At 46.1% G+C, this 72089-nt stretch overlaps 1 protein-coding gene across 3 annotated transcripts; it reads left to right on the top strand.

Moving 5' to 3' along the window:
* The first annotated feature begins 36229 nt into the window (after positions 1-36229).
* Positions 36230-67744, top strand: NAP1L1 (nucleosome assembly protein 1 like 1). Of its 3 annotated transcripts, XM_040410106.1 has the most exons (16): positions 36230-36405; positions 46414-46449; positions 47818-47906; positions 49022-49124; positions 50200-50341; positions 50622-50702; positions 52615-52743; positions 52827-52898; positions 54959-55098; positions 55628-55773; positions 61988-62007; positions 63537-63659; positions 63745-63777; positions 64807-64857; positions 65013-65045; positions 67087-67744. In XM_040410106.1, exons 2-15 carry the CDS (start codon positions 46433-46435, stop codon positions 65016-65018), a joined length of 1152 nt encoding a protein of 383 aa, XP_040266040.1. In that variant the 5' UTR covers positions 36230-36405; positions 46414-46432; the 3' UTR covers positions 65019-65045; positions 67087-67744. The 3 variants fall into 3 exon arrangements, with proteins under 3 accessions (XP_040266040.1, XP_040266031.1, XP_040266022.1); XM_040410097.1 differs by lacking the exon at positions 65013-65045 and having other exon boundaries at positions 36231-36405; positions 52618-52743; XM_040410088.1 differs by lacking the exon at positions 65013-65045 and having other exon boundaries at positions 36232-36405.
* Positions 67745-72089: the final 4345 nt, after the last annotated feature.

Genomic DNA, 72089 nt, shown 5'->3' with positions numbered 1-72089 from the left:
CCCAAGAGTCTTCCACGATTCCTTTCTTATACTCTATGGAGTAGCTCTTTCTTTTTGCGCTCATGTCTAGGGGTAAAAAAGAAAATGGCACAGGAGTATCAGGGTGGGGAGGGGGATCACTTAAAATGGCACAGGGGTATCAGGGTGGGGAGGGGGGTCACCTAAAATGGCACAGGGGTATCAGGGTGGGGAGGGGGATCACTTAAAATGGCACAGGGGTATCACTTAAATGGCACAGGGGTATCAGGGTGGGGAGGGGGATCACCTAAAATGGCACAGGGGTATCAGGGTGGGGAGGGGGATCACCTAAAATGGCACAGGGGTATCAGGGTGGGGAGGGGGATCACTTAAAATGGCACAGGGGTATCACTTAAAATGGCACAGGGGTATCAGGGTGGGGAGGGGGATCACTTAAAATGGCACAGGGGTATCAGGGTGGGGAGGGGGATCACCTAAAATGGCACAGGGGTATCAGGGTGGGGAGGGGGATCACTTAAAATGGCACAGGGGTATCACTTAAATGGCACAGGGGTATCAGGGTGGGGAGGGGGATCACCTAAAATGGCACAGGGGTATCAGGGTGGGGAGGGGGATCACTTAAAATGGCACAGGGGTATCAGGGTGGGGAGGGGGATCACTTAAAATGACACAGGGGGATCAGAAGGGGGAATCAAAATGGTACAGGAGAATCAGAGGGGGGGGATTACTATAGCATTTTAGTACCCCCTTCTGATCCTCCTGTGTCATTTTGATTCACCCCTCTGATCCCCCTGTGTCATTTTAAATGATCCCCCTCCCCACCCTGATCACCCTTTGTCATTTTGATTCCCCCCTCTGATCCCCCTGTGTCATTTTAAATGATCCCCCTCCCCACCCTGAGTCATTTTAATTACTGTTTTTACCGTAGTCTCCCCCCCCCCACCTTCACCAGACATCCCCCACCTTCCATCACATATCCCCACCCCACCTGTCACCCCGTCCCCTGTGTGTCCGTGCCAGCCAAGTCAGGGCAGAGCGAGCAGTGGCGGAGGAAGCCGGAAGCTTGTCCTGTCGGCGGCGGCGGCGCTGGCTCTGCGGCCAATCCGTGAGCTGCGTGGCGGCACCTGTTGGGTCCGGAGGAATCAGACTCCTTACGGTAGGGTAGTGGGGTCCTTACATTCTGGGGTGGGATGCTTTATTATCGGGGAGGCATTATTTTCGGGGGGTTCTTTATAATCGGGGAGGTCTTATTTTCGGGGGGTGCTTTATAATCGGGGAGGTCTTATTTTCGGGGGGTGCTTTATTATCGGGGAGGCCTTATTTTCGGGGGGATGCCTTATATTTCAAGGATAGGCAAAATTAGAGGTAGGTCTTATTTTGGGGGATGTCTTATTTTCGGGGAAAGACGGTAGTAGTACTATATGTGTGGATTATTATAGTGGTCCAAGAGAGAATGCTGAGCCCTCTGTGGGAATTAATGGGATACTGACCAGATCTTATAAAACTCCACCCCTCTCGATCCAACATCCATACCAGCACCAGTCAATGTTCACACACAGTTTTAGGATCATTCCAAATTGTCCTGTGAATTTATTAGGGAGAGATTTGTTTGTTCTGTTAAAGTTGCAGTTGGGGATTAGCAAGACGGGACACCTACATGTCACATCCTCAGTTATGCCCATTCATGTTCCAAAGGATAATTGTTTTTTATATTTGGAATGCCAACCTCAGGATCCGCTACTTGATCCGGTACCTCCTGAGGTTTGGGCAAATACTGACCAAGATGTTGGCCTTATCTCTTGTACACCATATAAGGCAATGCTTAAAGGGACACTGACAGGGCCAATAAGCATATTGAGGTATATATATGGCAGTACAGGTCTTATAATGGGTATTACAATCATCTAAGTATCCCCCCTGTCCACATTATACATACAGTAAACTTAAGTTTTATAACCTGCTCCAACGGTCTTCAATCTGCCCAAGGGGCGGCGTTTTACCTCTCTTGCGCCCAGCCAGCCTCCCCCAACTGCCGCTTTGAAGCGCCGCCCAGCTCATGAATATTCAGTTTGCTGGGCGGCTTCTGCGGTCCCCGCTCTGAAGCGCTGCGCTTAACAGTGCCCGGCGCATGCGCCGGATCTTGTGAAGTCCGGTACAGTAAGCGCCGCCCAGCTCTTCAATATTCACTTCGCTGGGCGGCGCTTACTGTCCCCGCTATTTGAACGTCAGCAACAGTTCTACCTCGGATATAGATTGGTTTAATTGTGAGATTGATCTGCAAAAGTTTTTCAGACGCATTAAACTACAGGTTTTCTTTAAAGATACCCATAGTGTGACCTCCTCCACAGAGAAGCAGGGTACTGTTAACACCGAAATGTTGAGATTGAAGGAAATGGGTCTGCATTTACGTAGTGATTTTCAAACTCCCATTATTAAGGATGCAGTAAATACATATATAGACCTTGTTAAAAAGGGCATAGAAAAAATTAAAACTAATGCCAATAGACATGACAGTAAAAACAACATGAGTCAGAGAGAAAAAAGGGCGTTAAAAGAGCTGAGCAGTAGAAAAGAGATTACAATTAAAAAAGATGACAAAGGGGGGGGGGCAACGGTTATAATGGACACAGAAAAGTATATAGCGGAGATACAACGACAATTGGGTGACAGAGAAGTAAATCGACCATTAGATGCTGACCCCAAATTCGCCATTAAGAGAAGACTGAAACTGTTAATTGATGATGCCTACGCCTCAGACTTGATTGATGATAAGCTACATGAATACCTACTAGTAGAAAAGCCAGTAACACCATTACTGTATATACTGCCAAAAATACACAAAAGCTTGATTGATCCACCAGGGCGTCCCATAGTTTCTGGGATTGACTCTGTTCTTTCACCCGCAGCCACTTTTCTCGACAAATATTTTAGGGACTATGCCATGTCAGCAAGGTCTTATGTGAAAGATACAACGGACTTCCTTAATAAACTACAAACACTACAGGTTGAAGAAGGACAGTATCTCGTTTCCTTTGATGTGGTCAGTCTCTATACGAGTATTGACCACATCAAGGGATTGGATTCAGTTGAATGGACCCTCTCTAGGGATAAGATTAAACCAGAGATTGTGAGATTTGTTCTTTCCCTATTGGAGATCGTCCTTACCTGTAACTATTTTCTCTTTGAGGATACTTATTATATACAGCAGCGTGGGACCACAATGGGGTCCAATGTGGCCCCCACGTATGCAAATATCTACATGAGTAGATTTGAGGAGTGCTTTATATACCCATCCAGCCACTTTACTTCGGTGAAGGGCTGGATGAGGTATATAGACGACATATTTTTTGTCTGGACTGGAACTCTTGAAAGTCTACTTGAGTTCCAGAGATACATTAATAAAATCCATGTAGAACTACAGTTTACGGCAGTGTATTCTCAGACTAGTTTGCAGTTCTTGGATACGACAGTGCATTGTGTAGAGAGTAAATTACGGACAGATTTGTTTGTAAAACCTACGAACAGGAACAACATGTTACTATTTAAAAGTGACCACCCTGACTTCATGAAAGAATCACTACCCTATAGTCAGTTACTTAGGGTGAAACGGATAATGATGGACACGGAGAAACTTGACATCAGATTGAGTGAGATGTGTAATAGATTCTATGATAGGGGTTACCCAAGAGCTATGGTACAGAGACATAGACAGAGGGTTAATGAGCTAAAAAGAGAAGAACTATTAAAGAGTAAAAAACAACGAGAGGAGAACCAAAGGGTACCATTTGTTTCAACCTACACATCATGTAGCAAGCAAATAGCACATATCCTTAAGAACAATTGACACATACTTGCAGAATCATTTCCTGACATTGAGGCATTTCATACTACTCCCCTTATGTCATACAGAAGGCCACAAAATGTAGGTGACAGGTTAATACATGCAGATACTAAACAGCTTAGTCTGCCTAGGATTCAGAGAAAGGGCAGCTTTCCCTGCCTGGGATGCTGTAATTGTAATGGAATTTTAAAGGGGAGTTCCTTTACACATCCCCGGACAGAGAAGAAATATAAAATCAGGAACTATTACAAGTGTAGATCGGAATATGTGATCTATGTGCTTCAATGTCCATGTGGTCTCTTTTACGTGGGAGAAACGACCCAGGAATTTAGAAACAGATTGAATCAGCACCGCTATCACATACGGAAATTACTCTCAGGTGTAAGAAGACTGATACTTCTAGGACTGAGTTACCGGTCCCAGAGCATTTCTTAAAATTTAAGCATAACATTTCACAACTACGGTTCCGAGTGATAGATGGAGTCCCTCCCCAAAGGAGAGGGGGGGGACAGAGAAAAATTGTTAAAAAGGTTGAGGTGGATCTACGAATTGCAGACACTCGAACCCAAAGGCCTCAACAGGGAGTTTAAGATTGGTCCACTCTACTAAACTGTACGGTTTCTAGTCCTCACCTCATTTGTTAATGAATACAGTATCTTACCCATGAATTGGATGTATTTTAATTAAGTTTGTACCCAACCTATAAGGCTGAGATTAATTATTAATTATACATTTTTATCTTTTTTCTTCTTTACAGAAATCTGCGTTACTGATGGGACCTGGGGACATATACTGAGGAGAGACCTGACACAAGAAAGTAATATGGTAGCTACTTTCGGCATTTAATTTAATATCCTGAGTCTATTAGTCTATTCGCCCTATAGGGGGAGCAAATACAGGATCTGGTTTTGTTTTTTGTTAATTAGACTTTACCATATGGTTTCTATGGCTTGTTTCACGATTGGGAATTTGAGTTGCACAGTTATAACTGAGCACCCATATGGTTTATATTCTAAATAGGGGTTAATATGAATGGGATGACCTGGCTGGGTTGGGTTTAAAGAGGGTAGCTCGGGGACGGGTAACCTTACCACCCGACAGGACAGGAATGTAGTGATTGGATTGGAGGAGGGGCGTTCCTCTTATCGCAAGGAGGATACGCCCTCCTTGAATTGTTTGTTGGGTGTCCCAGGGTGTGCGCATCGGCCCCATAACATGATGGAGTGGGACGTGCCACCAAAGGGATCACCATAGTGGATCTACGGGGGAGGTTGATGACCCACTCTTGATCAGCGGTGGTGGATGACCCCTTATGATCGAGGCTGGGGACGCGCCCTCCCTAGTAGAAAGAGTATATGAGCCCTTAATAAACTAACCATGAGGCTAATCTCAGTCAAATATGACTAGGCACTCTATCCTTAAATCATGGATGAGTAGCGGACACCTAGTCTACCTAGCTTAATTAATCGACCCTTATGAATCCTATTGACTACAGACATATTTGCTCCTGTTAGTATGGTGATGAATACGAACAGACCTTGAAAAAATGCGGTGGAGTGAGGACTCCACATGGAATATAATAGAATGTGCAGCCCTGATTGTGCATGATTTATTGAGAGAAGTGCCGCGGCGGCACACTTTAACCACCTCCGGACCGCCTAACGCAGATTCGCGTTCCGGAGGTGGCAGCGCTGCGCACAGTCACGCATATACGCGTCATCTCGCGAGACGCGAGATTTCGCTCCAAGCCGGCCCGCGCATGCGCATCGCGGGCCGGCAAAAGTTAAAGAACAAGTTAGTCACCAGCCTGCCAGCAACGATCATTGGCTGGCAGGCTGGCGATTTTTAAAAAATCCAATCACAAGCCATATAACAGATCATATTAGTAAATATGATCTGTTATATGGCTTGTCTGCTCCTGTGCTGGTCCTTTTCGTCGGTTGGATCCAGCACAGGAGCAGACTTCACAGTGAGTAGCACCAACACTACACCTTAGCCCCAGATCACCCCCCTGCACCCCAATTAACCCTTTGATCACCCCTTTGATCGCCCCTGTCAATCACCAGTGAAAGGAAAAAAAGTGATCAGTGTAAACTGTCACTTTTTTTTTTTCACTAGTATTGGCTGTTAGGTTTTAGGGATAGTTTAGGCCCCTTGGTTAGGTAGTTAGCGTCAGTTAGCGCCCACCCCACCGCACCGCAGTCACTTTTATTCGCTGAATAGCGTATCGCTAATCAGCATTTGTACTTTTATAGTATCTGTAAGTGATCAAAACTGATCACGGTCAGATCTATAATAGTATTAGTGTCACTTTAGTTCGCCCTCCACCCAAAACGCAGTGTTTGCCCGATCAGGCCTGATCGGTCGCCCACACGTGCGTTCACCCACGCCCGCCCCACCGCAGTGACAAAAAATATATATTTTTTGATCACTGCACATTCATTTTACACGCACTGCGGCGATAAAAAAATCAGTTTTGATATTTTTTATCAACCGCAGCGGCCTCCGGTACTTCGCTAGCCTCCCCTTTGTAAGACAGGTTTGCTTTTTTTCTTGGGTAGTCTCAGGGAATACCCCTAAATTTAGTAGTCCAAAATGTCAAACAGGGGGTATTCTTCTGAAGAGGCCTACAGGATTCTGACCCAGTCGGATGAGGAGTGGGAACCCTCATCTGATGAATCTAGCGGGTCAGAATATGAACCTGTGGAAAGCAGTGGCTCTCTGACCCAAAGTTCGGACGAGGAGGTGGAGGTCCCTGGCAGCACCAGGCGTACCCGGCCCCATGTCGCTAGACCACAGGTTATGCAGGATCCGCTTCAAGAGCAGCAGAGTGGGGCTGTCGCTGCCGGATCACGTGGTGAGGCATACACCAGCAGCGCAGCCCTCCCTGGACCTAGTACCAGCACTGCCGTACAACATGGTGACGTGGCGAGCACCAGAAGGGCAGTTGAAGCTGGTACGGTGGCACGTGCACTAGTTACCCCGTCGCAGCCACCGCAAAGACAGGCCCGTAGAGCCCCTAGAATCCCTGAGGTGCTGGCAAACCCTGATTGGCAGTCACCAACTTCAGCCGCACCTGTAGTTCCCCCTTTCACCGCCCAGTCTGGAGTTCGGGTTGAGACGGCTCAAATCGGTTCGGCCCTGGGATTTTTTGAGCTGTTCTTGACTGCGGAGCTCTTGGACTTAGTCGTGGCAGAGACCAACCAGTATGCCACACAATTTATATCCGCCAACCCGGGAAGCTTTTATGCCCAGCCTTTCCGGTGGAAACCAGTCCAAGTTTCCGAAATTAAAATTTTTTTGGGCCTTCTCCTCAACATGGGCCTGACAAAAAAGCATGAATTGCGGTCATATTGGTCAACGCACCCGATTCATCACATGCCCATGTTCTCTGCTGCTATGTCCAGGGCACGATTTGAGGCCATCCTCCGTTTCCTGCATTTTAGCGACAACACCACCTCCCGTCCCAGAGGCCACCCAGCTTTTGACCGGCTCCACAAAATTCGGCCCCTCATAGACCATTTCAACCAGAAATTTGCAGATTTGTATACCCCCGAGCAAAACATCTGCGTAGACGAGTCCCTAATACATTTTACCGGGCGCCTTGGCTTCAAACAGTACATCCCAAGCAAGCGTGCCCGGTATGGGGTCAAATTGTATAAGCTCTGTGAAAGGGCCACAGGCTATACCCACAAATTTCGTGTCTATGAGGGAAAAGATCAGACCCTGGAGCCGGTCGGTTGCCCTGACTACCTGGGGAGCAGTGGGAAGACAGTCTGGGACTTGGTGTCACCCTTATTCGGCAAGGGGTACCATCTTTATGTGGACAATTTTTACACAAGTGTGGCCCTCTTTAGGCATTTGTTTCTAGAACGGATTTGCGCCTGTGGCACCGCGCGAACTAGTCGCGTGGGCTTCCCCCAACGGCTTGTAACCACCCGTCTTGCAAGGGGGCAGAGGGCTGCCTTGTGTAACGAAGAACTGCTCGCGGTGAAATGGAGAGACAAGCGTGACGTTTACATGCTCTCCTCCATTCACGCAGACACGACAATCCAAATTGAGCGAGCAACCCGTGTCATTGAAAAGCCCCTCTGTGTCCACGACTATAATGCGCTCATGGGAGGGGTGGACTTCAATGACCAGATGTTGTCTCCGTATTTAGTTTCCCGCAGAACCAGACGCTGGTATAAGAAGGTGTCTGTATATTTAATTCAATTGGCGCTGTACAATAGTTTTGTTCTCTACAGTAAGGCTGGGAGAACACGATCTTTCCTCAAATTCCAGGAAGAGATCATCGAGAACCTCCTTTACCCAGGAGGTTCCGTGGCCCCATCCCCCAGTGTAGTTAGCCGTCTACACGAGCGACATTTCCCCAGTGTCGTTCCTGGTACCTCAACCCAACCGTCACCCCGAAAAAGATGTCGTGTCTGTAGCAGGAGTGGAATAAGGCGTGACACCCGCTATTTCTGTCCTGACTGTGCTGACCACCCTGCCCTATGCTATGGAGAGTGTTTCCGGAAGTACCACACACAGGTACACCTAGCATAGGGATTGCATCTCACAGGACAGGCACACAGGGCTATTAGGGCCCTTTTACTCTCAGCTGCTGCAAACCTCTCCTTTCACCTGGGATAAAGTGCATAACGTACTTCGCCACATCTTTGGGCGATTTGCGCTTTGCACATTGTCCCATGGGGAAGGAGAGGTTTGTTCTATAAAGGTAAAAAAAACTAAACAAAAAAAAAATTACCGGTAAGTAAAAAAGTTAAAAAAGTTTAAAAAAGTTAATATGTTCTGTTCTAAAGTTAATAAAGTTATTGCTTTGCGGCCTGGTTTTTTCTTTTTTGTTTTGTTTTTTTTACCTTCCAGGTGGACCAACCGATCGACCAGCTGCAGCACTGATGTGCATTCGGACAGAAGCATTGTGCTGCTGTCAGATTACACGCAAGTCGGTGTATGCGGCGCTGCAAGACGAGATTTCTCCTCTGCAGTAAAAGATATGTTTGCCGAGGCATATGAGCTGAGGAGGTGGCGGTGTTCATATACTTTGGCAAACACTTTGTATATATAAAAAAAAAAATCCCGGCAATGATTTATTCATCCACATCGATTGATGTGAATGGAGAAATCTGGTTTGCCAGGGCATACGAGCTGAAGTGGGTATGGATGTTGGGCGGAGCTCCTATGTCCTGGCAGACGCCTTTCCCCTCCTTTTTCTTTTTTTGGCAGAGATTTTTTCATCCACATTGATCGATGCGAATGAAGAAATCTGTGCCGTTCATTTTTTTCTTTCAGCCCAGAGGCTGAACGGAAAAAAAAAATCTCATTACCCGTATGCTCAATATAAGGAGAATAGCAGAAACTCCTAATGCTGGGCATACATGTAATGATTGCGGAGACCCTCAAATGCCAGGGCAGTACAAACACCCCACAAATAACACCATTTTGGAAAGAAGACACCCCAAGGTATTTGCTGAGGGGCATATTGAGTCCATGAAAGATTGAAATTTTTGTCCCAAGTTAGCGGAAAGGGAGACTTTGTGAGAACAAAATCCAAAAAATCAATTTCCGCTAACTTGTGCCAAAATTTTTTTTTTTCAATGAACTCGCCATGCCCCTCATTGAATACCTTGGGGTGTCTTCTTTCCAAAATGGGGTCACATGTGGGGTATTTATACTGCCCTGGCATTTTAGGGGCCCCAAAGCGTGAGAAGAAGTCTGGTATCCAAATGTCTAAAAATGCCCTCCTAAAAGGAATTTGGGCCCCTTTGCCCACCTAGGCTGCAAAAAAGTGTCACACATGTGGTATCTCCGTATTCAGCAGAAGTTGGGGAATATGTTTTGGGGTGTCATTTTACATATACCCATGCTGGGTGAGATAAATATCTTGGTCAAATGCCAACTTTGTATAAAAAAAATGGGAAAAGTTGTCTTTTGCCAAGATATTTCTCTCACCCAGCATGGGTATATGTAAAATGACACCCCAAAACACATTCCTTACCTTCTTCTGAGTACGGAGATACCAGATGTGTGACACTTTTTTGCAGCCTAGCTGGGCAAAGGGGCCCACATTCCAAAGAGCACCTTTCAGATTTCACAGGTCATTTACCTACTTACCAGACATTAGGGCCCCTGGAAAATGCCAGGGCAGTATAACTGCCCCACAAGTGACCCCATTTTGGAAAGAAGACACCCCAAGGTATTCCGTGAGGGGCATGGCAAGTTCCTAGAATTTTTTATTTTTTGTCACAAGTTAGTGGAAAATGATGATTTTTTTTTTTTTTTTTTTTTTTCATACAAAGTCTCCTATTCCACTAACTTGTGACAAAAAAATAAAATTTCCATGAACTCACTATGCCCATCAGCGAATACCTTGGGGTCTCTTCTTTCCAAAATGGGGTCACTTGTGGGGTAGTTATACTGCCCTGGCATTCTAGGGGCCCAAATGTGTGGTAAGGAGTTAGAAATCAAATTCTGTAAAAAATGATGAGTGAAATCCGAAAGGTGCTCTTTGGAATATGGGCCCCTTTGCCCACCTAGGCTGCAAAAAAGTGTCACACATCTGGTATCTCCGTACTCAGGAGAAGGTGGGGAATGTGTTTTGGGGTGTCATTTTATATATACCCATGCTGGGTGAGAGAAATATCTTGGCAAAAGACAACTTTTCCCATTTTTTTATACAAAGTTGTCATTTGACCAAGATATTTATCTCACCCAGCATGGGTATATGTAAAAAGACACCCCAAAACACATTCCTCAACTTCTCCTGAGTACGGGGATACCAGATGTGTGACACTTTTTTGCAGCCTAGGTGGGCAAAGGGGCCCATATTCCAAAGAGCACCTTTCGGATTTCACTCGTCATTTTTTACTGAATTTGATTTCAAACTCTTTACCACACATTTGGGCCCCTAGAATGCCAGGGCAGTATAACTACCCCACAAGTGACCCCATTTTGGAAAGAAGAGACCCCAAGGTATTCGCTGATGGGCATAGTGAGTTCATGGAAGTTTTTATTTTTTGTCACAAGTTAGTGGAATATGAGACTTTGTATGAAAAAAAAAAAAAAAAAAAAAATCATCATTTTCCACTAACTTGTGACAAAAAATAAAAAATTCTAGGAACTCGCCATGCCCCTCACGGAATAGCTTGGGGTGTCTTCTTTCCAAAATGGGGTCACTTGTGGGGTAGTTATACTGCCCTGGCATTCTAGGGGCCCAAATGTGTGGTAAGGAGTTAGAAATCAAATTCTGTAAAAAATGATGAGTGAAATCCGAAAGGTGCTCTTTGGAATATGGGCCCCTTTGCCCACCTAGGCTGCAAAAAAGTGTCACACATCTGGTATCTCCGTACTCAGGAGAAGGTGGGGAATGTGTTTTGGGGTGTCATTTTATATATACCCATGCTGGGTGAGAGAAATATCTTGGCAAAAGACAACTTTTCCCATTTTTTTATACAAAGTTGTCATTTGACCAAGATATTTATCTCACCCAGCATGGGTATATGTAAAAAGACACCCCAAAACACATTCCTCAACTTCTCCTGAGTACGGGGATACCAGATGTGTGACACTTTTTTGCAGCCTAGGTGGGCAAAGGGGCCCATATTCCAAAGAGCACCTTTCGGATTTCACTCGTCATTTTTTACTGAATTTGATTTCAAACTCTTTACCACACATTTGGGCCCCTAGAATGCCAGGGCAGTATAACTACCCCACAAGTGACCCCATTTTGGAAAGAAGAGACCCCAAGGTATTCGCTGATGGGCATAGTGAGTTCATAGAACTTTTTATTTTTTGTCACAAGTTAGTGGAATATGAGACTTTGTAAGAAAAAAAAAAAAAAAAAAAAAAATCATCATTTTCCGCTAACTTGTGACAAAAAATAAAAAGTTCTATGAACTCACTATGCCCATCAGCGAATACCTTAGGGTGTGTACTTTCAGAAATGGGGTCATTTGTGGGGTGTTTGTACTGTCTGGGCATTGTAGAACCTCAGGAAACATGACAGGTGCTCAGAAAGTCAGAGCTGCTTCAAAAAGCGGAAATTCACATTTTTGTACCATAGTTTGTAAACGCTATAACTTTTACCCAAACCATTTTTTTTTTACCCAAACATTTTTTTTTTATCAAAGACATGTAGAACTATAAATTTAGAGCAAAATTTCTATATGGATGTCGTTTTTTTTGCAAAATTTTACAACTGAAAGTGAAAAATGTCATTTTTTTGCAAAAAAATCGTTAAATTTCGATTAATAACAAAAAAAGTAAAAATGTCAGCAGCAATGAAATACCACCAAATGAAAGCTCTATTAGTGAGAAGAAAAGGAGGTAAAATTCATTTGGGTGGTAAGTTGCATGACCGAGCAATAAACGGTGAAAGTAGTGTAGGTCAGAAGTGTAAAAAGTGGCCTGGTCTTTCAGGGTGTTTAAGCACTGGGGGCTGAGGTGGTTAAAGAGGGTTGTTTACAGGGTTACCATGGCGCGGGCCGGGGACACACCACGCAGTGGCGAGGGGCCTGACGTCAGATCCTGTAGCTCCGTGTGTCGGGCGCGCAGGTGCAGAGTACGCATGGAGAGGCATGGATGTTAGGCGTCTAGTTTCCATGGAGCGCTTCTGGGGGGGTTGTCCTCTGCGGGGATGTCCTCTGCGGGCGCCCGAAGTTATCGTCATAGATTGTGGCGCTCACGCGCATTAGATATAGAGGAACGCCGAATGAAGCATGGAACCTAGTGAGATATGCTAATAGTGTGTGGTCTCCTGAGTGATGTCCTCCCCAGGTCTGCATTGTGTACCGCAGTAAGTATGTTCTTAAATGTATTTATATAATAAGATGATTGGCACTAGAAGTTGTATAGTCCCCACAACAGGGAGAACACTGAAAGGGGTGATGCACTTTTTTGAATATGCAAGAGTTTATTAGCATAATTGATTGGGTCATGTGACCTGTTTGGAAGGGTATATGTATTCAGCTCTGTTCACATTGTTAGTTGCTTGATAAAGACCACACAGGTCGAAACGTCGCTAAGTGTTGGTGAATAAACCTTTGAAAGAATCAAGACTGGAGAGTGCTGCGGTTTCTTTTACAAGTGCATCTTTAATTGCACAATATCATGGTCTTGGCCGTAGGGGAGCACAGGCAACCACTGACCTCATTCGGAGAGATTTTTTTATACCAGGTCTTAGATCAAATTGAACAAGATGTTGCTTGTGCCTCTCCTTTCTCTCCACAGGAATCTACGCATCCTTTCCAACCAGGAGACGTGGTGATAGTCCAGCGCCTGGCAAAAGGACGAAAACAGACTGAGTTCCCGTTTGGACCACCCACCCGAGTGGTAGCAGTCACCAGAACAGCGATTCTCACAGAAGAGGCTCCAATCTGGATTCACGCTAGCAAAGTGAAAAGGGTCCCTGAGGCTTCTTCTCCGGTGACAGACAAAGACAAAGAGGGGGAAGCAGGTGTGGAGCACAGAAGAAGTTTCCCTGAAAAGTGCCTTGCCACAGGCTGAAGACGATGACCCCACAATATTCTGGGAGATTTGTTTGTCTGCTGATAATTATTAATCTTTGTGTTTTCTTGCCAGTCTGGCTTATTACTACATGTATTTATCACCCAGAGGAGATGAGTTTTTTCTGCGGTGCACCAAATAATCGGCCTAAATATAAAAGAGCTGAGGAGCAAGATCTCTTTGCTCCCGTCCCCTTTTATTCTGAACAGAATAGTATAGTCAGGATGGCAAATGCCCTAAATGTTAGTTCATTATGCCTTAAAGACTTACAGAGCCCAAGGGATCTTATACAAACATGTGTTATTGCTGTGCCTACACCCGATGAATCCCTCCTTGAAGTCTGGTCGATGGCTAACAATACACAATCCTTTATTCCCTTGTATGATTTCTGTGGGGAGTGTCAGAAATGAGGAAATAGCAGGGATAATATTAGAATAACTACTATTAACGTGAATGCAGCAGAGACTTGTTTTACCTTTTCCCAGGATATGACTTTATATTGTGATAATAGAGACATAAAAAGTGGATTACCTAAGAATAGTCTATATGATTATATTGACGACACTTGTAAAAAGAATAGTAGGCTTGCTAGCTCCCTGGATAATTCCATGACTTGTAATAATACCATTGTGACTCCCAGTTTTATCTATAATATAATGCTCCTTAAGGGAAGGTTTTTGTCTTGTGGTAACAACACTTACAATTACATTCCTGCTAATGTTATTGGAGGTCCCTGTGCGTTATCCAGGCTGACTTTGGCTCTTCCCAGTCAACCCCCAATCAGGAGAGCTTACAGATCAGTTACCAAGACTTTATCAGAAGACTGTGACTCTACTTTACCCCTTCTCAGCCGTACAGAATATACAAGTTTGGGCGCCTCTATATTAGGAGTGCCTGGACTGGCTATATACACTCACCTAAAGAATTATTAGGAACACCATACTAATACGGTGTTTGACCCCCTTTTGCCTTCAGAACTGCCTTAATTCTACATGGCATTGATTCAACAATGTGCTGATAGCATTCTTTAGAAATGTTGGCCCATATTGATAGGATAGCATCTTGCAGTTGATGGAGATTTGAGGGATACACATCCAGGGCACGAAGCTCCCGTTCCACCACATCCCAAAGATGCTCTATTGGGTTGAGATCTGGTGATGTAATGACCGGCGTCACGCAAAGGGAGGGAAATGGGAAGGCCCTGTCCAAGGGAGAGGGAAAGATGGTGACCCCTGACTCACCTTGTGGCTGGCACCTGACTGCCCTGACGTTCCTAGACGGGTTCCTCACCCGTACGCCGATCACGTGCCTAAACCCTGGCTTTCCCTAAGATGAGCCCTATGTAGTGAACGGGGCGGTGGGATCACTAGTCCGCACCACTGACACTAAGAGGAAAACACCAAGGAGAGGACAGACAATACAGACAAACATATAATCCCAGGTGGGCGACAACAGCAGACCACCAAGGCCCAACAGGGATCCAGAGGGTAACGTTCTGGAACAACAACCAGGGAACACAGCTACACAGCTCCAGTGGGTCAGTATAGAAGTCCAGGCAGGAAGCTCTATATCTGGCAACCAGAGAAGTGAGAGATGGGAATATAAAGAGGTTGGGATTGCTGGACAAGAAACAGCTGAGGAGGAGAAGCTACAGATCCCTGAGTGAGCCAAAAAGGATTGCAAGGCAAACCCAGAAAGCTACCATTAATAAACAGCACTGTCTTTAGACATAGAGCGCGCAGCCACCCGCTGCTACTTTCTGACCCCGGGTATAACGGAGTCAGGCGTGGCTCTTGACACCCTCGTGACAGTACCCCCCTCTCTACGAGGGGCCTCCGGACACTCAGAACTAGGTCTCTCAGGATGAGAGGCATGAAAAGCCCGAACTAACCTGTCGGCGTTTACCTCAGACGCTGGAACCCACATTCTTTCCTCGGGACCGTAACCCCTTCAATGCACCAGATATTGAAGAGAGCGGCGGACCCGACGAGAATCAACAATTTTGGATATTTGAAACTCTAGATTACCATCCACAACAACAGGAGGAGGTGGCAGCGGTGACGGTTCTAGAGGTGGAACATACTTCTTGAGTAACGACTTATGGAAGACGTTATGAATTTTAAAAGTCTGAGGTAGCTCCAGGCGAAAAGCCACGGGGTTAATGATGGCTACTATTTTGTAAGGGCCAATGAACCTAGGACCAAGTTTCAAAGAGGGAACCTTTAATTTAATATTCCTAGTAGACAACCACACATAGTCATTCACTCCTAGGTCCGGACCTGGCGACCGTCTCTTATCAGCCATGCATTTATATTTACCTCCCATATTTTTCAAATTAGCTTGCACTTTCTGCCATACAGAAGAAAGAGATGACGAAAACCGTTCCTCTTCGGGAACCCCAGAAGACCCCCCCTCTTTGAAAGTACAGAATTGGGGATGAAAACCATATGCACCAAGAAATGGTGACTTGCCAGTAGATTCCTGACGGCGATTATTTATGGCAAACTCGGCTAACGGTAAATATGATGACCACACCTCTTGGTTTTCAGACACAAAACATCTCAGATATGTCTCAAGGTTTTGGTTGGTATGCTCAGTCTGTCCATTCGACTGAGGATGGAAAGCTGAGGAAAAGGACAAGTGTACCCCCAAACGGGAACAAAAAGCTTTCCAAAATTTAGAAATAAACTGGGTTCCCCGATCCGAAACAACATCGGAAGGGACCCCGTGAAGCTTCACGATTTCACTGATGAATACCTGAGCAAGAGTCTTAGCATTAGGTAGTGCGGGTAACGCAATGAAGTGTACCATTTTGCTAAACCTGTCCACTACTACCAAGATAACTGTTTTACCCGCAGACAAAGGTAAGTCAGTGATAAAATCCATTGACAGATGTGTCCATGGCCTATTGGGAATGACAAGTGGCAATAAAGACCCTGCAGGACGTGTATGAGAGACTTTCGCGCGCGCACAAGAAGAACAGGAAGACACAAAATCCATTACATCCTGACGCAACCTTGGCCACCAAAAACGACGAAACAATAGCTCCAAGGTTGCTTTACTACCCGGGTGCCCAGCAAGTGCCGAATTATGATGTTCCTTTAATAATTCGAGATGCAGGTTTAACGGTACAAACAATTTCTCTGAGGGGCAAGAGACCAGGGTGTCCCCCTGGGACTCTAACACCTTCCCCTCCAGAACAGAGTGTACCGCAGAGACAACCACTCCTCTTTGTAGAATGGGTACCGGATCACTCACATTACCCCCTCCAGGGAAACAAGAAGATAGTGCATCTGCCTTGGTATTTTTTGCCCCAGGACAATAGGTAATAGCAAAGTTAAACCTGGTAAAAAATAGCGACCACCTAGCTTGTCTAGGGGTGAGACGCTTAGCTGATTCGAGGTACAGAAGTTTTTTGTGGTCCGTAATCACAGTGACGGGGTGGATTGCCCCCTCTAAAAAGTGACGCCATTCTTCAAACGCTAGTTTAATAGCTAATAGTTCCCTATTGCCAATATCATAGTTTTTCTCTGCTGCAGATAGTTTTTTAGAAAAGAACGCACAAGGACGCCATTTGCCAGGAGACGGACCCTGAGACAGCACAGCCCCCACTCCCACCTCTGACGCATCAACTTCAACAATAAAAGGCTGGGAGACATCAGGTTGGATTAGTGCAGGTGCCGAGGTAAACCTCTCTTTTAGAGAGGAAAAAGCAATTTTAGCGGTGTCAGACCATTTAGAAAAATCAGTCCCCTTCCTAGTCATGTCAGTAAGGGGTTTTACAATCAGCGAATAATTTTTTATGAACTTTCTATAGAAATTTGCGAAGCCCAAGAACCGTTGCAGTTCTTTGAGGTTCTCAGGAAGATCCCAATCTAAAATTGCCTGGACCTTCCTGGGATCCATACGGAAACCTGAAGCAGATAATAAATAACCTAGGAACTGTATTTCCTGAATGGCGAAGACACACTTTTCAATTTTAGCATATAGTTTATTCGTCCGTAGGACCTGCAGTACCTGTCTGACATGCACCTCATGTGTTTTCAGATCAGACGAATAAATTAAAATATCATCTAGGTATATCACCACAAACCTGCCGATAAGATGACTAAAAATGTCATTAACAAAATGTTGGAAGACAGCAGGAGCATTGGTCAGACCGAAAGGCATGACTAGATTTTCATAATGCCCCTCAGGGGTGTTAAAAGCTGTCTTCCACTCATCCCCTTCCTTGATACGAATCAGATTGTAGGCCCCCCTAAGATCAAGTTTGGAGAACCACCTAGCACCCGCAATCTGATTAAACAGGTCAGGAATGAGAGGAAGAGGGTATGGGTCTCGGATGGTTATCCGGTTTAATTCGCGAAAATCTAGGCAAGGACGCAGGCCCCCATCTTTCTTTTTAACGAAGAAAAACCCTGCAGCCACGGGTGAAGAAGAGGGTCTGATGTGTCCCTTAGCCAAGCTCTCGGAGATATAATCTTTCATGGCTTGTCTCTCCGGACCTGAAAGATTATATAACCTGGTCTTGGGTAATTTTGCACCGGGAAACAGGTTAACCGGGCAATCATAAGGACGGTGAGGTGGTAACTTCTGGCAACCCTTTTCAGAAAAAACATCCTCAAAGTCCGAAACAAATGTAGGTAGGGTAGCTATGGAGGCGACTAAGCAATTGCTATTTAAGCAATTTTCTCTGCAATGCTCACTCCACTCCAATATCTCCCTGGCCTGCCAATCCACCACTGGATTGTGCGCTACCAACCAGGGAAGACCCAACACCACAGGAGTGGGAAGCCCCTCCAGAACATAACATGAAAGCCACTAGTTATGGTGGTCCCCTACCTGAAGGTGTAAGTTATGGACAATGTGAGTGAGGTTTCTCTAAGACAGAGGAGCAGAATCAATAGCGAATATGGGAATAGGTCTCTGTAGCGTACAGAGAGACAAACCCATAGTGTGGGCAAAATGGGCATCTATCAAATTTACTCCTGCTCCACTGTCTAGAAAAAAAGAAATAGTCTCCGTCTTAACACCAAAAACAACAACCGCTGGCAACACAAATTCCGATGTTCGTATGGAGGAAACGTATACCCCCCGGCTGACATCCTCCACACAGCCTGGGGTTAGTAGTTTTCCGACGGTCTTTTGTTTTTGAGAAAGGAAGGACAGACATTAATAAAATGACCCCTCTCCCCACAGAAAAAACAAACCCCGCGCCTACGGCGAGCCTCAGGAGGACGGACCTGACGAGTAGTTCCTCCTAGCTGCATAGGCTCGTCTAAGTCCGTACAGACTAACTGCTGCTTGGGAGGGGTTACCAGTTGCTCCGGATTTTTCAATCTGTCCCTAAGACGTCTATCTATCCTGATAGAAAGGGACATAACCGCATCAAGGGAAAAGGGAGTCTCATACAGCGCAAGCGCATCCTTAATCCTTTCGGATAACCCAGAGCAGAACTGACTCCTGAGAGCCGGGTCGTTCCACTGGGTATCCGTAGCCCACCTACGGAACTCTGAGCAATACTCCTCTACTGGCCGCTCTCCCTGTAGGAGTCTCCTTAACTTTGATTCAGCCAGTGCGATTCGGTCAGGGTCATCATATATGAGACCCAAGGCCCCAAAAAATTCATCCACTGACCGGAGAGCCTGGGAATCAGTGGGTAAAGAGAACGCCCAGGATTGCGGGTCCCCCTGAAGCAGGGAAATAACAACCCCCACCCGCTGTTCTTCATTACCAGAGGAGTAAGGGCGCAGTTTAAAATATAATTTACAGGCCTCACGGAACGTCACAAATTTGTCCCTTCCCCCAGAAAATCTGTCAGGAAGAGCAACCTTGGGTTCCGCAACAACCTGGTTACCTGTAGCAACCGCTGGGCTTGCGGTCTGTAGCAATTGCTGCTGTTGCTGGAGGACCGATGCCTTCAATCCTGCCACCTCCAAAGACAGGCCTTGAAGTTGCTTTGACAAAGCAGCAATTGGATCCATACTGGATTCTAAGTAGGTAGAAAGAAAAAAAAAAATTTTTTTTTTTTTTACCTACACAAAATAAGGGCCAGATATAATGTAATGACCGGCGTCACGCAAAGGGAGGGAAATGGGAAGGCCCTGTCCAAGGGAGAGGGAAAGATGGTGACCCCTGACTCACCTTGCGGCTGGCACCTGACTGCCCTGACGTCCCTAGACGGGTTCCTCACTCGTACGCCGATCACGTGCCTAAACCCTGGCTTTCCCTAAGATGAGCCCTATGTAGTGAACGGGGCGGTGGGATCACTAGTCCGCACCACTGACACTAAGAGGAAAACACCAAGGAGAGGACAGACAATACAGACAAACATATAATCCCAGGTGGGCGACAACAGCAGACCACCAAGGCCCAACAGGGATCCGGAGGGTAACGTTCTGGAACAACAACCAGGGAACACAGCTACACAGCTCCAGTGGGTCAGTATAGAAGTCCAGGCAGGAAGCTCTATATCTGGCAACCATAGAAGTGAGAGATGGGAATATAAGGAGGTTGGGATTGCTGGACAAGAAACAGCTGAGGAGGAGAAGCTACGGATCCCTGAGTGAGCCAAAAAGGATTGCAAGGCAAACCCAGAAAGCTACCATTAATAAACAGCACTGTCTTTAGACATAGAGCTCGCAGCCACCCGCTGCGACTTCCTGACCCCGGGTATAACGGAGTCAGGCGTGGCTCTTGACACCCTTGTGACAGGTGACTGTGGGGGCCATTTTAGTACAGTGAACTCATTGTCATGTTCAAGAAACCAATTTGAAATTATTCGAGCTTTGTGACATGGTGCATTATCCTGCTGGAAGTAGCCAGAGGATTGATACATGTTCTCATTTTGTTTACGCCAAATTCGGACTCTACCATTTGAATGTCTCAACAGAAATTGAGACTCATCAGACCAGGCAACATTTTTTCAGTCTTCAACAGTCCAATTTTGGTGAGCCTGTGCAAATTGCAGCCTCTTTTTCCTATTTGTAGTGGAGATGAATGGTACCCGGTGGGGTCTTCTGCTGTTGTAGCCCATCCGCCTCAAGGTTGTGCGTGTTGCAGCTTCACAAATGCTTTGCTGCATACCTCGGTTGTAACGAGTGGTTATTTCAGTCAACGTTGCTCTTCTATCAGCTTGAATCAGTCGGCCCATTCTCCTCTGACCTCTAGCATCCACAAGGCATTTTTGCCCACAGGACTGCCGCATACTGGATGTTTTTCCCTTTTCACACCATTCTTTGTAAACCCTAGAAATGGTTGTGCGTGAAAATCCCAGTAACTGAGCAGATTGTGAAATACTCAGACCGGCCCTTCTGGCACCAACAACCATGCCACGCTCAAAATTGCTTAAATCACTTTTCTTTCCCATTCTGACATTCAGTTTGGAGTTAGGAGATTGTCTTGACCAGGACCACACCCCTAAATGCATTGAAGCAACTGCCATGTGATTGGTTGACTAGATAATTGCATTAATGAGAAATAGAACAGGTGTTCCTAATAATTCTTTAGGTGAGTGTATAATACTCGTACTATAAATTCTATTGCATGTGACTTAGCTAAATCTCTGAATCATACCTCTATCGCCTTATCAGACATGCTTTTAGATATACAAGGCGTAAGAGGAGCAGTGCTAGAAACTAGATTTGCTGTGGATTATCTGCTACTTAAACATAATATAGGATGTCAAGATTTTAAAGGAATGTGTTGCTTTAATTTATCTGATCATTCCAGATCAATCCAGTCCCATATTCAAGCGTTACATGAAATTGCTAATAATATCAAGAAAGATGTTGATTCATCCTCTTGGTGGGACTGGTTATTGAGCTGGCTGCCGGATTTGAGTTGGTTAAGAACATTATTGATCAGTATTATAATTATAATTGCTTCCTTGATTGTCATATGTTGTTGTATCCAATGTATCCCTTCCCTCATACAGATGTTTTGTGTAATGTGTTGTGGGGGTTTGCTCTGGTAGGCAGATGGTAGCGGTGGCAGTATAGAGGCTCAGGAGACAGGCTTTGTGTCCAAACCGTGCTCTTTTATTCACTTCAGTGCATCACATCAAAACTGTGCAATTCACACAACAGCAATGTCCATAAACCCCACCTCCCACAACGGATCCCCAAACGCTGCAGGCGTCTTGGTGCCTGTTCACACAGTCTCTCACATCAGTGGTCAGTACTACACCTTGTCATGGGGCGGGTTTGTCCAAGTTCGTGCAAGTTAGACAGGCCACGTGTCGGCCTGGACAAGGGATTGGCTCCGGCCACAGGATCCCTTCTTTTGGTCCTTCGCTGAGCCTGCAGCAATTGGGCAGTTCTTGTTAGACGAGCGGACTACAGCGCTCAGCCCGACCGAGCGATCAGCCTCCCATACAGCTTCCTGCAGTGAGACAGGAGACCACACTTCATCAGCAGCCCCACAGTCAGTGAGCCTCAAACCTATATCCACAGCCCTGGGTGTAGCAGGAAGACCACACCCAGCAAGCATAGTGAAGGATTAACTCCTTCCCTACCCAACTAAGGCCAGAGATAACCAACCTGCCAGGATCAGTGTAGACTGACACCAACAACTGAAACCTGTCCACCCTGCTCTTACTCCACCAGGGCCACGACCCCCGGTGGTACATATCTTCCATCCACTACCACTCCAGACATTCTCTTACAGTGTTCAAAACCCACAGACCCTGGACAATCATATGCTACTTACCTCTCTATGAGAGAAAAAAGATAAGTCATATTCATGACTTAAGAGGGGATTGAAGGGTTAAATAGAATAAGCTATATGATCTGTATGAAGGACGGGAGGTTGGGTGACATCATACTAGAGGGTGAATATATATTTACATTGACCTTCTGTCTGTATAAGGAACTGTTCCTAGTCAGCACTATTGTAATGAGAGCTGCAGCTGTTCTTGTATGTATGGATGGATATATAAAAGGCCCGTATGGTCAAGAATAAACTCAGAGCTGTTTCTGACATCATACTGCATGTGTCATTGATAGTTCTCCAGGCCTGTCTTCAGAGACAAAGAAAGGAATCAAGGTGCATTGAGAAGGAAAGGATACTTTCAACACCCTCAGAAGCACCCTGGATAAAGTAGCATTGCCTACACTCAGAACTTCCAAACAGAGAAAAAAGCAACCCTGGCACACCGCAAAATCACTTTTTCCAGGGATGCTCCAGGGAGACAAACCACAAGATTTCCTCCATTACAAATTTGTGCCAATTTTGCGACTCACTATCCAAAAAACACTTTTTACTCCCTCTCTATTTTAAAAGTGCAGGTACCTGTTACAGACCTCTGTGCTAAAGATCTAGCCACCTACTTCATAGACAAAATTGAAAACATCCAGTATGAAAGTAGCTCAGTAATCTCCTTTCATACCGCACCTACTCTGGTTCACATTCCACATTTGACCCAGTCACAGAAGAATATCCGTTCCACAATTTTCCAGTGACAGTCTGTCTGCTGTCTCTAACATCATGTACTCTGTCTATCTAAAATGGAATCTTTCAAAAACGGAACTTCTTGTGTTTTCACCATCTACTAACCTACCCAAATATGACATCTCCATCTCAGTGTGTGGCACTATCATCACACCCGCTGTCTCAGTCTTATGTTTGACACTCATCTTTCCTTCACTCCCTATATTCAATCTCTCGCCCGTTCATGCCGCCTACACCTCAAAAACATCTCTAGGATAAGCTACTTTCTTACTGTGGAACAACACAAACTCTAACTGTTGCCCTGATCCATTCTCATCTCGATTACTGTAACTCATTACTAATTGGTCTCCCCCTCACTAAACTTTCCTCTCTCTGATCTATCCTTAAGGGTCCATTCGCACGTCTGTAGAATGGGTCCGTATAGGTTCCACAACGTTACGGAACGAATCCGGACCCATTCATTCTCTATAGGGCCAGAAGAGATGCGGACAGCACAGTGTGCTGTCCGCATCTGCATTTCCGGAGCGTGGCACCGATTTTCCGGTCCACGGCTCCCCCAAAAAATAAAACATGTTCTATTCTTCTCCGCAATTGCAATACACTACGGACGTGTGAATGGACCCTAACCCCTTAGTTACCAGCCTGTTTTGGGCCTTAGTGACCAAGCGATTTTTTTCACTGTCGCATTCCAATAGCTATAGCTTTTTTTTATTTTTCCTTCGATATAGCCTTATCTGCTTTTTGCAGGACAAGTTGTAGTTTTTACTTTTTAATGGCAGAATTTCGGGGTACACATACATTTTCTGGCGTTAATTTTTTGGTATCAATAACATTATAACTAGTCAGTACAATTACAGTGATATCAAATACATATACCTTAGTTTTTTTTTATGTTTCACTAATTTTGCACAATAAAATCCCTTTTTTTAAAAAGAAAAAAGACCCATAACTTTTTTTTTAAGTTTCTTTCTATGGAGCTGAGTGAGCTTGATTTTTTACTTTGATTTTTTTTTAGTTAATAAACATTTTTTTTTTTTACTTTGACTTTAACAATTTACTAGTCCCACAAGCAGACTTTATTAGGCAATCTTTAGATCGCTTGTATGATGCATTGCTAATACAATGCAATGTATTATTCTGTCAGTGAGAGAATAATATGCCAGAGTGGCGCAGCATGCTAGAAATACGCTGAAAGCCTGGGCTTTCATTAGGCCTAGGCTACAATGCCAAGACATCGGCACCCCACAATTTCATTTGTGAGCTTCCAATGAGCAAGTGCCCTCTGTAACCGCTTAGATCAGGCATGCTCAACCTGCGGCCCTCCAGCTGTTGTAAAACTACAACTCCCACAATGCCCTTCTGTAGGCTGATAGATGTAGGCTGTTCGGGAATGCTGGGAGTTGTAGTCTTGCAACAGCTGGAGGGCCGCAGGTTGAGCATGCCTGGCTTAGATAACAAGGTCGCTATTGACCATGGAATCTAATGGGTTACACGGGCTAAATTGGCACTCCTGCCGGTCTGGGTTCCGCTCTCATGTGAGATCTGTACAGGTCACTAAAAGGTTATGGCAGCAGTTAGGCTAATCTATCTGTCTAACCGCTAGTCTGATTCCTCTATTCTGTGCCAGTCATTGCACTGGTTGCCCATACAGTATAGGATTCAATTTAAACTGCTCATTCTCATCCACAAAGCTCTCCACAGTGCTGTACCCCTACATCCCTTCTTTTATTTCTGTCTACCACCTTAACCGTAGCTGTTCTGCCAATGATTAAGACTAACATCCATCATAATCCAAACCTCTCACTCCCATCTTCAAGACTTCTTTCGAGCTGCATCGGTTCTCTGGAATGCCCCACCACAAGCAATAAGATAAATTCACAACATCCACAGTTTTAGGCGCTCCCTAAAAACACATATTTTTAGGGTGGCCTATTACATCCCCTAATCCAAGTCTTCTCAATTCACCCTCCATTCACCCCCACTAAAGATATCGGCTGGTGACTGGCTCATACAGCTTTGTATCTACTTCCCTATTTGGTTAAAGCGATTCTGTCATGAGATTTGAGCTCTATAAGCTAAACATATGGCCATGTCCGTACTAATAACATGAATCCTAAACTGCCCTAATTAAACCTACTTGTGGCTCTATTAGCCAAAAAAACTGGTTTTTATAAGCTGTCACTCACCTACCTAAGGTGTCCAAGGGGTTTTACGTTAACCCAGGGTGCCCGCCCGCACCCCTCGCCGTCTGGTGCCCAGCGCCGCCTTCCTCACCTCAGCCCCGCCTCCGCAATCCTCCCGTCCCTCTGCTAGATCTCAGGCTCAGCCTGATGCACCGCGGACTCCTGGCAGCGGCTTCATTGAGCGAAGTGCGCATCAAAACGCTTCCGTTTTGTCCCCATTCATTGTCAATGGAGACAAAACATAACTGAACAGAACGGAATGCTCCAAAATGCATTCCGTTATACCGGAGAGCAAACCGCAGCATTCTGCGGTTTGGATTCCTTCCTGGGATGCGGAGCAAGACGGATCTGTCATGACCTACAACACAAGTCAATGGGGACAGATCCGTTTTCTCTGACACAATAGAAAACTGATCCGTCCCTCATTGACTTTCAATGGAGATTATGACGAATCCGTCTTGGCTATGTTAAAGATAATACAACTGGATCCGTTCATAACGGATGCAGATGGTTGTATTATCAGTAACGGAAGCGTTTTTGCTGAACCCTGACGGATCCAGCAAAAACGCTAGTGTGAAAGTAGCTTTATAGTGTCATAGAGTGTCATCAGCAGGTTGCAACAGAGATACAGGAAGAGTCACAGAAAGGCATAGAAGTGGACGTCCTTTGGCCACATCCCACACTGATGACCGCTTCATTGTGAACAGTTCCCTGCAGAACCAGATGATGAATGCCACACAACTCCAGGCACATTTAAGTGAGGTGAGAGACACCCAAGTGTCACATCAGACCATTCAAAACCGTTTACATCAGTGTGGTTTGCGTGCTAGACGACCTGCAAGGGTACCTGACCACGGGCGTCATAGTCTTGCATGGGCCAGGGAACATCTACACTGGACGAAGGACCAGTGGGCCACAGTCCTGTTTACTGATGAAAGTCGATTCACGCTGAGCAGAAATTATGGCCGCCAACGATGTTGGAGACGTCAAGGAGAGTGCTATGCATCAGCCACAGATGAGCCTTTGGTGGTGGTGTGTAGGCAGGTGTGTCTAGTTAATACAGAACTGCCCTACACTTTGTAAATGGTACAATGACAAGTCCATACTACTTGAATAACATCATTAATCCAGTAATTGTGCTTCTGGCCTTATTTCATCTTCATGGACGACAATGCACCAGCTCATCGAGGGAACGGCTGCTGGAGACTGGTGCACCTCAAATGGAGTAGCCTGCACTTTCTCCAGACCTGAATCCCATTGATAACCTATGGGATCAGCTGAGTTGCTGTGTAGATGCTTGTTACTCTGTACCCCAGAACCTCAATGACCTGATTGTCGCCCTTCAAGAAGAGTGGGTTGCCATGTCTCAGCAGACAATAAGTCGACTTGTGAACAGCATGAGACGTCGCTGTCAAGCTGTAATTGATGCTCAAGGCCACATGACAAGTTATTGAGACATTCACATTTTTGTGGGGGTATACCCAGCACTGGTGTTGGCTTTTGTTTCAATAAATGTTTTGAGATGAAGAAATCACCATTGCATGCTTCTACTTAAATGCCCTACTTTCATGATATAATATCTCTGTAGCGTGAACGTTTCACTTTTTCCATAAATTTCACCCAAAAGCTAAACATCCCTTTTTGTGAGTAGTATATGTGCTAAACTTGGTTCTGGTGCTGTATGTATGTTCCTTGCTTGGTTTTGGTGCTGTATTTATGTAATGAGCTTGTTCTGGTACGGTATTTATGTAATGCGCTTGGTTCTAGTGCTGTATTTTTGTACAATGCTTTGTTCTCACACTGTATATGTGTACTGTGCTTTGGTCTGTTGCTGTATACGTGATAAGCTTGGTTCTGGTGCTGTTTTTCTGTAATGAGCTTGGTTCAGGCGCTGTATTTATGTATCATGCTTTGTTCTGGTAATGTATTTAAGTGATTAGCTTGGTTCTGGTGCTGTATTTATGTAATGCCTATAGATAGGGACAGACACGGACAGTGAGCCCTAACCTAGAACCCACCCCGATTTCCCTACCTACTTGCAGTGCAAGCCCTAAGTAGCCAGACAGCAACTGGTTAACAGTCCCTATGCTACTAAGGTGTGTAAATGGGTCAGAACCAGGACAACACTGTACAAAAACGAGAGACAGAGAGTGGTCAAAGGACGAGCCGAGGTAAAAAAAAAACACGAGCAATCCAAATCAGCACAGGAACAAGAACCAGGAACCTAGCTAGTGAGACCAAACAAGACTGACACTGGTGTATGGCCAGAAAGGGGTTTAAATAGAGAACCGAGTCCCTGGATTACCACCTGATAAGCGCTCCATTAGTCAAAAAAACTGCTAATCCAGCACACACCTGTTGCAGGGAGAAACAGAGCACTGCAACCTGTTGCTAAGGATGCTGTCTAGTCACCAGTGGGTGTGGCTCAGCAGCGCGTCTCTCCTGGCGCGGCCGCGCCGAAGTTGAGGATCACGCCGCTGGGGCTTGAACAGGTAAGTTTATGACAAATGAGCTTGGTTTTGGTGCTGTAGTTATACACCATGCTTGGCTTTAATGTTTTATGTACAAGCTTGATTCTGTTGTATCGATGTACCATGTTTGGTTCTGGTGCTGTATATGTGGTAGGCAATTAAGAGTGCCGTGTTTGTGTGAGGGGAGGCGGGGCTTTAATTATTTAAACCTGGCTCCCCTGCCCCCACTTGTCGGTTCGAATGCTTTCGAATCGGCTCGTGGGTTGGCTGTCCTTCCAGAGAGGTCGCGTGTCTCGTTGTTAGTTCGTGTGGTCGGCGGCGTCGGGCTCATCGCTGCGGAGAATAGGTAGGCCGGGTGGCTGCACACCCGTCTCGTTATTTATGTCATGTCATGCTGCCGGGCGTGCCCGCCGGTCCCCAGCCGCACCTGTGACTGCCCGCACTTCCGATCCGCTCCAGGCACCCCGCTCCCACATGCAGCGTCCCCCAGGCTAAACTGTACAACAGCCTCCTCACCTGTGGCTCCGTTGCGGCGAGTCACACTCCCGCTCTCATACCGTCGCACGCAGCGCATCGGTCACGCCGGCCATCGGCTCCACAGTGCGGCTCACTGCCCTTCGGCGCTCTAGCAGGTCCTGGTCTGAGAGAGGGCGACACCTACAGGCCATGCTGGTACTGCAGTCCAGGTACTGGGCTCCTTGCTCAGCACCAGTGGCTAGGCACTAAGGCAGGCGTCAGTTGAAAAAAATAAAATAAATTTAAATTAAAGTATTAAATAAAAGAGGGTTCAAGGAAGGGGGATGGCCACTACGCCTTGCGCACGCAGCCTGGCCGCCCATAGCACTAACGGTACGTCGGGAGTCAGTGGGTCGGTTTCGGGCGCAGCCGCGACAAGCCGGTGGTTAGCTAGGGAGCGGTTGCGTGGGTGAAGGGTCACTCAGCCGGGGTTCGCTCACTCACATGTCTGTCCTTGTTTATTCAGGTCCACAGGTGGTTGGCTACTTTGCGATACTGTGGGGTTTGTGGCTGTTATGGCCGCCAGGTGAGTCAGGTGTGGTGCGCATGCGTGGGCCACCCCCCTTTTTACTCCTGCGTGGGCTGGGGGAGTGGGTATGGTGGCCTATCAATGCTCAGGCCACTGGCGCATGTCTTGCAGGGTGGCGCCTACAGTCCTGGCCTTTGGTGGGAAGTTGGAAAAAAAATATATATATACATATAGATATAAATTTTGTTTTGCCAGGTCTGTCACGACTACAGACTCGTTATAAAGCCCTGCCACGACTGCAGGCATCAGTCTGTCACGACTACAGACTCGTTATAAAGCCCTGCCACGACTGCAGGCATCAGTCTGTCACGACTACAGACTCGTTATAAAGTCCTGCCACGACTGCGGGCATCAGTCTGTCACGACTACAGACGCGCTCTAAAGCCCTGCCACGACTGCAGGCATCAGTCTGTCACGACTACAGACCCGTTATAAAGCCCTGCCACGACTGCAGGCATCAGTCTGTCACGACTACAGACTCGTTATAAAGTCCTGCCACGACTGCGGGCATCAGTCTGTCACGACTACAGACGCGCTCTAAAGCCCTGCCACGACTGCAGGCATTAGTCTGTCACGACTACAGACCCGTTATAAAGCCCTGCCACGACTGCAGGCATCAGTCTGTCACGACTACAGACCCGTTATAAAGCCCTGCCACGACTGCAGGCATCAGTCTGTCACGACTACAGACCCGCTCTAAAGCCCTGCCACGACTGCAGGCACAAATCTGTTACGACTACAGACTCATTATATAGGCCTGCCACGACTGCAGGCATTAGTCTCATGTCAACAGACACGTGAGGTAATACTACCACGTCTACAGGCGATGGTCCGTTACCGCTACTCTCGATGTAGGGTCCCCTCACGACTACAGGGCTAGTCGGTCACATCCACAGACTCTGTCGCACTCCCATTCACTGGGTGGGCATCTACGGGTAGTTGCGTCACGACTACGCACGCGGGTCAGCCATGGCCTGGGAGGTCAGCCTTCACTGTCACAGGTAGGTCCGGTCAGGCTTCAGTCTCCCAGCAGGTTCCAGTCACAATAACCAGCCCCTAGGTGAGGGGGGGCACTCCCGCACCAGCGCACAATGCCAGGGAGCTGTGCGGCTCCTCACGCGGCACACGGTTCAAACCAGCGGGGGCCGGGGCCCACGGTAAAGGAAGCGCTCCCTCTGATCCGGTGCACATTGCCAGGGAGTGGCGCTGCTCCCCACGCGGTACGAGTGTCCAGCCGGCGGTGGGTCGGCCCTAGCTGAGGAGGGGGGCTCCCCCGCATTCTGCCAGGGAGCAGCGTGAGCTCCCTACGCGGCTGGGGGAAAAAGGCTCATCTTCAATAAAGTCTGGCACGGGCCGCCGTGCCGTTAGGTAGGCAGGGATCAGGGGAAGGTGTACTAGGCTCGGTCAGGGGGAGCAGATCATAGGCGGTGGCTGGCTTCCTGCTGCCGGCCGTACATAAGGTTCCAAGGGGGTTATTTAGGCACAGGATGTTAGTTAGTCCGTGCAGGTGATCTGCGTTATACCATGCTCTTCATGCTCGTACTCAGAGCTGTGCCCATACGGGAGCTGCTTAAGTGGTTTAAAGTTTAAAAAAAAATAAAAAATATTTTGAGTCTCTCATGCATGGCTTCTCCGTTTTAGGTTACACATATGACTCCGCCATTAGAGTCTCTCACGCATGGCTTCTCAGTGTGAGTTTTACACATACGACTCCGCCATTAGAGTCTCTCACGCATGGCTTCTCCGTTTTAGGTTTACACATATGACTCCGCCATTAGAATCTTTCACGCATGGCTTCTCCGTTTTAGGTTACACATATGACTCCGCCATTAGAGTCTCTCACGCATGGCTTCTCCGTTTTAGGTTACACATATGACTCCGCCATTAGAGTCTCTCACGCATGGCTTCTCCGTGTTAGTTTTACACATACGACTCCGCCATTAGAGTCTCTCACGCATGGCTTCTCCGTTTTAGGTTACACATATGACTCCTCCATTAGAGTCTCTCACGCATGGCTTCTCCGTTTTAGGTTACACATATGACTCCTTCATTAGAGTCTCTCACGCATGGCTTCTCCGTTTTAGGTTTACACATATGTCTCCGCCATTAGAGTCTCTCACGCATGGCTTCCCTGTTTTAGGTTACACATATGACTCCGCCATTAGAGTCTCTCACGCATGGCTTCTCCGTGTGAGTTTTACACATACGACTCCGCCATTAGAGTCTCTCACGCATGGCTTCTCCGTTTTAGGTTTGCACATATGACTCCGCCATTAGAATCTCTCACGCATGGCTTCTCTGTTTTAGGTTACACATATGACTCCGCCATTAGAGTCTCTCACGCATGGCTTCTCCGTTTTAGGTTACACATATGACTCCGCCATTAGAGTCTCTCACGCATGGCTTCTCCGTTTTAGGTTACACATATGACTCCGCCATTAGAGGCCCTCACGCATGGCTTCTCCGTGTTAGTTTTACACATACGACTCCGCCATTAGAGTCTCTCACGCATGGCTTCTCCGTTTTAGGTTTACACATATGACTCCGCCATTAGAGTCTCTCACGCATGGCTTCTCCGTTTTAGGTTACACATATGACTCCGCCATCTGAGTCTCTCACGCATGGCTTCTCCGTTTTAGTTTTACACGTATGACTCCGCCATTAGAGACTCTCACGCAGAGCTTCTCCATTTTAGTTTTACACATATGACTCCGCCATTAGTCTCTCACGCATGGCTCCGCCATTAGTCTCTCGCGCATGGCTTCTCCGCTTTAGGTTTACACACATGTCTCCGCCATTAGAGTCTCTCACGCATGGAGGAAAAAATAAAAATAAAAAAAAAGGATTCCTCACCAGGCCCAGCTGCGCTGGGACTAGTCTCTCATCTCACCATAGCTAAGAGACTGATGGCCAATTCCTTGGCCAGTAATACTCTGAGGGCTTACAAGACAGCTTGGCGCCTGTTTCAGAGATATGAGAACACCTACCCGGCCGCTGGCCGGGGGCCTATCACTCACCTATTGGGCTTCGTCTGGGTTTTGCCACTCTCAATTAAACCTGTCCTATAGCATTGTTAACTATACATGGCATGTATTCAGCACCATTGGTACATGCTACATCCCGACCTATCGTCACTCTTCTCCGCCCACCCGATCAAAGCGGCGTTGAAGGGTTTGCGCAAGATGTCTATAGTGAAACGACATGTGCGTCAGCCATTTACCGGTAGCTTGTTCAGGCCGTGACAGACAAACTGCAGGGTAAACCGTTCGGGCCGCAGGTTAGCGCTCTGGTAGAAACAGCCTTGTACCTGGCCTTCCATGGATTCCTCAGGTCAGGCGAGCTCATGGGCACCAATACGCGATGTCCTCACCTTGGCCTCGTCCAAGACGTCACGGGGGAATCGGTGGCGGTCAGATACTTTCCCACGGACAGCAGATGGTGTCCGGTGCAGGCCTTGGAGGCTTGGCTGCGTAGTATTTAGTCCAAGCGGCATGTTCTCCCGTACTCGAACTAGGCAATGCCCGGCTAACCACCGCAGCCTTTCTTACGTACATTCGGGTTTAGTTGACAGGTTCAGGGGTCGGTCCTCTCTGGATCACAGGACATTCCTTCCGCATGGGCGCGGCAGCTGCAGCGTCCATGCATAAGGTGCCAGTACATGTCATCAAACGGTTGGGTCGTCGCAGTTCCGCGTGTTCCATGCGTTATATCCCGGATCCTTATACAAAATATCACTGGCTTTCGAGTTTTGGTTTTGTAGTTTCTGTTATCAAGTTTTTTCAAACTCCTATGAATTGGTTCTTTTGGCCCCTTTAGGCTACCCTTCGATAAGCAGTTCCGGCATAACTCTGCTGCTTCTAGGTAGGGGGGGGGGGAGTATAGGCTTAGGTAGGGGACCCTCTCATCATGAGCCGATCCGAGCACAAGTGGTAGGCAATTAAGAGTGCCGTGTTTGTGTGAGGGGAGGCGGGGCTTTAATTATTTAAACCTGGCTCCCCTGCCCCCACTTGTCGGTTCGAATGCTTTCGACCCACCCAGAAGCCCTCCCTTCTTCTCAGGACTCATCATTGGTGTGGCCCCCTTTAGGCTACCCTTCGATAAGCAGTTCCGGCATAACTCTGCTGCTTCTAGGTAGGGGGGAGGGGGGGGGGGAGTATAGGCTTAGGTAGGGGACCCTCTCATCATGAGCCGATCCGAGCACAAATGTTATGTGCTTGGTTCTAGTGCTGTATTTTCTTATGGGTGTGGAACCACAGTGTCAATCCAGTATGGTTGTCACGATTACAAAATCTTGATTCAATTTCGTGAACCATAAAAAAAAGTATTGCGATACTCGATACTATTCAATACCACGCAAAAAAACAAAACACAAAAAAAAAGCGTACATTCCGCATTTTATGGAACATCCGTCCCATAATAGAACAGTCCTATCCTATTTTTTGGGGGAACAAGGTGACTAAAAAATGGCAAATCGTGTGTTTTTTATTTTTTATCTGTTGCGGCGTTCACTGCATAGTAGATATTTTTTTATATTTTAACAGTTTGGACTTTTTTGGACGTGGCAATACCTAATATATATATATATTTTATTGTGTTTATATTTTTATATGTAAAATTGGGAAAGGGGGTGATTTAAACTTTAAATATTTTGGTGTTTTGTTTTTTTTTAAACTTTTTTGTACTTTAGTCACCTTAGGGGGCTAGGCCATAGTAACCGATCGGAGCCCCGCAATTTCACTGCTGGAACTCTGATTGGAAGCTGCCACCAATGAAGATACTGAGGTGGACGGGAACCTGTGGCCACTGCCACCAATGATAATTATACTGGGGTGGGGGGTCGCACTGCGCTGCCAATGATTATAATGAATATTATTATAATACTGAGGAGGGGAGGGGCTGTGGCCACAGCGCCACCAACGAATATAATTTACCCCTAAATACAAATGTAGACTACGGGTGCAGTCTGTATTACATACCCGGCACCCAGCCTCAATGACAGGGCACAGCCACACCTGAGGGATTGACAGGGTTTGCGTGCCCTGTCATTGATGCTGGGTGCCGGCTGTATGATATGGCTGGCACCCGTAGCTTACATTTGTATTTAGGGTACAATTTGTCCGATCCTATTTTTTGGGGGGACAAGATGACAAAAATATGGCGAATCGCACAGTTTCTATTTATTTTTCTTTCTGTTCACCGCATAGGAGATTTTTTTTATATTTTTTTATAGTTTGGACTTTTTGGACATGGCAATATGTGATCTATTTATTTCTTGTTTATATATTTTATATGTAAAATTGGGCAAGGGGTGATTTACACTTTATTTTTTGGTGTTTTTTTTTACTTAATAACTATTTCCCCCCTTAGGGGCTAGAACCTGGATCTTTTAATTCCTTGTCCTATTCACTCTGATAGAGCTCTATTAGGGTGAATAGGATCTCACACTGTCCCTGCTGCTCTGTGCACACAGCAGCAGGGAGCTGACTATGGCAGCCAGGGCTTCAGTAGCATCCTGGCTGCCATGGTAACCGATCAGAGCCCCAGGATTACACTGCTGGGGCTCCGATCAGAAGCTGCACACTGCCACCAATGAGGAGGAGGGGAGAGGACCCTGTGGCCACTGCCACCAATGATTTTAATACTGGGGAGGGTGCACTGTGCCACCAATGTTTTTAATACTGGGAAGGGGGGGAGAAGGGCGCACTGCGCCACCAATGTTTTTAATACTGGGGGGGGGGCGCACTGCATCACCAATGTTTTTAATACTGGGGAGGTCGCACTGCGCCACCAATGATAGTTAACCCTTAATACAGGAGGCGGTGCCGGCAGAATCACATAGCCGGCACCCTACCTCTGACAGGGAGCTGTGATCAGCGGCAGTTAACCTTTCAGGTGCCGGCTATGTGATTCTACCTCCTCCTGTATTTGTATTAGAAGTTAACTTCATTGGTGGCACAGTGCGCCCGTCCCTCTCTCCTCATTGGCAGCGGCGGCACAGGGGGGAGGGAGAGACTGCTTCCTTCTCCCCTGTGCTGCTGAGGGAACTTGGTGTGCGCTGAGAGCAGCACGCTCCAAGTTCTGTGATACTAGACTGTGTAGCAGTGCAGTCCAGTATCGAAAAAATGGAAATCCCGGGTTCGTATCGAAACCAGTACAAAAGTATCGATTGGGTATCGAAATTTCGATACCCGGAACAACCCTAATTTAGGGGTACATTATATTCATTTTTAGCGCAGTGGCCACAGCCCCTCCCCTCCTCGTCAGTGCTATCTCATTGGTGGCAGTGGTGGTCGTGTCACAGTGGGGACACCTCCTCCACCGCCTCCTTCTCCCCTGTGCTGCTGAGGAGGACATGGTGCGCGCCGAGGGTAGAGCTTGCCATGTTCTCTAAGAGATACTAGGCTGCGGAGTAGCGCAGCCTAGTATCGGAAAATAGCAAAGCCTGGTATCGGATCGACCCGGGGGTAAAAGTGTTGATTGGGTATGGAAAAGACGGGTCAGAAAGTAAATCGGGCACAGATCAGGTAAGGCAGTGGAGAATGAGAGTCAGGAAACAGGCTGAGGTCGCTACAAGTGTAGAGAACAAAACGGCACAACTTTGCAGGGAACTAGCAAAGCTAAGCCACTTATTGCTCAGGTCTTTCCACTGGGGCAGGTGCCTAAAATATTCACAGGTTGCAAGCTACTGGCTGGTGAAGATAAGGGTCCGCTGGTCCTTTGGGAGCACACACGTGCACCCTATAAGCACAGGAGGACGGACCTGGGAGATACAGCGGATGGCGGGAGGAGGAGGGTCTGGTCCGCCATATAAAGAGAGCAGCTGTCACTGTAGAAATATTTATGCACTGCTCAGAGTGTCCCTCTTTTGGAAGGATAGTCCCTCTTTTGACCCAAGTCCCTCTGTGATCCCTAAATGTCCCTCTTTTTGACCTGGAGAATTAATGCATAAATGTGCATTAATAAATTTGCTAAATTGCTCCTTACTCAACTATCTGTATGGTTTTTACTTGTATATTAGAATTATGCATGATTTAGAGGCGTGGCCTAGTATGGCGGCATATATTGTCCCTCTTTGCAATTGTCAAACGTTGGAGGTATGTTTATGTCCTGAGCTTGCTTCAGAGTGATACTTCTGTAATGAGATGATGTCATCTATACCACTGCTGTAGATTAGCCTTGTTATGTGACCCACACCCTAAAAGGGGCACTCTGCAGGAGTATCAGCTCATGAAGGGCTCTAAAGTAAGGTCCTGCCTGGGCGGAGCTTCACCTGGGGGAGCCCCGCCCCCGCCAGGACTCTACCTGAAGAAGGCAGTCACCCCTTTCAGGGGACACTTAGGACGCTGTTGCTAGGTGGCTGCCCCCAGAGAAAATGTAGTCTGTGGCTCATAAGTTCCTCACACAATGGATACCCCCCAGAGTAATGACGACATGGGCGCAGCCTGAAGTGTGGAGAAATGCCAGGCCTGCACGTACACTAGCGGTGACCCAGAAGAATGCTCAGTACGCAGCTCTCTCACCACAGGGCTGGGACGACTATGAGCGGCCATATTGCCAGAGCGCGGATACTTTACACAGAAGCGCGCTGTATAAAGGACGGCCATGTAGTGTCCAGAACTATTACACATCTGTCTATGTGGAGACACGGTAAAGACCGGCACACAAGGGGTTACCGCTTCAGCCATCACTGACAGCAGCACACACACCTGGCCACGCCCTCTAGAAAGGAGCGCGAACCGAGGCGGCCGGCGCACGTTACCATGGAGACAAGGGAGGGGGGGAGTACGTGCTGACGCCTCCCGTTGTATATGAGCGCAGGCGGCGGGATCTCTGCTCCTCTTATTATTTTGCCGCCATCCTAGAGGGGCGCTCCTTCCTCCTGTCTGTGACACTGCGCGGCGGCAGCGGACTTTTCGCTCTGTCACCCCGGTAAGAGCGCTTGTGGCGCGTTCTCACTCTGAGGAAGGCTTATACTGGCCTCGCATTCTGTGGGGCTCGGCTGGCCCTGGGAGCGGCGGCTGTGGGGTTCAGGCCGGTGTTGCTGCTGCGTAGCTCCCGGATGTGCGGGCGAGGTCGTGGTGAGAGCAGACAGGCCGCATGGCTGAGGGCGCGCCCGGTGCAGGGCGTCTCCGGTGCCCCCTGGCCTGTGAGGGGACGTCGGGAAAGCCGCAGAGGGCTGCACGTGTCGCTGTGTGCACGGCGCCGAGTGCGGCGTTGTCCCTGGGGCTTTGCTGCAGCGTGCGGCTCTTCCTGTGGCCGCTCCACCACGTGGTGTCTATGGGCCCGAACTTGTGCGGCTGGCTTCATTGTCCCCCACTTCTACCTAATGTACCAGCAGCCCGTGCTTCCCATGGAGCTCATCTAGCTGGCTGGTAGGCCATGTTGGCACAGCCCCTGGCACTAGCAATGGGGAACATATGCTGTAGTATTATGAATGATTAGGTCTTTTAACTCCAACTTGTGCCCTTGCCAATCGCTGCGTTAGGCCCTTGGCGAAGGCTTATGACACTTGGTCAGGCAATAAAGGCATGGCACTGCCCAACCAGTGATGGCATCTGACTGGTCACCTGTGTGAAGGTGAAGATTTCCCAGTAAGGAGTACATAATACAGAAGTGAAGCTTCCTATTCCACTAGAGTACTGAAGTGTCAGTGATGTAGAATTGTCCCGCCCTAGGAGCTTGCACTCTATCCACTAGGGGATAATTCTGACTGTGGAGGTCTGACTTCAGGAGGTGCAGTGGTCAAGGCACATGGTACTCCTGAGATGGCGCTGTGCAGCTTCTCTTCTGGCCTGGTGGCACCTCATTCTTGTGGTCTCCAAACTTTTGGACCCTTGTAATGGACACGTTCTTATAGTGGAACCACTCCTTTAAGTCATTGATCATCAGTCTCTATCCCAGAGGCTGGACCTGCACCTATCCCTAGTGAAATACCATAAATCTGGACAACCCCTTTAAATAAACTATGGTACTGAAAAAATAACTGACTTGGGACTAGGAAGGTTGACTCCTTAAAGGGGTTGTCACTTCAGCAGATTGCATTTATCATGTAGAGAAATACAAGGCACTTACTGATGTACTGTGATTGTCCATATTGCCTCCTTTGCTGGATTCATTTTTTCATCACATTATACACCGCTTGGGATGAGCGAATTGACTTTGGATCATCCAAAGTCGATACGCACAAAACTTCGTTCCACTACTGTATGGAGCAGGAGCTCCGTACAGTACTAGAATGTATTGGCTCTGATGAGCTGAAGTTATTGCTTCGCAAAGTCTCGTGAGACTGCATAATTCCATAAATGAATTTGTACTGTAAAAAGCGATTTTCTGAACTCTGGGTCGGTTCCAAGTGGAGATGAGTGAATGTCCGCTTATGAAATTCGTTCGCACTTTTGGTAAGAGGTGAATTGCGTTATGGAGTCCTCCCCTGCATAACGGAAACGGGACGGCTTCATTATGCAGCCCATAGACTTCTATTATGACGGAATGCCTCTAAAGGCATTGCGTTATGGTCCGCGGTAACGGAATCCATAACACAATTTACCTTTTACTACCAAAAGTATGAATGAATTTCATAAGTGGGCATTCGCTCATCTCCACTTGGAACTGAACCAGAGTTTGGGAAATGTTTTTTTACAGTACAAATTAATTTATGAAGTTATTACCCAAATGTTTGAGGGTCCACCAAACAATAACTTTGGCTCATCGGAGCCAATACATTCTAGTACTGTATGGAGCTCCTGCTCCGTACAGTATTGGAACAAAGTTTTATGTGAATCTACTTCGGATGTTTCATCCAAAGTCAATTCGCTCATCCCTAGTTAAGGCCACCCTGCAATCCATCATTGGTGGTCGTGCTTGCACTACGTATGAAAGTGCATTTTCCTATAGTGTGCAAGCACAGCCACCACTGATGGATTACAGGGTGGTCGTAACCATGGCAACAAGCAGTGTAATGTGATGGAGCAATGATTCAAGGAAGCAATATGGCCAATCACAATACATTAGTAAGTGGCTTGTATGATCTACATGATAAATGCCATTTGCTGAAGTGACAACTCCTTTGATCACAGATTTTCCACTGGAAAAACTGCTGTGGAAACGGGCGGAAATCCAAGGCTGACTCTAGAGCCTCATTCACTGGGGTCATACCATGGTGTCCACGCAAACTGTCATGAAGAGAAGTGGTTTGGCAATCCGTCTGGAAGCATGTGGAAGGCCCCCTATAGTTGTGAGGGAGGAGATGGCCTAAGGGTCCTGTAGTGGTGCCACAGAGTAGAAGACTTTCTGAGCACATGACCAGTTATCTAGAACATTCGGCTGGCTTTAAGGGGTTAGCTATGATGAGCCTATTGGTGGCACGTCCAAAGGAGAGGACATAGCCATCTGATCAGTGGGGTCGGGCACTTGGCACTCTTGCCCATCAGATATGTTTGGGCTGGGGGCGCTTGTGAGCGCTGTAGTCTTATAATGGCACTAGTGCAGGGTATTGCAGCTGCTTCAGACTGGATTGCCAGGGTTGAGGATTGCACCCCCCACCCCCGAGTGATATTCCCTACCATGGTTTGAGGTCATGTTTAGGGCCTGCTCTGGTTTTGTAAAGGGGGAAACTACAACAAATACTGACTTTTCTGCTTTAGCACAATGTGACTATTTACTTGCATTATCTGCAGATTCGGCACTTAAGGGGTTGTCCTATCTCCGATTTCACAGGGAGATGGGACTAAGTGGTCGGCCAGCACTCTGCCAGTGAATGGGAGCTACGCTTACCTCACAGAAGCTATGCGGCTTCCAGAACTCCAGAGTAGCTTCTGCCTCCCATTCACTCTGATGGGGATTGCAGGAAGAGCGGAGCGTCAGCCCACTCGGAGCTTAGTACTATTTCGCTGTTTAAATGGAGAGATTGGACAACCCCTTTAAATCCTGACTACGGCTGTGGCATCACAGATGGCAGCTGTGGTACTTATGCCCATTGCTCCTTCATGCTATCTTGCCTGTCAGTCTCTGAAGTCTGATGGTACCCCCTCCGAATTCCTGTCACTAGTAGTATCTCTGTCCCTATGTAAGAGTCTCCCAAGTCTGAATTATACCACGTGGGTTTGAAGGAGGGCAACAAAAATGTATCTGGCACCTTGGTGAAGTGCTCCTGAGTTATCAGCCTGATCCGGTTTGCTGCATTACTTGACTGCCACATGGACACGTGACATTTTTTGGGCGTGTTGGAGGTCACTTGTGTCAGGTAAGTCGTATGGTGCAGCAAGGGACCCGAACATGGCAGAAAACTCAAATCAAAGCACTGGTGACCTCGCTGCTTTTGGGAGTACTCCTTTAATCTCTGACATCAACCCCCAAAAAATCTACGGAGTGCCCAAAACTGTACAACAAAGGGTGAAAAACAAAACAAAAGACTTTTGAATGTCTGTTCCAGCGCTAAGGCTCCCATCCCTAATTCAGCTCCCAGAGGACCAGGAGTGTCTGTCCCATTTGTGGTCTGACTGCTGTAGATGTTCACGGTCGCTGAACAGCTAAAACGGAGGCTTTCTAAAGAGGTTAGGAGTTCTTTTGGTTAGGCTACTTTCACACTTGGGCCGTCATGGATCTGCAAAAAACGCTTCCGTTAACATAATACAACCGCATGAATCTGTCATGAACGGATCTGGTTGTATTATGTCTTATATAGCCATTATGGATCAGTCTTGAACACCATTGAAAGTCAATGGGGGAAGGATCAGTTTTCTATTGTGGCAGAGAAAACTGATCTGTCCCCATTGACTTGCATTGTGTTCCAGGACTGATCCGTTTGGCTCAGTTTCATCAGATGGACACCAAACCTGTCCGCCTCCAGAGCGGAATAGAGACTGATCAGAGGCAAACTGATGCATTCTGAGCGGATCTTTTTCCATTCGGAATGCATTAGGGCAACACTAATCCGTTTTTGGTCTGCCTGTGAGATCCCTGAATGGATCTCAAACAAACGCCAGTGTGAAAGTAGCCTTAGACATCCTCTTGGTTTGTCTGAGACTTTGATATATCGCTGGCTTATTCTCAGGTTAGGTCATCAATATTTCATTGCTGGAGGTCCAACTCCTATCACCTGATTGAAAACCAGTGATGTCACGTACACTGGTCAGACGGCCTAAGCTGATATACAGTGTATGGTGTAGTCAAATTAAAGGGTTTTGGAACCGCGCTGCTAGAGACTATGTCTCCCGGTCAACAGTGGATAGCAAAAGGGTGTCGGCCCCTCTCCTCGGCACCCAAAGGATCTGATCTTCCCCAGACCTCCTCCTCTGCAGGGTTTAAATAAGATAGGCAGAATAGTGAAGCACCCTTTGCAATCTTTTTATAAAAGGTTTTATTCTACTCACAAAATTCGGTAGTCAAAAGGCATAAAATACAAATCAGTCGTCACGTTCCTGTCCGACCCGGGTTTCGCTGCCTCGCTTCTTCAGGGGCGATAACTGCGCATGCTTGCAGTCGGGCCCTTTAAATAGCCCAGCTAATCTCATTTAAAGTATACATGGTGTTCTCACCAGTAACGTCGTTCGGCTTTTCTCTACCTGGCTTCTTAAGGACCTTTTGAGCGACGTCATGGTGGCCTGACTGTTCAATTGGACAGTGGTGTTTCGTGATGTGGGTGTCAAGGGATGGAGGCGGGGCTGAGAGTACCTGAATGACGCTCTTGGAGTGGGTGGAGCATATTTGCACAATGCTCCAGGAGTGGGCGGAGCTTAGGGGACGGCATTATGAATACTGTAGATAAAGTTGAAGGGATTTAGGATACCAGATGGTACCGTTATGATGTGGGGTAGTAATTTTGGGAAGGAGGCTGGAAATATGTACTGAGTGTATGTAATTGCGGTAACCCGAAAGGGTATATATATATGAATGAATTGGTAATAGTGAGAGAAACTCTTTTATTCTTATTCTAATGTTTTAAATATAAAGGATCACCAATTGTAATTTTATTATGTATGATTTGTAACCGTTGTTTTGGAATTTTGGTATATGGTCCGGAACTATACCGGCTTGTGTAATGAGATTAGCTGGGCTATTTAAGGGGCCCGACTGCAAGCATGCGTAGTTATCGCCCCTGAAGAAGCGAGGCAGCGAAACCCGGGTCGGGCAGGAACGTGACGACTGATTTGTATTTTATGCCTTTTGTCTACCGACTTTTGAGTAGAATAAAACCTTTTATAAAAAGATTGCAAAGGGTGCTTCACTATTCTGCCTATCTTATTTAAACCCTGCAGAGGAGGAGGTCTGGGGAAGATCGGATCCTTTGGGTGCCGAGGAGAGGGGCTGACACCCTTTTGCTATCCACTGTTGACCGGGAGACATAGTCTCTAGCAGCGCGGTTCCAAAACCCTTTAATTTGTCTAAACCAGTGTGAACGACCTACCACACCATTCCGGGACCAGCAGCAGCGCAAGTAACTGTCCGTGTTGGGACACAGGACTGACTTTCTGTTTTTTGTATTTTAAGTGTATGGTGTAGTGCTTGGTGAGCTATCAGAAGGCTGGAGCACTGCGGCCACCTCAAACAGCTGACAGGCCCCTATTGAGTACATATTAGCTGGTCTGTGGATTGGATACAAATATCTAAATGTCAGACAACCCCTTTAGGGTCCATTCACTCACACGTCCGTGGTGTATTGCGGATCTGCAATTCACACAGCCGTGGTGTATTGCGGAGCCGTGGCCCGGAAGTTCGGTGCCATGCTCATGGGTGGTGGATGCGGAGAGCACAGTGTGCTCTCCGCATCCTGTTCTGCCCCATTGAGAATGAATGGGTCCGCACCCGTTCCCGATATTGCAGAATGGATGCGGACGTGTGAATGGACCCTTAATGTAGCATGTACTTCCAACATGTGCACTGAAGTAGCCTTAGCTGGAAATCTGTTAGGCCTAATTAGTAAATTCCCATTTCCCTTGAATAACAAACTTTTCTTCGAGGTTGGTACTTCTACCACGCCGCTAGTTTTAGATGTTAAATCACCAGCTGCCAACTGATCATTGAAGTTTCATAAGACCTCGTTCATACAAGGCAAAACCCCGCAGGTATTCCAATGTAGAAACCCCTCTGATTTCTACCATGGTTTGTCCGGTTGTGGTGAACATGCTCATGGATAGCGACTGGACAACCGCTGCAGTGTCAGTGCTCCAGACTAAAAAATATCAAGGAGCCATTGGGTCCTAACTAGAAAAATTTAGGAGCCAAATGTAAAATGCATATAATTAAAAAAAAAAAAGTCTTACCTAGGGTTGTCGCAATACCAAAATTTAGATTCGATACCATGTGAAAAAACAAACTCCAAAAAAGCTGCATGCATTCTGCATTTTATGGAACGTCCGGCCCAAATAGAACAGTCCTATCCTGTTTTTTTGGGGAGACTAAAAAATGGCAAATTGCACTTTTTTTTTCTCTCCCTGTTACGGCGTTCACTGCATAGGAGATATTTTTTAATATTTTAATTCGCACTTTTTTTTATATGTAAAATTGGGAATGGAGGTGATTTAAATTTTTATTTTGGTCTTACTGTTAGCCCCCTTAGGGACTAGAACCAGGGATCTTTTCATCCCTTGTCCTATTCCACCTAATAGAGCTCTATTAGGGTGTATAGGACTTCACACTTTCCCTGCTGCCCTGGGTTCTGTGCACACAGCAGCAGGGAGCTCACCATGGCAGCCAGGGCTTCAGTAGCATCCTGGCTGCCATGGTAACCGATCAGAGTCCCGCAATTTCACTTCTGGGGCTCCGTTTGGAAGCTGCCACTTCACCACCAATAAGGAGGAGACCCAGTGGCCACTGCCACCAATGAATATAGTTTATGCCTGAATACAAATGCAGGCTGCGAGTTTCGGCCATATCCCATACCCAGCCTCTGACTGCATGCAGCAATCTGTTGCAATTAACCCCTCATGTGCCGCACCAGAGGGGTTAATTGCGGCATATCGAAGTGTGCAGTCGTATGGGTATGGGATATGGCCAGCACCCGCAGCCTGCATTTGTTTTCAGGCATAAGCTATATTCATTGGTGGCCACAGTCCCTCCCCTCCTCCCTGCTATCAGTCCATTGGTGGCAGCAGCGGCTCAAGGGGGTGGGACTGCCTCCTTCTCCCCTGTGCTGCTGAGGAGAACATGGCGCGTGCTGAGAGCAGCGCATGCTAGGTCGGTGCAACTCGTGTCTGCTGGATGAAAGCCCTTTCATAAAGAGGCAGAACAGCGGAGGGTCACTCTAGGAGCAAATGGTTAAGACTACAAAGTCTTGTCGCCATTTTGCAATTCTAAGTCTCTTTGGCTACCATTTTGGACGCCATCTGGAGCCCTGAGGTCCAGCATGGTCTGTACAGAAACTGCACCAATCTACTGGCTGTGTGGACTGCCATTGGAAACAGGACACCAATATTAGCCATGTCAGAAGAGGTATCTGAGGAAGGGCACAGTCTGCCTCAGAAATGCCGGTTTTATTTCTGGACATCGCCTTCGCAATCTGCCTATATCTTCTGTCTGTGCACATCAGATGAGGTGACGGGCCCTGTTCATTCTCGTTTTCATTGATTTTAATGTTTGTTCCCACCAGTATTTCTTATTGTACTGTGGGTTAGTGGAAAAAAAACATGGAGACATGCACTACTTGGGTCCAGACCAAACATGCCCTGTGAAGTCGGTTGGTATGAAGGCTCACTGTTTGGGTGTATTTCACTGCCCGGTGAGGGGAGATTCTTTGGAAATGAATTTTCAGCAGAGCAGTGCCTGTGGAATACAATGGTAGACTTAAGGTACTTTCACACTAGCGTGTCCTTGGGGCTCAATACCGGGGGAAAAAAGCTTCAGTTTTGTCCCCATGCATTCTGAATGGAGGGCATTCTGTTCAGTATGCATCAGGATGTCTTCAGTTGAGTCGCTTTTACAGTATTTGGCTGGAGAAAATACCGCAGCAGCATGCTGCAGTATTTTCTCTGGCTAAAATTCCGGAACGCTTGCCGGATCTGGCAGTAATTTCCATTGAAATGTATTAATACCGGATACGGTACCAAGTGTTCTGGAAAAAAACAGATCTGGTTTTCCAGTCTGTGCATGTGCAGATCTTTAAATCTGTGAAAGATAAATACTTGATCCGGTTTTCCAGATGACACTGGAGACGGATCTGATATTGCAATGCATTTGTTAGACTGATCCGGAAACAAATGATATCCGTTTGCATATGGATTTCTGGATCTGGCAGTTCCATTGGGGGAACTGCCTATCAGATTCTTCTAACGCTAGTGTGACAGTAGCCTAACATGGATGAGACAGCAGCGTCTTTGAACAGCTCATCAGCTGATGTCTGGCTATCAAAATCCCTCAAGCCCTTGTATGCAAATATGATTGGCCAGGGTGAAAAATTTGGTTGTGGTTGACTGGAACTGCATGACTTGCCATTTTGTGCCAGTTGCAGCGGCCACTTTAGTCCCTTGTGTTGCTGTTGGGTTTGCTCAGACAATCCCATGGATGACATTGGCTACAGTTTAGGCAATCATTAAAGGGGTTGTTCTGCCTGTTTATAACAAGATACTGCCAGCCTGGATCCCTTCACTGGTCTTCTGGGCCCCATCCTGTAAACTTCGGTATCGATGGCTTCAGCAGTGGCATGTGACCCAGTAGTGACATACTGGTTGGGGACATGTCACAGGCCAGTCAGTGTCTGCAGCATGGCATGTCCATCTGGTAGGCTGAAGGCAGGCAAGTTGAGTCCAACAGTTAAAGGGGTTATCCAACCCTTTTAATGACACCCAGGTTCCTCATATAGGTTATTCCGACACACATCACGCCTGATCCCTGCACGGCCGCAGCTGCATCTTCCAGTCATATGGATCGAAACATCTGGGGGAAGGGGGTTGCTCGTAGTGGCTAATAGCAGGCTGTGAAGGGGGATGGGCCTCCCTAGAGTCACCCGTCGGGCTCATCCCTGTCGCAGCCTGCTACTGGCTGCCCCACCCGTAGCAGTGGAGGCTGTCGCGTCCAGTGCTACACACAGAGCTGAGGACTGCATGGGGTGATGACAGAACTCATGGAATAGGGAGAAATGAAATATTTTCCTGGACCTCTTGTATTACACTTTGGGGAGCATGTCGCCCATGGATTTCTCTACTTCTGCACCGATGACAGAATTGTCTGTGGGATGTAGGATCTAGGCTGTACATTGCCAGTCTTCACTTATTTAGTGAAACGTGTGAGATCTAAAGGGAACTTGTCCTGAAAATGCAGCTGAGCAGATATATAGCTTATGGGAGAAGATTTAGTTAAACCTGCTTAGGAGTCCTGTGGGTGGTCCTGCTTACTGATTGACAGCTCTGTTTAGTCATGCAGAGAAGTATCAGGAGGTAGAACCGCCCACATGACTCCCAAGCATTGAAAGTGCTGACCTAAGAGCACACAACCCCAGTGATCAGAAGGTGTGCCCAATAAAAACCCTTCTAAACCGTCCAGTCTCACTGCTCTGGTGCAGCTGCCCTGTTCCCTACCATGAGTGGCTCTGTGCTGTGATCGCTGCAGCCATTCACTGGCCTCAGTGCTCACATGTGTAAATGGAACACCACTGCTTGGTTGGACAACCCCTGAAAAGTCACATGAAACTATGGGCCCGATTATCACTTTTCTGGCGTGTAAAAGTTGTTTAAAAATTTGCAAACTCCGCAAGTGGTGATTCCACGCTGCCTTTGGAGGGGGCCGAGCCTGCAGCCCAGCCATGTTTTCTGGCGTGGGAGACTGAACTCTATGCCAGGAAGAGTCTGGCATATGCCTCGTCATAACCCTGACCGCATGGCTATGATGCATTGGGCCCTATGTGTCACTCTTCTAGGCTGCGCAGGTTGCACTTGTGTAGATGGCTGTATTTTGTTTTATATGCTGCTTTATCCCAAGATTAAATCCTTCCAATTTGTTTTTTAGGTGTTAAACTCTCGGAAGAATGGCCAACATAGACAAGTGAGTATATGCCATACTTTAAGTATGTCTTCACTTGTGATGTTGGTTTGGATCCACACATTGTTATTAAAGGCTTGTTCTGACTGCTGTAAGTGGTTCTCTGACAGATATGACCAAAAGGCACATAACGAGGCCGTCTACTCATAGAGATGGCGGCTGTCTGCTATTGATCCGTTAGGATCCTGATGGTTCTACCAGTTCATTAGGCTTCAGCAGCCTATATCACTACACTTTGGTTACCATTCTGCGGACCTGCCTTAGAGGAGGGTTATCAAGGTGGTCAATCCCTTTTAAAGAAAAGTATGAAATGTTGGCAATCTGGTATAGTCACGGGGATACAGAGAGCACAGATTATATGAATGTGTTGATGGCTGTGGGGTACCTTTGGGGCAGTTATTTCATTCTACTTACCTTAGATGAAAAATCATTTTCCAATTGGTCTTTATTAAAAGGGTTTTCTAAATTTTTTTACTGATGGCCTACATTCTGGACAAGTCATCTTTACTTGATCTGTGGGGGTTTGACATGCGGGACCACCACCGCAGATCGGCTGTTTGAGAAAGCCACAGCACTCACAAGTGTCGTTGCCTTCTCAAACAGCTGTTCAGTGCTCTGTTCCAGGTGTCGGACCCCCACCGGTCAGATACTGATGACCTTGAGGGTAGGTTATCGTTAACATCTCAGGAAACACTCCTCTTAAATATTTTCAACAGTGTCTTCTACAGCCTTTAGTTCAACTGCATCTGCTGAATTGCTAACTGCTAACCAGTCATGTCAGGAGAGGTTACAGGTCCTTAAGTGGGAATATCTTTTTAGAAAAGAGTTATCCAGCTTCTTAAAACTGATGACCTAAGCTTGGCATAGGCCATAAATATTAAAGGGGTCATCCAAGACAAGCCCCTACAGCAGCTTAAAATAAAAACATTTTATGCTTTCTATTTCTCCAGTGCTGTTCATTGTGGCGCTGCTGCAGTCATTCATGGTCCTTGGTGAACTAATGCTGACGAGTGAGTGCCAGCAGTTAAATTCTGTATGTGTTGCATGAGGACCATGGTTGACTGCAGCAGGTGTGCTGTATACAGGCACATATGTTTGTCAGCAACAGCAGGGCTCACCTTGGGGAAGGCAAAGATTTTTATTTTGAGTGCTGTCTATACAGACCAGGATGCAACAATTCTGTTTCCTAATTCGGACCCATTGGTCAGTGGCTTCTGGGGGCCGAATGACTGCAAGCTGCTGGCTCTTATCAGACCCAGATGAGCTCTGCAGTGAGGCTGTACACCCATGAACTACCTCTGGTGGCTCTATTCTATAATGGTCTTCCAGTTTGCAACACTTTTTTATTGATTTGTTGCTTTATATTTTTAGCAAAGACCAGCCAGAATTTGATCAGCAAGAGATGGAAGATGTGGAAGAAGTTGAAGACGAAGAAACTGGAGAGGATGCGAACAGTAAAGGTATTTAAGTTTTCAGAACAGATTGAAGTGGGGGCATTAAATTTTATATATTTTTAAATGGAGCCATCAAATAGCATGTCCTATTTTTGGCTGTTTTTGCAGCTAGGTGGACCCCATTGAAATCAAATGGGAGCCATTTTACGGTTAAGAACAGGTACACTAATGAAGAATTGACTTGGGGATCAAATAAAAAAATCACTAAACGTATCCTTTTTAATGCTGTTTCCGTACAACATTAAAATGTGCTGGCTCAGTGTTGCCAAACCTTATCCTGCCCAAAGTCGTGTGAAACTTCAGTGAATTACTACGGTATTCTTATCTGCTTATTTAAACATTTTAAAATGGGAATCCAAAGTGGGCCCATCAGTTGCATAACACCTCTATGAATGGGAGCTGATCCCAGCACAGCCTCTTTAGTGGGTAGATGGAGCTTTCTGCTTCCAGCTCTGTCCTCTGTATTCCTGGTGGCTCATCTCTGGGGATGTTATATCTTGAACTTCAACTGATCTGCTCAATATCTAGAAACTGGAAACCCCCTTTTTAAAGGGGCATTCCTGCAGTGAAGTTATCCCCTATCCACAGGATGGGAGTAACTACTAGTGGAAGTCCTACCAACTGATCATGAGAACCACAGCCCCATGGAGAGGCCGGTCAGGCTTGTGTGATGCTGCTCCATTCATTTGTCAGTTCTGGATATAGCAGAGCATGGTCTCCAGAAATTCCTAGAAATGAAGGAGCCAGCAGCCTACATAACTGACATTGTTCATTTCAAGGGGGTCCCATTGACAGGTAGGACCACTATCTTGTGTATAGGGGGAATAACATCATACACATGGAATAGCCCTTTGAGGATTTTATTGGGTAAGACTGCCTATGACTTGAAGTAAATGTCCTTGATGTCTGCATTCCTTGCGCAAAGCAATAAGTGATCATTCAGATAATCCCAGTAGCTTCGTTACTGTTCTGGAAATGAGCTGCAGATGAGGCATTAGGATCAAAGTTTTTTTTTTTTTCAAACTGACTTCCTTTTGTCTGAAGTATTATAAGGTGTGTTTTCAAGATTTGCATGTTACTTGAAGACTTCTGTTCAGGTTGTAATAAAAACTTTATTTCAGCCAGGCAATTGACTGCGCAAATGATGCAGAATCCTCAGATTCTAGCTGCTCTTCAAGAAAGGTTAGATGACCTTGTAGGTACCCCTACAGGATATATTGAAAGGTAAGCGGTCTCCAAGCCTCCCACCAGCACAGTTTATCTTCCAGCTACATTGAAAGAAGTCATCCAACTCGGTGGTGATCATACCTGGTCCCTGCTGCTGGGTGCTGACTCCTATCTGAGGTCTGGAGAAAGTTGGGATAAACCCTTTAAGCCTACATGAGACGCTGGCCTGCCTTGTTAGTCATTTTGCCATCAAGCCTGTATGCTGTTCAGGGCTTAAATTGAACATTTAGCAATGACTGAAGCAACCCTCCACAAACCATTCCTTCAGTGTGCTTTGTTTGCTTACCTGTTAATGTTAAGCCCTCAACTCTATACAGATACAAGACTTAGTCTTCACTAACTTGCTGAAATAACTTCACTGAAAAATGCTGTACTCCATGATAGAAGGGTAAAATGTTAGTATAATGCAGAATGCTGCCAGGCCTCTATGGTATACGATGGCATCTGCTTAGGTGAGAAATACTGATGGTATTTTGAATGCACACCTATAATGCTACAAGTAGGTGTTGGTCAGACAGCGTTGTCACTACATGTAACTGGTAGAATTCTTGTATGCCTTCAGAATGGCAGCCATCTCTTGGATGACAGTAGGCTGTCATGAATATTTTGCACAAGGGCTGCCTCATCTACTATTGGGCCTTTCAGTGAACTCGTGTTCTAACCTTCATCAGGGAGTGACCTTTTTCAGTGATTGTATTGTAACTTGTGAAGTCTGTCAAAGTAAGGCTACATTCATATGTTGGTGAAAGAAAATGGCTATTAACAGGTGCTGTCGGTTTTTCATGGCCATTTTTCAACCATTTGTGCATCCATTTTCTGCCTGTCTTTAATGGCTGTTTAGTATCTAACTTTTTTTTTTTGCCATAAAAAAACTGAATTTCATTGGGTTTTTAAGTTAAAACCCCAACTCCTGCAGTTTCCTCAGTATAGCATGGCCCTCTTACAACCTCCCTGTAGTTATAATGGCCCCCAACTTGTGGTCCAGTATAGATATTGGCATCCAGTCATTCCCCAAATTGTTTAACCACCACCACCTTAGTTTATGCAGGTTATTTATGGAATTCTTTTTCAGTTTGCCTAAAATAGTTAAAAGAAGAGTGAATGCGCTTAAAAACCTTCAAGTTAAATGTGCTCAAATTGAAGCTAAATTCTATGAAGAGGTCCATGCGCTGGAAAGGAAATACGCAGATTTATATCAACCACTCTTTGACAAGGTAACTTGTGGGTTTGTTGTATGTATAATGTGTATGTAAAGATATTTCCAGCTTTTTGATATTGACCTGTTCTTCAGATTGGTCATCAGTATCAGATCAGTTGGGGGTCCTGCACTTCCAGCCAATTGGCCTTTTGGTGCTGGAGACAAGATAGACTGAGCATTGTGTAGTGGACTGTACTGCAGCTCAGCTCCCATTCACTTGATCAGTATCAAAAAGCTGGAATAACACTTACTGATCATGATTTTTTAATTTTATTTTTTTCCCTCCACAACAATAGAGAAGTGAAATCATAAATGCCATATATGAGCCTACAGAAGAGGAGTGTGAATGGAAAGTAGATGAAGAGGAAGAAATTTCAGTGAGTAACATATTTGTATGTTTTTAACTCCTGGCCAGAAGCTCAGAGTAACTAAACCTTTACATAAACTCTTAATGTCCTAATGCCCTAATAAAACTCTCAAATATACTTTATTTTTTACTACACTTTTCCCTGCCTAAAGCTCCCCATTCCCTGCTGTGCTTAACTGTTCTGCCGTGTACAAAGTACATTTTACCAATGTGGCCGCAGGAGCGCATATTGCTGCTCCTGCCAGTGCTCCCTGGATGCTTACTAACTCTTGGCATAGCACATGGGTACCCTGTACTGATGTACTACGCCAGGATTAGCTCAGTGGGTCCCTGCTTCTTTGCTGTGCAAAGCTAAGAGCTGCATGTCAGCCCCATTGGTAAAATGTACTCTGTACACGGCTGAGCTTTCAGCGGTGTACAGAGAACTGTTTTAAGCACAGCAGGGAATGGGGAGCTTTAGGCAGGGAAAAGGGTAGTAAATAGAAAATAAGTTTATTAGTTTTATTAGGGACAACATTAAGTTTATGTAAAGGTTTAGTTACTCTTTCTAATAGTGCTGGCATTAAAGGGCCTAAATAAAAAATAACATGCCAGTCATGAGTGTTTACTATACAAGAGTCCCCCTAGTGGTAGAACGTGTTTGTATGCAAGCTCTACCAATTGGCACTAAAGACATTTGCAGTACGTTTAGTGTATAAAATGTATGTGGAAAATTATTGATGTTAAAAAGGTTTTAAATTATTCTAACATAATCCGCTTGCACGAATAAAAATATAAAATAAATGCCAATTGGGGCATACTAGGCCACTTATGCCAATTAGAAAGCGAAGAGCAAGAAGTTCCCTTAAATGCCCTGTCATATGCCTAAAACTCTTTGAAAAATTACTAAGATTGTGTGTTAAGGTTGTGCTCATAAGGGCTCATGCACACAAACGACTGTATGCAGAACTATTCATTTCAATGAGTCCGCAAAAAATGGAAATTGCTCTGTGTGCATTCCCTTTCCATAGATCTGTTCCACAGAAGAATAGAACATGTCCTATTGTCCACATTACGGACAAGGATAGGGCTGTTCTATTAGGGGCCAGCTGTTCTGTTCCCCAAAAGAGGAAATGCGCACAGACATCGTCCGCATTTTTTTGCGCACCGCAAAATACATAAGATCGTGTGCATGAGCCCTTATTGCAACATTCCTTTTGTTGTGCCCAGATCCCTCTTGTGTGAACTTCTTGCACAGATTGGGGGGGTCACATGTCACTGCAGCTGCTAACAAAGTTGCATATTTTACAGCATGTGTGCCCTGTGCCTGTGATCAAACTTGGGTGCTGCAATTGCTATTGACCACAGCATCTGAGTAAAAGGATTACTGAGCAGGCATAGGCTGTATCACACAGCAGGCCCAACTTCATAAACTCCTCCCATAACTTGGAAACAGTTGTCTGGGTGTGTAAAGGAAGTTGATACAAAATACTCAACAGGACAGCAAATGCGTATTAAGATCATCATGCTTGGGCTACTTTCACACGCTTGTGTTGTCCCGATTCATTGTCAATGGGGACAAAACGGAACGCACCTCAGTGTTCAGTTTGGTTGCGTCACCATCACGGACAAAATCTGCAAGCAGCGGTTTTCTGTCCACTATGTGGTGTGGAGCAAGACGTCAATGGGGATGGATCTGTTTTTTGACACAATAGGAAACTGATGACTTTCAGTGGTATTCAAGGCGGATTCGTCAAGGCTATATAAGACATAATACAACGAAATCCGTTCATGATGGATGCATCTGGTTGTATTATGGTAACGGAAGCATTTTTGCAGATCCATGACGGATCTGCAAAAAAATGCTAGTGTGAAAGTAGCCTTAGAAGTGTAGTCTAGTCACTGTCTAGCTGTTTGGTTGCTTTATGATATGTTTGCCCTAGGAGGATCTGAAAGAGAAGGCGAAGGTAGAAGATGAAAAAAAAGATGAAGAGAAGGAGGACCCTAAAGGAATTCCAGAGTTTTGGTTAACCGTATTTAAAAATGTCGATCTCCTTAGTGACCTGGTTCAGGTATGCTTGTCAAATGTAACCCTTATTGTAAAGGCTCCACATTTAGTTTATGGTCTAATTTTTCTGATCTTTTCCCACTACAGGAGCATGATGAACCAATCCTGAAGCACTTAAAAGATATTAAAGTAAAATTTTCAGATGTTGGTCAACCAATGGTAAGAATTTTTTTTAAGTCTTAACCACCTCCTGTCTGCACGTTGACTATAAACGTACTTGAGGTGGTTCTCTATCTCTGCACATTTCTGAACGTCCATTCAGAGATCACAGCTGTACACTAATCTTGCAGCTGCAGATCGGGTTGCCAGCTGTCAGTGACAGCAGGGCAACCCTTAGAAGGCAGGGACAGTTCCCAGGTGTCCCTGCCTTCTAGATCTCTGTACACTACTGGCTACTATGTCAGCCCCAGTTACAGGAGAAATCAATAGTGGGGGGGGGGGGGGGGGGGGGGAGTTAAATGTCCCCCAGAGGTCTTGTATGACCTTATGGGGGACGAAAAGTGTGAATTTTTTTGTTTCACATGTAAAAAAAGTAAGGAATAAAAAAAAATGTTAAATAGAAAAAAATAAAATGGACATATTTGGTATTGCAGCGTCTGACGGTCGGCTCTATCAATATATCACATGATCTACCCAGTCCGATAAACACCATTTTCAAAAAGTCATATGCACCCCAAAATAGTGCCAATCAAACCATCATATCCCACAAAAAATGAGAACCTGCCTAGGATAATCGCCCAAAAACTGAAAGAACTATGGCTCTCAGACTATGGAGACACTAACATTTTTGTTTCAGAAATAAAATGGTGTAAAACTTGGGCTACTTTCACACCTGCGTTAGGTGCGGATCCGTCTGGTATCTGCACAGACTGATCCGCACCTATAATGCAAACGCTGGAATCCGTTCAGAACGGATCACTTTGCATTACCATGAACAAAAAAATTAGTCAATGGGAGGCGGATCCATTTTCAATTGCACCATATTGTGTCGGTGAAAACTGATCCGTCCCCATTGACTTGCATTGTAAGTCAGGATGGATCCATTTGGCTGTTTCCTCAGATGGACATCAAAATGCTGCAAGCAGCGTTTTAATGTCCACCTCCAGGGCTGAATGGAGTCAAACTGATGCATTCTGAACGGATCCTTATCCATTCAGAATGCATTGGGGCCGCTTGTGAGCGCTGAAACGGATCTCACAAGTGGACCCAGAAATGCCTGTGTGAAAGTAGCCTTACATAAATAAAAAAAAATTGTATACATATTAGGTATCGTTGTGTCCGTGACAACCTGGTCTATAAAAAATACCACATGATCTAACCTGTCAGATGAATGTTGTAAATAACAAAAAAAGTGCCAAAACAGCTATTTCTTGTTACCTTGCCTCACAAAGTGTAATATATAGCAACCAAAAATCATATGTACCCTAAACTAGTGCAAACAAAACTTCCACCCTGGGTTCTTTACCTTTTTTCTTTGGATAGGTGATCAGCATCTGATTGCCAGGGGTCTGACACGTGGGACCCCCGCAGATCAGCTGTTTGAGAAGGCAGCAGCACCCAGGCTGTGACACTACTTCAGAAACACCTGGTACTCTTGCCAATCAGATGCTGTTGACCTATTCAAAGGGTAATCTGTAAGGGCAATGTAAAGAACCCCTTTAAGAATGTTCTTGCCTAGAAGTAGGGTCAGTTATCCCAGCCTCGTATTGCATAAAGGGGGGTTTCCCAAATGGGATTTTGACTCTATCTACACTTGGCTTGAATTGAACGTTCATGGGTATGCTGCAGGCCTAAAATCTGTAACATGCTTACTTTATGGGATTTTTCTGTAATTTTACTCTTTACAATGTGAAGGATGAGCATAGGGGAAACTGTAGTGTCTGAAAGATCAGGTACTGAAAATGGATGTGAACTTTTTCTAACCATGTAGTTTAAGTTAAAGTGTATTTGATCCTGAAATTGTGGTACCGTATTGGTATACCTTACACCAGAGGTGTGCAACCTCCAGCACTTCAGCTGTTGTGAAACTACAACTCCCACCATGCGTACTTCCTCTGCTCTTCTCAGCTGGAGTGGTGAAGGTTGCTGACCCCTGCCCTACATTAGGAGATTATGTAAGCAGATTCAAAGGGGGTATTCCATAGATAATTTAGCATTTCACTAGGATATGCCATTTTAATTGTTGGTTTGACCTTTTTCTTTTCTCCCCTGTCCCCCAGAGTTTCACTTTAGAATTCCACTTTGAGCCAAATGAGTTTTTCACAAATGAAGTTTTGACAAAATCGTACAAAATGAGATCAGAGCCTGATGAGGCTGATCCATTTTCTTTTGATGGACCAGAAATAATGGGCTGTACAGGGTAAGTGATTTTGGTTTGTTTTCTATTGTAGTGTTTGACTCGTGACCAGAAGGTTTTACTATTGAATCTCATTCAGTGCTAGAATGAGATAGTGGTATTCCCCCCCAGTGATGACACAGATTGTCACTTTTGACTACTGCATCAGAAACTGTAACTGGGGTCCGAACAACTCCATGGCAGTCGAGGGAGCAGTTTCTGTGGTGGTCCTGGTCCCTCTTTTGGGTCTGAGTCTACCATAGCGATGGTTCCATTGCCTGTAGCAGGTCCCCATAGGAACATATTGAATGTCCCATAGGCTGCAATAGTACACATTTATTCGTCTATGGGACAAATTATCTAAAGGGACTTGAGTAAAGGGTTTTTATAATAGAAGTTCAAATGGCTCCCATATTTAAGAAACAATGATATTTAGGCAGTCACATCCCAACATGCCTGTACTATTAAAATCTAAACATTTATCCCGTGCAGTGAATGCTGTAATGGGAAAAAGTTAAAATGGCTGACTCGCTTTTTTTTTTTTTTTACACAGGTGCCAAATTGACTGGAAAAAGGGTAAAAATGTTACTTTAAAAACCATTAAGAAGAAACAAAAACATAAGGGCCGTGGTACAGTAAGAACTGTCACAAAAACGGTTCCAAATGACTCATTCTTCAATTTCTTCTGTCCTCCTGAAGGTAAGAGGACTTGGAGGTTTGGTAATTCTGCCCTTCGCATTGTACACTGATTCACTAAGTTACTGTTCAAGAAAAATGTGCTATAAAATGATGAAACAGTAGTTTTCAGTTTAGTAAACTACTACAGGTGCATGTAAACTCTGATCAGTTTTTCTTGTATCCTGCTCCCCCTCCTTTTCACTGCTCATATTGGTCTTCAGTCAGTGCTGGCTGCCTATAGTGAGAGAAGGGCCGATGCAGACTGCTGCTGGGTTGTGACTTCCACATGGTGTTCCTCTTGTAACCGCAGCAGATTATGCTAGGGCTACACAGCAACATGTCGCATGACAACTACACTGTCACATGTAGCCTTATTCTGAAAAGTTGCTTGAAACAGTTAAAGGGATCTTGTTGCTTAAGTAAAGGGCATTTATCATGTAGACAAAGTTAATAAGACAATGTATTGATTGTCCATATTGCCTCTGGCTTTATACACTGCTTGTTTCCAGGGATTATGGCCACTGTTGCAGTACAGATATATGGTAGATGGGAGCTGCTGCGCATGCATGCGTTTTGCACACTCCTGCAATCCCAGTCACCAGAGGCTAGCACTTTTTCATAGAGTGTGAAGCTGCTGGATTAGAGTGGTTGTAATCCATGGAAATGAGCAGTGTATAATGTGATGGAAAAATGAATCCAGCCAGCAAGGGAGGCAATATGGTAAATCACAATACATTAGGAAGTGCTCTGTATTAACTTTACATTCCATTTTCTGAAGGGAGACAACCCCTTTACTAGAAGGACTTCAGGCTGGGACTCTGCTCACTTTACAGGCTTTTTAGTTTCTCAAACTGCATCAAAATGGCACTTGAAAAAGCAGCCACCACCTTTCAGGTGGTCAAGCCATGAAGTGTTTCCTGATGAATAATGCAAATGAGGGTAGGGGGCTGCAGTTCTCACGACTGGATCAGTGTCTGCCCATTGGTTGAGCATGTATGTTTCAGTACAAGGGCTAGACTGTTAAAAAAAACAGCAGTGCAATTTGACTAATTGGTTTCAGTCCAATAAAATTTTCAATACGCTTGTTGAAGTCATGTTAACTTTGAATCAAAGGAACCGCCAGTGTCAGGAGTGGATGTATAAATGAGATTCAATTTCTTGCCCATATTCATTGGGGGACACAGAGACCACGAGTATAGCTATGTCCTCTAGGAGGTGTTGACACTAGTAGAAGCTGTTAGCTCGTCCCCTGGCAGCTATACCCCCTCCAGCCTGGAGAGAGCTTCAGTTTTTTTTCTAGTGTCAATAGGAGGCAAGACCTCCCTGCTCTGCAGGGATCTCCTGAAGATTTTTTTATTTTAGTTAGGGTTTTTTTTTTTTTTTTTTTCAGATGGGAAAACCGTGGACCCCTCGCCTCCCTGTCTCCCGGGGTTGAGTTGCGCCGGTTACCCGCACTGCTGCCTCCCCGACAGAAGACAAGGTGGATCAGGGCAGCCTCGCTCCCCTGCATCACGCCAGCCAAGGTCACCCATCCAAGCGGCACTCTGGCGCAAAATTCTTCCCGCTCTTCTCCCCATCCCCCAGACACCTGCTGAGTGCCGTCACTGGTCCTCGTGACTGCCTTAACCCTTCCTGGCCACCACCATTCTTAGGCCGGCACCTGATCTGGGTCTCTTCCCCGATCCACCCCCCCCCCCAAGTACAGTGCATGAGTGGAGGATTTTAACCCCTTCCTGCCTGTTGTCATTGTGGCCGGTTTCCTAGTTTAAAATATATATATATATATATATATATATATATTTTACACTCGCCTAAAGAATTATTAGGAACACCATACTAACATACTAATACGGTGTTGGACCCCCTTTTGCCTTCAGAACTGCCTTCATTCTACGTGGCATTGATTCAACAAGGTGCTGATAGCATTCTTTAGAAATGTTGGCCTATATTGATAGGATAGCATCTTGCAGTTGATGGAGATTTGAGGGATGCACATCCAGGGCACGAAGCTCCCGTTCCACCACATCCTAAAGATGCTCTATTGGGTTGAGATCTGGTGACTGGGGACCATTTTAGTACAGTGAACTCATTGTCATGTTCAAGAAACCAATTTGAAATGATTTGAGCTTTGTGACATGGTGCATTATCCTGCTGGAAGTAGCCATCAGAGGATGGGTACATGGTGGTCATGAAGGGATGGACATGGTCAGAAACAATGCTCAGGTAGCCTGTGGCATTTAAACGATGCCCAATTGGCACTAAGGGACCTAAAGTGTGCCCAGAAAACATCCCCCACACCATTACACCACCACCACCACCAGCCTGCACAGTGGTAACAAGGCATGATGGATACATGTTCTCATTCTGTTTACACCAAATTCGGACTCTACAATTTGAATGTCTCAACAGAAATCGAGACTCATCAGACCAGGCAACATTTTACCAGTCTTCAACAGTCCAATTTTGGTGAGCTCGTGCAAATTGTAGCCTCTTTTTCCAATTTTTAGTGGAGATGAGTTGTACCCGGTGGTGTCTTCTGCTGTTGTAGCCCATCCGCCTCAAGATTGTGCGTGTTGTGGCTTCACAAATGCTTTGCTGCATACCTCGGTTGTAACGAGTGGTTATTTTAGTCAACATTGCTCTTCTATCAGCTTGAATCAGTCGGCCCATTCTCCTCTGACCTCTAGCATCCACAAAGCATTTTTGCCCACAGGACTGCCACATACTGGATGTTTTTCCCTTTTCACACCATGCTTTGTAAACCCCAGAAATGGTTGTGTGTGAAAATCCCAGTAACTGAGCAGATTGTGAAATACTCAGACCGGCCCGTCTGGCACCAACAACTATGCCACGCTCAAAATTGCTTAAATCACCTTTCTTTCCCATTCTGACATTCAGTTTGGAGTTCAGGAGATTGTCTTGACCAGGACCACACCCCTAAATGCATTGAAGCAACTGCCATGTGATTGGTTGACTAGATAATTGCATTAATGAGAAATAGAACAGGTGTTCCTAATAACTTTGTGTATGTGATATATAGGGCCACCCGGTCTGTGTGGTCCCACACTGGGCCCGTGTCCTATCTTGGGTTAGGGGGACCTCACATAGTTCCCAATCCTCCCTCCGGGGCCATTTTGTTTTTGTTTTTTTGTTTTTTTCCACCTGCGCAATCCAGTGACAGACCACTGGGTTCAGTACCTGCCATATTCATTAGCTCCTTCCATAGGTGGCGCGATGACATTATCACTGGTTACAAGGTGTGCTGTATGCATTACCCCCCTTAGGTGCTAATTGCACTCCCACAGGGTACAGGACTCACCATATGCACTAGTTCTTGCCATGGGCATTAACCCTTCTTAGGTGGGGTATTTTCCCTACCACTGGCTTAAGTACTCCGTACGCATTCCACCTTCCATAGGTAGGGTAGTTGTGCCGCCATTGGATACGGTCCGACTGTCACGCTATCCTCCCATAGCCAGAGTGTTACACATCACTGTGCTTCCTGCCTGCCTTACTCCCTTTTGTAAGTGATCCACTAGCGGGGGAATAACTGTTGCAATTCAACAGTCGGTACTCTACGGTGCCCGGTACTCTTACTCTAGTGCTATATGAGGCCGCCAGTGGATACGGTGGCTATTCATGATTATAACTGTCTTCTCAGGGGATTTACTAGCATCACTTGTCCTAGAGACTCCCATCTCCATGGGTCTTCATTGTTCCAGTCGGTCATGATATTGTCCGCATCAGTAGTAGTGCGTACACCATTGCACATATATGGTGAGTATGTTCCAAGTGCTTCACTGACTATTCTCTATCCATCACTCCTTCTCTTGGAAAGTGGTTATGCTGGCGCCCTGGTAGCAGCTACAGCGTGTTTTCCTCTACAGGTGCAGCCTTTCACTAATGCTTGAGTTTGTGGTTGCTGCAGTGGGACATCCCCTCAGGTAGGGGCCCTACCCTGGCGCCAGCTTGGCAGTTGCTCCTGTTCAGTGCCACTCAAGGTAGTTTTTTTTTTTTTTTTTTTTTTTTAAGGTTGCTCTACTTAAACTGGGGCAGTATGTACCATACTTCTACAGATAGTCTCAGGCCTCCCTCTGTTTTTATTTTATTTTTTGCGCTGACGGGGCAAGCACTCGCTATTACGGTGGGAGCGGTATTGCATACCACTACATACTTCGGGTCTGTCTGTTTAGTTTTTTCGTCAGGTGATGGACTCTTCTACAACTGAAATCCTTGGCTACTTCTGTATAGCGCCAGTCTCTACGGGAAATGGGCTTGGACCTAGCCTATTCTTCCCCCTGTCCCTTTCCTCCTCTGGATCATGATTCATAGACTCCCCGCATGCCTTGGTAGTTCCTATGTTACTACCTTCCCTCATCTGCATCTGCACGGGGTATTCTTTTAGTGGCCTTCCATTCCAGGCATGCTCCGGTACCAACTGGTGTGCTGTGGCGCCCTCCACATCCCTCATTCTATGGGCACTCCTTCCATTGGTCTGGGTGTGCTAACTGTATCTACATGAAAGCTCCCCACCTTCTCTCCTGAGCAGGAGTTCCAAAAACATATGACATGGATGCCCTGACATCTCCTTGGCGGGAGTTCTCCCTCCTTACATGTTCTCTCCTACCCAGGGTTCTATGGAGGATCAGATGGAGGGCTTTCCGACAAATCCTAGTCGCTCTGGATTGGCCCTGTCGCGTGTGGTACGCAGATCTCGTTCTCCTTCTAGGAGATGTCACTGCCACTCAGACTACCTTCTTTTAGGGTCAGGGTCTTGGTTTACAGCGTGGCTTCCCCTGGTGCCCATGGAAATCTTCCTTTACCACCTTGGGATCTGAATATAGTTCTGGGTTCCAGTCTTCTCCCTTTGAGCCCTTGGGGAGATATCTCTCCAGCTCCTGTTCTAGGTGGTTTTTTTTCTTGTGGCTCTCACATCCATCAGATGGTTGTTTCGAGTTGGGGGTGCTCTCTTGCAGAGAACCCTTCCTGGGTCTTCACAAGGATAAGGCGGTTCTCTGGCCCATTTTAATTTTTTTTTTAAAAAAAATTTCTCCCGAAGGTGGTCTGTCTTCCACTTTAATGTAGAATTGGTCCTTCCTTCACTGTTCCTCTCCTTCACCACGCAAAACATTGGCGGCCTCCAAGGTGGCAATTGCACAGTGGATTCGGTCTGCAAATGCTGTACCATTCCCGCACCGGTGCAGGGTTCCGCCCTTAGGTGTCACGGCTCACTCCTCTGAGCGGCGGATGCTTCATGGGCTCTGATGCATCGCACCTCAGCTGCGCAGTTGTGTAACGCGGCTACCGGTCATCCTTACTCACATTCACAACATTTTTCCAGGTGCATTCTTATGCATCGGCGGCCGCTGCTTAGCCAGCAAGGTCTTGCAGGCGGCAGTTTCTTAGATACCAGCAGGGACGCTTGCTTCCATGGGTCTGGTTTTTCCCTCCCTGTGGACTGCTCATGAACATCCCACGGTTTGTCGCTTCCCCCCCATGAATATGGTCGAGAAAAGGAGATTTTTGTATAACTTGCCAGTAAAATCTTTCTCGCTCTTCATTGGGGACACAGCACCCACCCAGTATTGTTGTTCGGCCACAGTGTGGCAGTTACTGGTTAGAACTCTGTAGGGTCTTTTGGCATGGTTGGTGTTCCATGTTTTCTCTTTGGTTGGCTTGCTTCTCCTACTGCGTGTTCACAAACTGAAGCTCTCTCTCCAGGCTGGAGGGGATATAGCTGCCAGGGGAGGAGCTAACAGCTTTTACTAGTGTCAACCCCTCCTAGAGGACATAGCTATACTCGTGGTCTCTGTGTCCCCCAATGAAGATCGAGAGATTTTACTGGTAAGTTATACAAAAATCTCCTTTTTTGAATCCACTAGTAGTTTTGGGTTAAATGGCATCGGTGGCACATGTGAAAGCAACCGATTACTCTCTACAGAGCTGTACCATGGGATGGGAGCCTGCATTCAGTACTGGACAGTCCATGAGGTGCCGCTCTTCTGTGTAAAGATGGCGTAAGCTTAGTCTGAAACCAGATTTATCACGGCTGGCACACTTTGTCTAGTCTAACGTTACACCACTTTGTCTTGGGTTACTTGTGTCAAATGTATTTTTTTTTTTTTTTTCCTTCGTTTTTTTTGCTGCATGCATTCTGGTGCGTTTTGATACATTTTCCCCAATGTTTTCCAAAAGATGTAACCATTTCAATTTTTTTTATCTTATTATCCTTTAGTACCGGAAAATGGAGAATTGGTAAGTAATGATCCTGTGAACAGTAACTAATTGGCCCCTGTGCCCATGATATGAATGAACTGTAGATGTTCAATTGGCATCTACATTGAAAAGTATGCAAAATACAGTAACTGCAAAGCAATGTGCCCGCATACACTATGTTAATGGGATTTAACAAAATGGGTGTAATTTAGTTCTGCAGTGTCTGGCACAAATGTTTCTTGTGCAGTAGGTGTAATATTCCTGAGTGCACATGGCCTGCAAGCAGAATATAAGTGGTCACCCTTGCCTTGCTCAGAGGTTTAGAAGTATTTTAATAGTCAGAAGACTGCTGTCAGCAGCATCTCTCTCAACCAGTCTAGAATATTTGTACATGTAACATCCAGTATGATTTTCATAATTTGGTGTTTTGAGCAGATTTGTTCTCACGACCGCACCTCTAAAAATCCTTCAGAGAATCTGTCCATATTAGAACCGAGCTTTCAAGCATGTCTGGAAGATTTCTAAAGGATTTCCAAACCCTTTTACTGTACAGCCTGACCGTCCTGTAGAGGCATTCAAAATGTGCTAGGAGCTTCCCTGCCAGATAGGATAGCTGTGTTCAGTGGTTATGTCAGGGTAATGTGTGACATAAGGTTGGACAGTATCAAAAAATATTCCTATGAGAATATTAAGAAATGTATCATAACTGTCACAGTGCATGCCCGTTTAAAAGAAAACACTCAAAACATGCAGGGAACTTGGTGCCAGATTCCATCCACTATCTTATCTGATTCTTGGGCAGCCCAGGCTTGCTGTCTTATATAGACCTCAAGGAGACATTATACTGTATGGACCTTATACAGTATGTCTGTGTTGCACTCATACATTATAGTAATGCCTCATTGTGGCCCCACTGTCCCACACCATGTAATGAGGGCCAGGGAGTGAGCAGGGCTTTCACTCACCAGTGTCTACATGGTGCTGGGTCAGTATATACAGGTATATGGGTTACAGCAGTGTATACAGTCAGCATTTAATTGTCATAAAGCCTGTATACCTTGACCCTGCACTCAATATACAGTACTGTAGCCTATATAACTGTATACACTGACCCTGTACAGCAGTGTATACAGTTATATGGGGTGGATGGAGCACAGCAGTGTACAGTCGGTATACTGTCTACTCCTGGGCTGCAGCCTCAGCCTTGCCTGCACTTCCACATTATTGCATTCTCCCTCCTCCCACCTTGATTGCTGCTGATCTATTGGTGCAGGGATGGATATGGCCTTCTGACATTCAGCACATAGTCCATATAAGTGTGGAATGTACTGACTTTTTAGAAATGGTCAGTGTGTGACTGGCCCGCTGAAGTCACTCAATATAGCGCCATAGTTAAGAAATGTAGATCGCCATGTTGCAGTTTCTTAATACCTTGGTATATCGTGAATACTGCTATGCTTAACACTAGTCTGATGGTTTTCTGCAGTGTTCTATAGTTTATCACCGTGAACAGTAGTTAGAGGGCTTAAGGATTATTTGTCATAAATAACCTGCCATGTTGTCTCTAGGATGATGATGCAGAAGCAATACTTACGGCAGACTTTGAAATAGGACACTTTCTGCGTGAGCGTATAATTCCCCGATCTGTTCTTTACTTCACTGGCGAAGCTATTGAAGATGATGACGACGATGTAAGTTCTTTACTCTTCATTCCCATTACATTTTCGTAATGAACACTTTACTGATTAAGGCTTTTTTTTTTTTTTTTATAAATAGTATGATGAAGAAGGTGAAGAAGCAGATGATGAGGTAAATAAGAATTTGAATGCTTTGCCATGGCTATGTTCTTCTGTTACTTCTGTGTAAGGCCTCTTGCACACAAACGTGTGTGCCCCTTGGCCATTCTGTGTGCCGCAATTCTCGAACACCCACCGTGGGGCATCTACAGCGGATTGCAGACCCATTCACTTATGGGTCCGCGATCCACAAAAAGATAGGACATGTTCTATCTTTTTGCGGGACGAGGAGAAGAGAGGGACCCACTGCCACCAATGACTAATGCTGTGGATGGGGGGTGCAATTTTTATAATACTGAGAAAAGGGGGCGGGACTGTGGCCACTGCACCACCAATGAATATAGTTTAGTTTATGCCTGAATACAAACGTAGCCTGCGGGCACCCGGCCTCTGACTGCGCGCTGCAATTAAGCCCACAGGTGCGGCCCTTCTCAGAGCAGTCACTGCTTTTAAGCCTCTGCTCTGCAATCTTCAGGGCTAACTTCATACATTAAAATGAATGGGAGAAAGGAAAAAAGTGACTGGCAAAAAATGCCTTTTGAATTGCCCTTAAAGAGGACCTTTCACCAGAATAAAGTATCTAAACTGACTATACAGACATGTAGAGTGGTGCCCAGGGATCCCCCTGCACTTACTGTTATCCCCGGGCGCCACTCCGTTCTCTGGTTATAGCCTCCGGTATGTTCATAGTTAGGCTCCACCCAGGGGAACCTGCCGCGGTCTCCTTCTCCTATGCTGTAGCGCTGGCCAATCGCAGCGCTCAGCTCATAGCCTGGCGCTGAGCGCTGCAATTGGCCAGCGCTACAGCATAGGAGAAAGACGCCGGCAGGTTCCCCTGGGTGGAGCCTAACTATGAACATACCAGAGAACGGAGCCGTGCCCGGGGATAACAGTAAGTGCACGTCTATAGTCAGTTTAGATACTTTATTCTGGTGAAAGGTCCTCTTTAACAGTGGCTGCTACCCCATATTCTATACTTTATTTAAAAAAAATTTATTGAAAAAAACTCTGAAGATTTTAATTACAACTAATGTTCTTACAGGAGGGAGAAGAGGAAGCGGATGAAGAAAATGATCCAGATTATGAACCGAAGGTGAGTCCTGTGTCTTGATAGTTGGAATTTGCTTGGTGTACGGTCATTGTTATAAACATTTTTATAGCATGCGTTTGTTTACACTGACATAAGCCTGAGTTCAGTGAGAAATGCCTACCACTTCTGTCTCTACCCTTGACATTTTTCCTCACTAGGTTTAAATGGTGCCAGTAGAATTCATACCCTGGGTATGTAATGCATTGAGTATTTTAATACACTAATGGTGTGGTTTTGGTTCACCTGGACACTAATACCTGGTGCACTGCTCATCTCCTTACTAGAAAACTGCACAAAACTCCTCTAAAACCTGTGCTGGTTAACTGTTCTAAATAGTGGGTAAGTTATGTGGTTTGGTTTAATGTTCATGTAGTCAATGTATTTCATGCCTGCAAAGACCTTGGTGTTTTCTGTCAAAACTGCACAACCTGCTCCACCTTTTCAACAACTTAAGAGGACCTAAGCATACAGACATGGAGAGCGGCGCCCAGGGATCTCCCTGCACTTACTATTACCCCTGGGCGCCGCTCCGTTCTCCCGGTATAGGCTCCTGTAGCTTCATATGTTCATTTCAACTGGGTGGAGCCTGCCCGCGTCTCCTTCTCCCAGGCTGTAGCGCTGGCCAATCGCAGTGCTCAGCTCCTAGCCTAAGTTTTTTTTTTTTACAGCCTGGGAGACGCCGGCAGGCTCCATCCACCCAGTTGAACCGAACATATGAAGCTACTGGAGCCTGTACTGGGAGAATGGAGCGGCGCTGCTCTCCATGTCTGTATGGTTAGTTTACATTTTTTATTCTAGTGAAAGGTCCCCTTTAACTAGTGAGGCCACCAGTCTGTTAGGCTGGGTTCACAACTGCTGTGGAGGAACAGACTGCCGCAGCTCACCATATCTGGCATAGCATTCTAATGGATCTGACAGGAATCCGGTGGCTTTCCAGCATATATAGTGCTAAAGTTGCATGTAGCATTTTTGTCCAGCTGAAAGCTGACGTGTGCGACTGATACCGTGACTGGATTAGTCTTTGCTGTTTACATATAACTAGACGACAATTCTGTAAAATTTCTTTTAACCAAAGCAGTTGATCAGCCTGGTTTTAAATCTGACTATCTGAAATCTGTGGAAGGAAACTTTCATGTTAAGAGAATGTCAAGGCAGGCTTTCACAGTATAATAGCCTGACTCTTGGATCTTTTCATAGATTATCTGAGTTGGGGCTATACCACTAAATGTTAGACAAGTAGCATACATATTTATGTAGCTCACACTAATTTTTGATATGGGCTTTTTTAATTTCAAAGTTGCTGTAACACACTTTTTGTGCCCCTTGGTGTTGAGCTTTCTACAACTAGTGGTCACTGCTTTAAGGGCTTGCCATAAATGTCTAAACGTGTAGGTCCCAAATCTGAGAACTGCTCTTATCCAGCAATGACCCACCATCACGCACTGAAGTGAAAGAACAGTCCATGCGTATGCTGCTCTCCCCATTCACACCTACAGGACTCCCAAAAATAGCCAAGCACTATTCAGTAGGGATCTGTGCCCTAGAAGGGGCTTCTCAGTAACTGGACACATTAGGTGGATGTTCTGAGACTGAATCAAATATGTACCTGGGGGGTGGTAATCAGTTTGTAGCGGAAGCTTTTTTTTTTTTTTTTTTTTTTTTTTTTTTTAGAATAAATTGAGATTGAATTGTGGCTTAACCCATTTGATGTGCTGATTAAAGGGGTTCTGCAGTTTGAGGATAGATCAGCATCTGATCGGCAGGGGTCTGACATCCGACACCCCCACCAATCAGCTGTTTGAGAAGGCAGCGGCACTCCAGCAGTGCCACGGCCTTCTCACTGTTTACTGCTGGCCCAGTGATGTCACGACTAGTATCAACTGGCCTGGGCGCGGCTAAGCTCTGTTCACTTGAGGATAGATCATCAGTTTAAACAAACTGCAGAACCCCTTTGACTTGACTCATAGGGCAATATATATGAGTATGGTACTTCTGGATCTTTAAAGTGGACTGGTTTGCATCAAAGATATATATTTTTGTTTTAGCTTGACATTTACTCCTTTGATAAATGATGTATGCAGGGAGTTTTATCCAGTGCTAATCTGTGAAATTCCTCTGGGCACAGATGTAAGATGTGCCATGATGAATTCTTTTTTGTTCAGAGGCGCTCATTTTGGTATGATTGACTCCATATGGTGACACTAAAAATATGCATGTGCTTTCTCTTTACAGAAAGATCAAAACCCAGCTGAGTGCAAGCAGCAATGAAGCGGTGTGTACGTGGCCTTGAGGATTACCTGCACTGTAATAAGTTAAACTCTTAGTTACTTACAGCCTTATGTTTTGTATCTTGGTAGAATAAAGTAAACAATTTTTGTTAAAAAAATATATAAAATTTAAACCTCTAAAAATCTGTTTAAATGGTAAGATCTTTGGACTTAGTATTAAGTGTACTTTCCTGCCAGGTATGTAATAGGATGCAGAAATCCCTTTAAAGCATGTTCTTCACTGCTTCATAGTCTTGGTTCTTGTGAAGTCTTTGCCATGTACATCGCAGCAGTTCTGATTCATCACAGCTGCCGTCAGTCTCTTTAGCTCAAACTCCTAAGGAACCAAAGTCTTTTCTCAGCCCAGTAGTTCAAACAGGTGTAAGTAGCTTGCAATAGCTGTGCCTTCATGACTTTGTTCTAGAATTACAGTTATTACCTTGGAAATGGTACATTCAATAACTTATCTTTGCAATTGACACATGTCCATTGATCATATCTGCTTGTTATGCTATGGATTTTTGTATTTTATGTGACTGTGATCTACAAAGCAATCTGATGGTCAACATAACAAGGTTACTGTTTACCACTGGGGTGTGAATAAAACCTAGTATTTTCAGAAATCTGTGTTCATTTTTTGTGTATTATACTGTTCCTGTAATGGCTTGCCAGAGTGTCCATACAGACCTTATACCCAGCACCAGACAGTCTGTCCTATTATCCTGTAGTCATACATTATGTAGGTTTGCACATAGAGGGAAATGTCAAAGGTAATAAAACTGCAGAGCACTTGCTTTCTGGAAGGAATACAACTGCAGGACATGTGACTAATTGCAGAGACCAAGACTTCACATAAAAAAATAAGTTATAAAGACTTGTGCATAAACTAAAGCGGTGCTCCTAAAATATCAAGTGCCAGTAGAATAGTGTGACCAGTGTCATGTTACAGCAGCTAAAACCATACTTTATGTGGTATGGCCCAATGCAGGAAGTATTCCTATACGTACCTTGTAAACTGGATATCTGGTTTCAGGTCATAATGACAGTCCGCCACAGGACACAATAAGGAAACTTGATCCACTACAGGCCTCTGGTATGGCTGGAAATGTACAAATGTTTCATTAAATGTTGCTGAAGCTTCCAAAACAAGCGTGTCCCTGTTATAATGCTGCTAAAACTGTCCACATTTCCATTTTGGAGCCTGTGACTGAATCCTTTGGACCCCACTACAAGCCAATGTAGTTTGTCAGGATACATCTGGCACTTGTCTTTTCTCGCCCATTCCATTTGGGGACACAGACCATGGGTATAGCTTAGTTTATTACTAGGAGACTCTATGCAAATAGTAAAAAACAGCTCCTCCTCCACTGGCTATACCCCCATGCTCCAACAGTTTTAGCTTGATGTTGGATAAGGAGGTGACACTCCTGCTACTGCAGGGTTGTCCCTGTAATTTTTTTTCTCTTGTGTTCCCCCCCTTTCAATAGAGGACACAGGGTGGCATGGTGCGTCCCTGGTCTCAGTGGAGTGAGCGCCAGGGTCGAATGGCCGTCCCCGGCTACCTCCCTTCCCCCCCAGAAGACAAGTGGAACCGGGCTCGACCTGCAGCGTCGGCGGCCTACCAGATCCGGGGTCACCTACTCCTGCCCTCTATCCAGTGCACTGCCACTCCTTGTGCCTGACTAAAGAGGTGACCCCATGCTGGTACAGAACGGAGGGTGAAGACTGCAGGAGAACCGATGTTATCTGAATCCTGCAAACTCCCTCCCCCTGTGCTCACACTGACACGGTTCTTTAAGGGCTGACCTGTGAATCGGGGGGGGGGGGGGGGGGTGCTGGTTGTGAGTGGAGGGTGTCCTTATCCCCCTGCATCCTGGCTGTGGGTGCAATCCTTTCGGAGCTGGGGTCTCCCGCGTGTGATTATTTTGATTATTTCATGTTTCTGTGATGCGAACGAGGGGCGGAGCCTATCGCGTCATCTCCAGCGCTTCCGCTTTGCCTTCAGCGCTTCTCCACGCTTGGCTCTGCTCCAGCTCCTCTCTGGTCACTGTAGGACAGAGTGTTCGCAAACTGTTGGAGACCCTGACTCCGGGATTGCGGCCATCATGCCACTACCTGGGGCCCCACAAAAATCAAAAGCGGCACCTCTGGTCCCACTGGGATCCTGTAAGGTCTGCTGCTTGCCACTGTCGGTTACAGGCTCCTGTGACTCTTGTATGCAAATATGTAAGAGGGGCACACCTACATCTGATTCACACCAAACGCTAATCAATGTTTAGTATTAATATTTAAAAATTTATTAAATACAGTTTAATATAATATATGCTGAATATGGTACCTTATCGCTCTAAAATCATAATACATGCTTAAAAAAGCCATGCCAAGGGTTAATGTGTACTTCAATCTGAGATTTCAGTAGTGGATATAATATCTATTTCAATACTACTGAGTCTCAGTTTATAAAATGATAGTGAATGCAGTCTGTGTTAATCTGCAGTTTGTCAGTGATATTTTCAATATAGGAATTTGCTGAGATAGAAATATTGTCCTTTGCAATTCCTTGCATATGATCTTTCACAGTTATAGCTCAAAAAGGTGTTTGGCTAGTGCACTGTGATAATATAATGATAAATTACTCACTGTTTGGAAGCAGTAAAGTGTTTAGATTTTTGCGCTTAACGTGGCGTCCCACGAATTATCAGCACAGGTAGTCGTACCACCGATCAATTTTAAATGTGAGTTATGAGCTTGCAAACAAAGAAACAGTCCGTTTGGGTGCCGGGGTAGGTGTGTGGTTACACCCGCTTGAAGTTTGTAGTGGCTTGATATCTTTTTTTCCCAGGACAATACCGGACTTTCGTTTCTTTACAAAATATATTTGGATATTGTTGCAAGTTGACTAAAGATGCGCAGATAGTGAGCTGCGGTTTTTCTTCCTTTTGTAGAGACTTGTGTACACCAGACGTGTTTCGGAGTTAACACGACTCCTTCCTCAGACAGCCTGTGACTCTTGCCTTGCCTCTGGACAGGATCTGCCTCCTCCACCAAACCAGCCCAGTCCCTCCTCTGCCCCTTCAGAGCCCTCCTGGGCCTCTGCCATAGCTAGGGTGGCCGTGGACTTGGCTCAAGTCTCACGTGCGGCCATGGCCTTTATGGAACGCATGGCGGCCACTGATCTGGTGCCTGTGGTTCTCGCAAGGATTGCAGGTCTGAAGGGGAAAGATCCAGCTCTGATGAGGACACTGAGCCGGAACTCTCACCTAAGCTCTCTACCATGGTGGCAGACTTGGTCACAGCGGTACGTGACACCTTTGACATACAGGGGGAACCTCCTACTAGTAGCCAGGAATTCCCCCCTCTTCCACTCCAAAAAACTGGAGGCAGTCACATTTCCCATTCATGGCGAGTTCGCCAAGGTCCTTTCTAAGGCTTGGGAACGCCCTAATCACTGTTTTTCTGCTACAAGGCGCATGGATACTCTGTAGCCTTTCCCGGCAGATAACGTGCAGCAGTGGTCTTCTCCTAAGGTCGACCCGCCGGTGGCCAGATTGGCTAAGAATACGGCAATACCAGTCCTGGACGGGTCCTCCCTACAGGACTCAGTTGACAGGCGTTTGGACTCTTTACAAAGCCATCTTTACTCTGGCGGGCACAGGTGTGCGGCCCGCGTTCGCCTAAGCCTGGGTAGGCAGGGTGCTTTCGGTGTGGTTGCAGCGCCATCATCAGGACCTCACGGAGCAGGATGCCTCTGCGGACACCCTAAGCTTCATCCTCCAGATGTCGCAGGTGACCACATTCCTCTGTGAGGCCTCATTGGACGTCAGCACCCTCTTTGCGCGGATTTCGGGCTTCTCGGTCGCGCAGTGCAGGGAAGTCTGGTTGAAGATCTGGGACGCCGACGCTTCAGCCAAGCGCTCCCTCACCAACCTCCCCTTTACGGGCTCCAGGCTCTTTTGGGCTAAGATGGATAAGATTATCTCTGATGCTACAGGGGGCAAGAGTACACACCTGCCCCAATCTCGATCCAAGCGCGCCTTCAGAGTTCACCCTGCTGGCTCTAGAAACCAGTCCTTTCGGTGATTTCTCTTCCTCCAGGTCTGCGACAGCCCCCTCCTCCGGCAGCTCTCAGGACTCCTGCAAGAAGCCTTCCTTTAAGCCGCAACCTTCCTGGCGCCCGCAAGCACAGTTCCAGGGGAGTTCTGCCCGCTCCGCGGTTCCCAAGCAGTCCTCCGCCTGAAGGGGTGCCCCCACCGCTCGTGGGGGAGGCTGTCTGCTCTCCTTTCAGCATGTCTGGAGAGCTCATGTTCAAGATGCATGGGCCCTGGAAATTGAGTTTTGGTTACAAGATAGAATTCTTTTCCAGACCTCGAACGTTTCTTTCCATCTCTTGTTCCGGGGGATCCAGCCCGAGCCTCGGCCCTTTTACAAGCGGTGTCTTCCCTTCTGGTCAGAGGAGTAGTTATCCCAGTTCCTCTGGAGGACCAGGGGGCAGGTTTCTACTTGAATCTTTGTGGTGCCAAAGAAGGAGGGATCAGTACGTCCGGTCCTAGACCTGAAGCTGTTAAACAAGTCCCTGCGGGTGGGGAGGTTCCGGATGGAATCCCTCCGCGCTGTTATTGCTTCTCTTCTTCCAGGGGAGTTCCTCGCATCAGTGGACATCTGGTACGCCTATCTGCATGTCCCTATCGCAGAATCTCACCACAGGTTCCTGCGCTTCACCATTATCAGTTCGTCGCCCTTCCCTTTGGGCTAGCGACGGCCCCGTGGGTATTCACGAAGATCTTGGCGCCAATCATGGCGCTTCTCCGTACCAGGGGCATATCTCTGCTGCCTTACCTGGACGACATTCTGATAAAGGCTCCCTCTCGTTCCCAGGCCGAAGTCAGCGTCAGGATCACTGTTCAGACTCTTCAACAGTTCGGCTGGCTGATCAACTTCCCGAAGTACTCTCTCCTACCTTCCCTGCGG

This window comes from Bufo bufo, chromosome 1 (assembly GCF_905171765.1).
Source record: "Bufo bufo chromosome 1, aBufBuf1.1, whole genome shotgun sequence".
In the NCBI taxonomy this organism is placed as follows: domain Eukaryota; kingdom Metazoa; phylum Chordata; class Amphibia; order Anura; family Bufonidae; genus Bufo; species Bufo bufo.
Note: the sequence above shows the minus strand (reverse complement) of the source record. Positions and strands in the feature narration are given on the sequence as shown.

What these genes read in the sequence shown, in the direction of transcription:
- NAP1L1 (XM_040410088.1), top strand. An exon ending in CCTACAGGATATATTGAAAG is followed by an intron (nt 49,125 to 50,199) that starts GTAAGCGGTCTC and finishes ATTCTTTTTCAG; the next exon opens with TTTGCCTAAAATAGTTAAAA. An exon ending in CAGATGTTGGTCAACCAATG is followed by an intron (nt 52,899 to 54,958) that starts GTAAGAATTTTT and finishes CCTGTCCCCCAG; the next exon opens with AGTTTCACTTTAGAATTCCA.